This window comes from Zingiber officinale, chromosome 3B, assembly GCF_018446385.1.
Source record: "Zingiber officinale cultivar Zhangliang chromosome 3B, Zo_v1.1, whole genome shotgun sequence".
NCBI lineage: Eukaryota > Viridiplantae > Streptophyta > Magnoliopsida > Zingiberales > Zingiberaceae > Zingiber > Zingiber officinale.
In genome coordinates, this window is record NC_055991.1 from 58434401 (window position 1) to 58506489 (window position 72089).

At 41.5% G+C, this 72089-nt stretch overlaps 1 protein-coding gene across 1 annotated transcript; it reads right to left on the bottom strand.

The window, feature by feature from the left end:
• Positions 1-15116: 15116 nt before the first annotated feature.
• On the bottom strand, positions 15117-44566 carry LOC122054908. Its single transcript, XM_042616325.1, has 4 exons — positions 44255-44566; positions 17593-17718; positions 17300-17475; positions 15117-17063 (listed from the first exon to the last, which is right to left on the bottom strand). The coding sequence occupies exons 1-4, from the start codon at positions 44564-44566 to the stop codon at positions 15269-15271; spliced, it is 2409 nt and encodes an 802-aa protein (XP_042472259.1). The 3' UTR covers positions 15117-15268.
• Between the last annotated feature and the right edge of the window lie 27523 nt (positions 44567-72089).

Consider the following 72089-nt stretch of genomic DNA (forward strand, 5'->3'; position numbering starts at 1 on the left):
ATTACATATCTATTCTACTTCTTCTTCTCCATAATTTTTAACAACTTGTTCTTCATCAGACACAAACTCAATATCATCATTGTAATCCTCCGCTTCTTTTTCGGATGCAAAATCATCCTCGTGAAGTTCTCTCACTCTAAAGCTTCTTCGGGTTGTAGATTTTCATCTGCTCACTTACTTCATCAACTATTTGCCATATGAGTTCGAAATCTAGTTCAACTTCATCATCTTTCCCACCATCCACGATCCAACCTTGTGCATTTGAAGCATCTTTTGCGAGAAGAATATTGACCTTCTTTTCTTTTTTTCTTTTTTATTTTTTGTTTGTTCAATCATCTAGCATTAAATTGGATAAATACTATATTATTCAATATTGACATTCAACCTATTTCATTTCTTTGTATGAATCTTAAAAAAAAAAGAGAAAGTAAATATTATAGTTAGTAACATGAATATAAACTTTAAAAATTAATACTTTACTTTAATTAAAGACTCAAGGTTTAAAGTTTATTTTTTCAAATGCATTCTAATTTCTTTCACACCCAGATGGACTGCCACTCTTAGCAAGTTGGGTGTGTGAGCACTATATGTACTCCACCATGCACATGGATCAAATGTATTATCATTTTTTTTCACATGTTTCTACTACCAATATTTTTCCAAATAACCCAGTCTTGTCTTTGTATTTTACAAATTCCTTGTTAATAATTTTATCCTGTAGATTTAACTCATTGGCATGCAAAATTTTCATGCATTCACAAATCCCCGTCATGACCTCCTCAAAAAGTGCAATAGAATTATCTTTATAGTAAAAATAGGGATTCAATAAAAAGACAGTGGTATGCAATGATGTGTCAAGTCTAGATTCTTCATTTTTTATTCAATAATCAGTATGATAGGTTGATAATTTCATTCTACATTGTTCAAGGCAGCATTAATATTTTCTTTAGCTTGAAGAAACCTCCCATATAGAAATACCATGGATGACTTTCTATCTCCATCTACCAATCGAAGAATTCTTACCAAAGAAGTAAATATTTTCAAACAAAGTGGCACACCATTCCAAAAACTCATGCCTATCACAGTAGAGTAAGATAATTTCCCTTTGTTTATTTTTGACCATTTATATTTCTCTCACATATCACTTGTAAATATGACCCTTAAACTAGAATTTTTTTCATACAATGTGAGGAAATTTGATGCAAACCTGGTAATTCATGACTGGACTATGTTTCTCTTCTTTGTGAAACTTCTCATCAATGACAAAATCTTATGGTAAGCATTAATAAAAATGGTCAAAGACTTGAATTACTCAATAACCTTTTTTATATTATAAAGTTTTCCAATACTTTCAAGTATGAGATTAACTGTGTGAGTTCTACATGAACTCCAAAAGATCCTAGATCATTTTCCTCTCATCAATTTAGTTGTAGCCATATTGTTGGTGGCATTGTCTGTTACAATCTAAATAATATTCTTAGTTCCTACTTGTTCAACACACTTGTCAGCATACTCAAAAATAAATTCAGCTATATGTGCCTCATCTGAAGCCTCCTTAGACTTTAAAAATGTAGTACCCTCCTTGCAATTGACACACAAATTTAAGATGTTTCTTATTTTTCTATCACTCCATGCATCTGTCATGATCGAGTACTCATTTGTTGCCCATTCTTCTTCATGCCCCCTCGGATGGGTGATAACCATGATTTTGCTACATTATTTTGATTCATAATGCATATTTTTAATGGTCTATCATAGCTTAAATTCATGTTTACTCTACATTTCATAATTGCATTTGATTTTGGACTTAATTACAAATTAGCTTATTTTCATGGTATTTGATGCTAATATTTTATTTTTATTTTATAGGCATCAAAAGGGTCATGGACTTGATCAGATCAGACTACACTTTGGCTCAAATCTAGGGATAAATGAAGCGATCAAGCTTGGGAGCGATTTGGATCTTCCATTGAAGATCGGAGAGATCTACACCATCCATTGAAGATCTGGACCATCCGACCTAATGAGGAGCAGATCACATCCATTGATGAAGATCCAAGAATTTTGATTTAGATCCGAGACAATCCAGCCGTTGATCGAGCCCCAGATTGTTCTAAACCGTTGGATCAGATTTGAGGTGGATTTAAAAGCCTCGCGAGAAGCTATAGTGACTTGGGCTCAGCTTTGCATTTCTTCTACAGTGCCTTCTTCTTCTTCGTAGTGACGCCGACGCTCCCATTCCGTTTTCCAGATCTGAGGGCAAGCTTCTTCACCGGCGATGATCTCCAAGCTTCGGCGTTCATCTTCCGAGGGCAGAGAGTGATCGAGGGAGGTTTCCCGATTGCAACTTGGATTCTGTTCCACCACCGCTATCTTAATCGAGGGAGGTTCTCGATCAGTGATCTTCGCATCCACCAGAGCTTGAAGGGAGGTTTCTGAGAGTCTCTAGTCGTTTTCCGATCTCCATTCCACAGCGAGGTTAAGTCGATCTAATCAATTAAATTAGCTTTGCCAATCACAGGATCTTCGCTTTGTTCTTCGGCTGATGAGGTTTCCAGTCGGATGTGAGGTTTGAGGGAGGTTTTCGAGAGCTGTGAGCACCTTCTAGAAATAGTTGTAAGCTTGTACATTACTCATTGGGTGTTTGAGGGGAGGTTTCTGAGAGCACCTCTGTTTTCACAGCAGAGTGGAGAATTTTGATCCAGATTTGGGTTGTGGAATGCTTAGGGTTTAGTTTTCTTTATCTTCATCTCTAATTTTCTTTTGAATCTGCTCAGATCTTCAGATCTGATTCTTTACATTACAATTACACTTTCGTTTGAGTTTCCTTATGTAATTCCATTTCTCATGTTCTAACTTGCAATCCTGAACTTGTGAAAATTTTGCAATCCGAATCTTGATTTACTACTGGATTAATTTGCTAACTAGTTTGTGTTTTGAATTAGATGTTCTGATTAACCTTAGTTTGATTAGTTTAGGTTATTTAGTTAGCTAGTCTTTGTCCTTTACATTGGATCTATTGTGTTGTGATTGAGTTTAATTTGGGAATGCTTAACTGAAGGTTTTTGTTCGTGTTCCTCTATTGAAGGTTACTGTGATTGAGCATTTGAGGTTAATGGTTGAATTAAGTGTAATTGAGAATTGGATGATACTTTGGTTTTCACAAGATGTTTGAGATTTTGAGTTCACTTGTTGCTTGTTACCTTTGTTTTGTGAATTGGATTGTTATGGCTAACATTTTGTTAAGTTGTGAAAGAACAACTTGTGCTTTTCATTGTTTACCTCTATTTCACATCGTTGAATGAAGTTGAGAATGGAAGAGCTTAATAGAACTTATTAATGTAAGAATTTGATTGAAACCAATTCTAGGATTTACACACATTCACTAGTCATCTTTGGAAAAATACGACTTGGGACTCCTTACTACAATACTTGTCTTAATTTTAATGAGTTTCAATCTTTATCAATTTGGGATGCCTTTTGACATGCAAAAAGGTCAACACCAAATTTTAGCGTCGTTGCCGAAGACATAACTAGTAGTATGTGTTTATTTTTGGATTGTACATTGATTGGTTTATTTTGTTAGTATCTTTCTTGATTTGATTGCTTATTCTTTTTGTATTTTCATGTGGGCTTGTTCTTGAATTGTTAAGTGCTTTTAAATGTTCATATTTTCATGTGATTGAAACTCTATTCTCTTGAGTCTTCTAATCTTGATTTTTAGTGTTGAATTGTAAGAACAGGAGATTTCTTTAGCATAGATCCATATTTTCAGAATTTTGGAGGTGGAATGGAGAATTAGTGTTTTAAGCCTGAGTATCAATTTTACCCAAACATGGATCAACAAAATAGGTATGAGTTATTTTCTAATGGTTTTAATGCTAATTTGGTGGATAATTCATGTTTCAGGTATAAAAGTACACAAGGAAAATTTATTGAGTCATATCCATCCTACCAGAATTCGTATGGGTTTAAAGAGGTTTCAACATTTTCTATGCCAAATTCTTTTCAACAGAATGAACTTCAAATGGATGAGTCAACATAGAAACTCAGGGAGATTATGCAACAAATGAGCGAACATCAAGAGCAGCAATTCTCAAGGATACAGACTATACAGAATCAGCTGGATCAAATTGCATCATTCATTCATCAGTTACAAACACAAAGCGCCAGTGAGGAGATGGATTGTGGAGATCTTGTCAGGCCTGATACTGCATCTACTTCTTCACTAGATTCTTTAAGTACTTTTTATTGTTGTGATGATGTAGTTGAATATATTTTTGATTCTACTGATGATGTTGCTCTAGATGTTGAGAATGATGCAGGAATTCATTTTGAAGATGATTTAAGTGTAGGGGATTGCTTACTGGAAGCATTACCTCAAGAATCACCAAGAATTGAAGATGTAAGTATAGGGACTTGTGCTATGGAGCCAAGCACCCAAGAATCACTACATGAGGATGTATATTCACCAAAACCAGAGCTTGAGCCATATCTTGATGAAAAGGAGGTAACAATCACCACTCCATGTACCTTTCAACATGACAAGGTGAGTAATTTTTATGATACATCAGAAAATTTAATTGAGGTACCAATTGTTGATTTTATTATATGTGATTCATTCATTGACAAATTTTCTACCCACACTAATGTCCTCCTATCTTTTTCTTATCTCATACGAGTGTGGGAGATGCCTTGCTTTATTGATGTTGTAGGAGAACATAAGCTTCCGGAGTGGGTACTTAAACTGAACTGCCTTTTACCTCCAGAAAAAGCTTTCAATGGAAAAATGAAGAATAAAAAGGATTTAATTGCAACCAAGGATACTCCACTTCCGGCATGGATTCTTCTTTTAAATCTACTTCAACCGCCCGAAATTGAGGGGAGTTTGTTCCTTGATTTTATTTTTTCTTTATACATTTCTTTAATTTTATACTTTACGTTTGCACTTTATTTTTACATTTTTTATTTTGTTTCCACATTTGCTTCCATACTTTGCATTTTGTTTGGTATACATAGCATGTCATTTGAATAAAAAGTCTCCATGGAAATTTTCTAAGTAATATTTTTAAGATGGTAAAAGCTTCTTAAATTTGATCATCAAGTTTAGGTCATGTGACATGATTGGATGCTTTACTTACATGATAGAGGTTAGTATGTTGGTAGATTCCAATTTGATTAATTGAGTTTGATTGTATGAATTACCTAGTGAGGACCACCTAAAGCCTATACTCTATTATTTTCTTTGTGTGGCATGCACTCATAGCAATTAAACTCTAGAACTTGCTTAGTTTCTTTTCAAAGTCACAATTGCATATGTATGCATGGAAATAAAGGATATTTGTCATTCTTTTTCCATCATAAATTCTAATTTCTTTCCCCATAATTTTCTTTAAACCTCCTCATCTAGCATTTTGACCCTTGATCACTTTGCTTTGTCTTCATTCTATTGGGAGTGTTGGTTGAATTTTTGATGGGTTGGATCGACAAGATGGACAAGGTTTAAAGTGTGGGGGAGGGATGATGAGATGATAGATTTTGGAAATATTAAAGATGTTGCAAGGATTTATGAATATTGGTACAATTGCTTGATTATGGAGTTGCTTAGTGAAATTTTGGAGCGAAATTTGTATGCAAATTGATCATCCTGGTTTTTGTTGAAGCTAAGAAACTATTTGAAGCACTTTGTGATGAATGGATAGTGGAGAAATCTAGAAAAGGGCTGATGATGAAAAAAAATTGATATATGAGTGTGCCATTGTGGGAATTGTTTGTGCCAAGATGTTTATGGAAGCTTTAGACGGTTACTACTCTAGTTTAGATGCAGATTCTGGAAATGGTTCATTGCTTATATGGAATTGATTGGGGTTGAGGTTTGAACTAGAGTGGATAAAGATTACGGGATAGCTGAACTACTCTCATAGTCTTTCCATTCTTATGCAAATTTGGTTTTAATCCTGCATAAGGAGTAGCTAATGCAGAAGAAGCAGTAAGCAAGAATAAAATGCAGTTTGAGTTGTATCAAATGTGTGCCAATATTTTATCAGTAGGCTTCGAATCATAGAGGAACTTAAGTGAAGATCTTGAATTTCAGTTAAGATTTTGATGTGCATTTTGCTCTACAGATGCTAGGTGATGCCCAAATGTGTATTCTGCAAATTCTGTTCTTTACTTCTGTTTCTGTCTTCTGTAAATTCTGTTCTTTAATTCAAGCTTAAAGTTTTCCAGAATTAGGATTCTGTAATCTCATTGAACTGATTCAGTGAAGAAAATCTGTCTATGAATTCTGTTTCTGAAATGGTTTTTTGTATATGAAGTCTGAAAATTAGTATAGTAAGTTCAATTCCATTGAGAAGAGTTAAAAGGTGGATTTCCTAATTGAAGTTGTTGGACAGTGACTAATCCAAGTTAAATGTCCAATTTGCATTTTATTTTTTGTTCATGTTGTATTCGAGTATGCAGAGAAAGAAAGAAAAAGAAAAATCTGCGGAAAGGAAAACTGTGACTAGAAGAATATCAAGCATTTGGATGGCATGAACGTTTGTTCTATTGTTCGAGACGGCCAATGTTTTAAGTGTGGGGGAGGGAACTCTTCTTGGCAAGTTGATGTGAGATTATTTTAGTTTCAAAATGCTGAAATTGAAGTGCAAAAACAGTGAAGAAGAAAGGAAAAACAGTGGCAAAACAAAAGAGTATCAAGTGTGGAGATAGAGTATCAAAATTTTTGGATATCCATCAAATTGAAGGGGAGTTTAGCTTGATCTTTTGTATTGATAATGACAAATGATATTCATCTTTTACACATCAAATTGTCAACTCATCAAGTATATTCCTCCAATTCTCTCATCTCCTCAATTTTTTTCATTGAATTCTTTTATTTTGCTTATTTCACTCACTTTCATTGTTCTTTTTGCTTTCATTTCAATTCTTGATAATTTAATCCTTTTGATTCATGTATGCTATGTTTATAGTGGTAGAGAATTAGAAAATAAGTAAGCTTATGGTAGTGAAATGTTGTGAGTGACATTGGGTGAGCTCCACTAATACATGTTTGAGTGTGAGGGCTAGAATAGGTAAATTCCTTCTGAGATTGCAACTTGCTTAATTTTTCAATTGGATTGAAACTACCATACCTACTGATTATTGTTTGGATTGTATTCATGATTGTTTGTGATCTTTAGATGAACTTAGTTAATTACTTCTTACCATCTTCTAGGTATTGCTAAGGAATTTGTGTGGAAATAATTTTTAGTTTTCTTGACTTGAACGGGACGTCCAAGATTAAGTGTGGGAGATTTGATAACCATGATTTTACTACATTATTTTGATTCATAATGTATGTTTTTAATGGTCTATCATAACTTAAATTCATGTTTACTCTACATTTCATAAATTACATTTGATTTTGGACTTAATTACAAATTAGCTTATTTTCATGGTATTTGATGCTAATATTTTATTTTTATTTTGTAGACATCAAAAGGGTCATGGACCCGATCAGATCAGACCACACTTGGGCTCAAATCTAGGGCTAAACGAAGCGATCAAGCTTGGGAGCGATTTTGATCGTCCATTGAAGATCGGAGAGATCTACACCATCCATTGAAGATCTGGACCATCCGACCTAATGAGGAGCAGATCACATCCATTGATAAAGATCCAGGAATTTTGATTTAGATCTGAGACAATCCAGCCGTTGATCGAGCCCCGGATTGTTCTGAACCATTGGATCATATTTGAGGAGGATTTAAAAGCCTCGCGAGAAGCTACAGTGACTTGGGCTCTGCTTCGCATTTCTTCTACAGTGCCTTCTTCTTCGCAGCGACGCCGACGCTCCCATTTCATTTTCCATATCTGAGGGCAAGCTTCTTCACCGGCGGCGATCTCCAAGCTTCGGCGTTCATCTTCTGAGGGCAGAGAGTGATCGAGGGAGGTTTCCCGATTGCAACTTGGATTCTGTTCCACCACCGCTATCTTGATCGAAGGAGGTTCCCGATCAGTGATCTTCGCATCCACCAGAGATTGAAGGGAGGTTTCTGAGAGTCTTTGGTCGTTTTCCGATCTCCATTCCACAGCGAGATTAAGTCGATCTGATCAATTGAATTAGCTTCGCCAATCACAGGATCTTCGCTTTGTTCTTCGGCTGATGAGGTTTCCAGTCGGATGTGAGGTTTGAGGGAGGTTTCCGAGAGCTGTGAGCACCTTCTAGAAATAGTTATAAGCTTGCACATTGCTCGTTGGGTGTTTGAGGGGAGGTTTCCGAGAGCACCTCTATTTTCATAGCAGAGTGGAGAATTTTGATCCGGATATGGGTTGTGGAATGCTTAGGGTTTAGTTTTCTTTATCTTCGTCTCTAATTTACTTTTGAATCTGCTCAGATCTTCAGATCTGATTCTTTACATTGCAATTACACTTTCGTTTGAGTTTCCCTATGTAATTCCATTTCTCATGTTCCAACTTGCAATCCTGAACTTGTGAAAATTTTGCAATCCGAATCTTGATTTACTACTGGATTAATTTGCTAACCAGTTTGTGTTTTGAATTAGATGTTTTGATTAACCTTAGTTTGATTAGTTTAGGTTATTTAGTTAGCTAGTCTTTGTCCTTTACATTGGATCTATTGTGCTGTGATTGAGTTTAATTTGTGAATGCTTAACTGAAGGTTTTTGTTTGTGTTCCTCTGTTGAAGGTTACTGTGATTGAGCATTTGAGTTTAATGGTTGAATTAAGTGTAATTGAGAATTGGATGATACTTTGGTTTTCACAAGATGTTTGAGATTTTGAGTTCACTTGTTGCTTGTTACCTTTGTTTTGTGAATTGGATTGTTATGACTGACCTTTAGTTAAGTTGTGAAAGAATAACTTGTTGTTGGAACCCCAAGGTGTTTTGATGTGATCAAACAAGCTAAGTTAGGTCCTGCGTTTGTTTAACCCTTGTGTCTAAGTGTGCAGGAGCTTAGGAACACAGGAAGTCGAGCGGAAGACGCGGCTAGCGAGAAGGACGGCACGGGAGAGAGCCGACGGGCTCGGTGCGTCTGAGGGACGAGGTGTCCGCGGAAGAGTACACCGGTGGACGAGAAGAGCGTGCGCGGCGCTCGAGGGACGAGAAACCGGGAAGGAAGGCTGCTCGAGGAGAAGGCCGGAACATGGGTTCGGGTGAGCCCTATTCCGGAAGGCCGAGATCACCCAAGCTAGCGGAGCCGGAGCGAACAGACCCGGACCGAGACTGGGACTTGACGGAGAAGTGATCCCGGACAAAAAGTCAACCGCAGTTGACTTTTTGCTCCGGGGCGCCCGGAATGCTTCTGGGCGCCCGGAGCATGATTTTGACCAGGATCGCGTCAAACACGATCTGATCGTTGGGGATAGAATTTTATCCCCTCCAGGGCGCCCGGAACTCCTTCCAGGCGCCCGGACCAGTACAATAAATATAGTACTGGTCTGCACATTCAGTTTAACTCACTAGTAATCAATTCTTTCTCTGCTTTCAGTTGTATTCTTTTCATTTGTGCTGTCAACATTGTAAAGAGGCTTCTCCGCCTAGAGGAGATCATAGTGCGCTTACTTTCCTTGGATTAGCAATCCTCTGATTGCAAACCAAGTAAATCTCTGGTGTATGATTTCTTTACTTAGTCTCTACTTTTTATTACAAGTGTTTATGTTATATAGTTGAAAATCCGAGAAAGGTTCGAGTTTAATTTTGTAGGGCAATTCACCCCTCCCCTTTTGCCGGCCTCCAAAGGGACCAACAAGTGGTATCAGAGCCGAGTACGCTTCAGGAGGACTAACCGCCGATCGTAGCAACAAGATGGCCGGACCAAGCATCGTCCCACCAAAATTCGAGGGGAACTTCGCAGACTGGAAGCGTCGTATGGAGGTATTCCTAAAAACAGATTTTGAAATTCATTTATTATGAAATATGGTTTTGTAGCTCCAATAGATAAAGATGGAAAAGAAAAAGAAGAGAGCGATTGGACAAAGAAGGAGCAGAATGAGTCGGTAGCAAACAGCCGTGCGGAACATCACCTGCTGAGCGTGTTACTGCCTCAAGAGGTCAACCGCATCGGAAACTATGTATCTGCTAAAGAACTTTGGGAGAAGTTCTTGGAACTCCACGAAGGCACGTCCGAAGCAAAGCTCGCTAGAAGGGACATCCTCCGCAACAAACTGATGAACATTCGTCTGGAGAAAGGTGAGAAAGTAGCTGGTTTACACGCAAAGGTAAAAGAACTAGTTACTGGTCTCGAGAACCTCGGTGAAACGGTAACAAACCGGGACACTATACGATACGCGCTCAACGCGTTTCCAAGAACTCCGGAATGGACATCAATCGTCGACGCCTACTACATCTCAAAAGACCTGGAGGTAAGCACTTTAGAAGAGTTGTTTTCTACTCTTAAATTGCATGAAACCAGGTATGCAGGAATGACAAAGGATACAACCCAGACTATGGCGCTGAACGCAACCCAGAAGGATGAACTCGAGTCAGACTCCGAAGACGATCAAGAAGCATACATGGTAAGAAATTTTAAAAAGTTTTTTAGATCTAATAAATTTAAAATGCAGAATAAAAGGAATCAAAAAGGTGGAAGAAAGGTGCGGTGCTACCAGTGTCAGAAGGAGGGACACCTAAGAGAAGACTGCCCAGAACTCAAAAAGGCCAAAAGGAAGTCTCCCAAGAAACACAACCTAAAAGCAACTTGGGACGACACTTCTTCATCCGAAACAGAAGCTCAAGAATATGCCGGAATAGTACTAATGGCAAGCTACGATAGACAAAGTTTATCAGAACCTAGCATCGATGAAGGGGGAGCGACCTCGGATGAAAGCAGTGAAGTAGGGGGAGATTCAGGCTTCAAGTCCGATATGGTAAGTGAGGTATGCCTCTTACCCCCTGATCAACTTTATTCTGGCATTAAGGCAATGACGAAATCCATGTATAAATTAGAAAATGAAAATATCAAATTAAAAAATGAAATTTTGGAAACAAAAAGAATTTGAGCAAAATCATGTCTTATAGAGGATTTTGATAAATTGAAAATTGAAAATGAAAAACTAAAAGAAGAAATAGAAAGATTGAAAAAATATAAAAGTTCAAATATTTCTACTTTTAGAAATTATAGAGGTTTAAATTGGTATTATAGATTTCATCAAAGTCAAATTAGAAATATATCAAAAATCTATGTACCTAGGAAATACTTGGTTAACCCTGTAGGTAGGAATCTCTACTGGGTTCCAAAAACCTGTTTAATCTAAAATTAGACTTAGCATTTTCAGCAAGGAAATTAAACGACTAATTTCATTATGAGACTTTGTCTAAGGAAGTGGTTGTTGCTCCAATAACCAAGAAGGCCTACTGCCTCGCCATGACCTGGAAGCCAAGTATCGAAATGAAAAGTTTAATTGACTAACTGAAAAAGCATTAATTTAATTTACCTTATGCTTTAAAAGAGTTATTCAATTTGTGTTAGAAAATATTTAAAATTAATTTATAAATAAAAAAAGAGATTTTTTTTGGAAAATAATTTTTTTAATTGACTTAGAAAATTTCTGAAAATTATTGACTTAGATATTTTTTAACTTAGGAATTTTTCTATGAATATTGTATTAGACATTTTTCTTTGAAAATTGCCTTAGAAATCTTTTATGAAAAATAACTTAAAAAATTTTCTGTATATTGACTTAGAATTTTTTTTAAACTAGATATTCTCTTTTGAAACATTGCCTTAGAAATTAATTGTCTGAGAAATTTTTATGAAAATTGACTTAGAAATTTTTTAAGTTTTTTTATATTGCCTTATAATTTTTCTTAAAATTGACTTAGGATTTTTTTTAAAAGTTAACTTAGAATTTTTTTATGATAATTTTGCCTTATCATCTTTTCTTAAAATTGACTTAAATTGTTTAATTAGAAATTTTTTTGGGAATGTTGAGATAAGTTTCAAACTTAAAAAAAAATTTCTATAAACACTTGTGACAGTTTTTATTTGAAAAGTGTTTGAATTTACCTTAGACTTGTTTATCACCCCAATTTTTATGTGATCAAAGGGGGAGAAGTATGTTAAGTCTAGGAGGAGATACTATAATTTTTCAATTGAAAAATATTTGGACTTATTGGAAAATAAAATTGTTTTTATTGCATATGGTTACCCTAACTTAATTTGGGTTGCTCACATCAAAAAGGGGGAGATTGTTGGAACCCCAAGGTGTTTTGATGTGATCAAACAAGCTAAGTTAGGTCCTGCGTTTGTTTAACCCTTGTGTCTAAGTGTGCAGGAGCTTAGGAACACAGGAAGTCGAGCGGAAGACGCGGCTAGCGAGAAGGACGGCACGGGAGAGAGCCGACGGGCTCGGTGCGTCTGAGGGACGAGGTGTCCGCGGAAGAGTACACCGGTGGACGAGAAGAGCGTGCGCGGCGCTCGAGGGACGAGAAACCGGGAAGGAAGGCTGCTCGAGGAGAAGGCTGGAACATGGGTTCGGGTGAGCCCTATTCCGGAAGGCCGAGATCACCCAAGCTAGCGGAGCCGGAGCGAACAGACCCGGACCGAGACTGGGACTTGACGGAGAAGTGATCCCGGACAAAAAGTCAACCGCAGTTGACTTTTTGCTCCGGGGCGCCCGGAACCATTCCGGGCGCCCGGAGCATGATTTTGACCAGGATCGCGTCAAACGCGATCTGATCGTTGGGGATAGAATTTTATCCCCTCCAGGGCGCCCGGAACTCCTTCCAGGCGCCCGGACCAGTACTATAAATATAGTACTGGTCTGCACATTCAGTTTAACTCACTAGTAATCAATTCTTTCTCTGCTTTCAGTTGTATTCTTTTCATTTGTGTTGTCAACGTTGTAAAGAGGCTTCTCCGCCTAGAGGAGATCATAGTGCGCTTACTTTCCTTGGATTAGCAATCCTCTGATTGCAAACCAAGTAAATCTCTGGTGTATGATTTCTTTACTTAGTCTCTACTTTTTATTACAAGTGTTTATGTTATATAGTTGAAAATCCGAGAAAGGTTCGAGTTTAATTTTGTAGGGCAATTCACCCCTCCCCTCTTGCCGGCCTCCAAAGGGACCAACACTTGTGCTTTTCATTGTTTACCTCTATTTCACATCGTTGAATGAAGTTGAGAATGGAAGAGCTTAATAGAACTTATTAATGTAAGAATTTGATTGGAACCAATTCTAGAATTTACATACATTCACTAGTCATCTTTGGAAAAATACGACTTGGGACTCCTTACTACAATACTTGTCTTAATTTTAATGAGTTTCAATCTTTATCAATTTAGGGTGCCTTGTGACATGCAAAAAGGTCAATACCAATGTGTCTAGTGGCTAGCGCATAAGGTGTTGTCATCATGAGGTCTGGGGTTTGAATCTCGGCAAAGCCGAGGTAAATGCCTCCCTTATGTGCTAGTCACTATTTCAAAGACTAGTAGCCGCCTGTGAGTTACCTCCTCTATGTTGACCCTGGGATGGGTTGGCGGGGCCGATGGGGATGAGAGTATGCGCCTTTTGCCATCTTGAAGCGATCATTATCGACAGTATTGAATGAGATTCAATTTTCTAAACACATCTCTCAACATATTGTTGAACTTATTGAGTTCTCTTTAAAAAGAGTTTTATTTATATTTTTCTTTAGCGAAGTACTTTACTCTCACTTGAACTCACATTTTCTAGAGCAATTACCCATGCATATCTATCCATGGGTTAAGTGGAAGAGGTTTTTTAATTCCAACTATCCCTTCAATTTTAGGATCTTCTTCTTCATCTAGAGAAATAATCACCTCTACTCTACAACTTTATTCTTCTATTATTTTATTCTTTTTTCTATTCCTCCCTTCTAAAATATCTTGTTTGCACTTATTTTTATCATCTTGCAATGTTTTTTGACAACTAGATACATTTCTATGTATATTTCCTATGTGCTCCTTGATCCTATATACTCCCGCAATATTATTTTTTCACACAACTTGCATTTAATTTTATCGAGGTTCCTAGGAATAATCAACATCTCAAACTCCCATCCGATGTCATTTGGCTTTCTCTTAAGAATTCTAGATTCGGGTTGAATGACAGATGTCGTTGAAGATGGATTGCTTGCTATTATAATTATCATAACCTGAAAAAATGATTTAAGAATAAATTTAGGAAGTCTAGAATCATTAACAAGTCTAAAAAAAATTATATATAAAATAATTAAGATATAATTATATATATAAAATATTAAGATATAAAATATTTAGATTTTTAGGATCCGAAAATATTACATAACTCCAATTAATATTCTTTCGAGTTGATAAAACTATTAATTTGACATGATTAAAACTTAAAACTACTAAAATTAATAAATAAAAAAAATATAAATCAGTAAAATTATAATTATCAAAAATATGATTTATATGAAATAATAAAATTTATTAGAATCTTTTAATTAAGTGAGGAGTTGTTTGAATTAAATAAATAAGAAATAAATGAAACAAACATCGCGATGTCAACGACATCGCAATGCCTCCCGGTGGCACTATACACATCATAGGAAGCTTCCACCAATACCGGACGCGTCGCCGAAGGCTTTTGGTGGTATCGGAAGGCTTCGACGACGTGTCTAGTGCCGCTGAAGCTTTCCTGTGACGCGTTCGACATTGTCGGGCGCCGAATGCATCCTGTGACGGCCTAATGTCGCACAAGACAGCCTAGGATGGCCGCCCAATACCTTTTTGGTATAGTTGGCGGTTGTCGAGCGCCTACCCTGTGCCTAGGCAGCTGTATAGCCCGAGTTTTAGAACATTGAGTAGAATTAAATTGGTAAAATACAAAGGGTCACTTGAACAAAAACATGAAAACCTTCAATGGATAACTATGAAACGTAGCAAGGTGGGCAATACTAAATTGCATTTGTGAGAAACTGCAGCAATTTGTTCTAGGTTGCAGTACAAAATGAAGGGTAAAATATAGAATGATAATCGGAGCCAATATCAGTCCCTAGTGTATAGTAAATGGCTCGTAAAGATAGAAAAGTATTCAAAAACATTATAATGCCCAGTTAGATCTAAGAGAACCACATCTACGACCGCTAGCCAGCTAGGAATGTTGTTGCGCTGTTGGATTGATTTGAATTGGATCAAATAATACCATGATTATAAAGTTTAAGATTAAGAAAAACATTATACAACAAACTAAAAATAAAATCCATTGGATTTATCTAAGCACACGGCCTAACAAAAAGGCAAAATAAGTAGAACTAGCCTAAACAACAAGTCAAGATGATTTAGTTCAATCTTCTTCTCTTAAATGAGTGTAGTGCACCTCCATCAACATCATATGAACCAGATGTGCTGCTTCTACCTCTCCTCCTATTGCTCGGAGACGATCCCACACTTTGAGGTTCTGCTGGAGCCTCAGACATAACAACATCACCTTGTATCACAGCCATGGTGCTAGAACCAGAGGCCTGATCAGCAGACAATGCTACTTCTGCTAGAGGCCTGCTAGCGAGAGGTTCAGTAGTTGGAGGATCAACTGATGTAGATGCACCATTTCCGGCATTACGAGTTAACCTTCCAACTACTCTCTCAAAATCAGCTGCGATAGAAGCTAAGCGATCAACACCACGATCATGCATAAACTGGTGCCAAAAAGTAACACCGTCTCGAAAAATAGAATCTGTTGTACTTCTATTCGAGCTAGGCACGTTGTTTGCAGGCTGACTAGGATCTCCAGCTACCCGTCCACTTTCAGGATTCATATCCCTTTGCAGTCTTCTTGGCCTGAGCCTAATCAAAGCTCTGCGTTGAACATTTTCATACAATTCTTGGAGATATGGGTTTGCGTATGATTCATATCTACTACCAGTATGGAAATGCTGATCAAAGAGGCGTCTCCATGTTGCCGCAATCCCCTCACCCAGTCTCCTTGAAACAGGCCAAAATTGCTGCCTAAAGCTTTCTAATCTATTTCCACTTGGCCTTGGTGGTATTTTAACAGCAGATTCTGCATCTTCCACAGATTTCTTCTCAACATTTGGTTGTGAATTCCCCCTACCATAAATAGGTGTGACATTTGATTCATTTACCTCTCCCTTGCAGACAGGGCATTCTTTATGTTCTGAATGGACATGCAACCACTGATATAAACACGGCCAGCAAAATAAATGGCCGCATGATGTAACAACAGGTTCCGCAGCCATATCAAAGCAGATGTTGCACTCAAAGTTAGCAGCATTTCTTCCTTTCTCTTCTCCTCCTTCTGAAGCATCTTCTGCTTTGTTTTCAGTCTTTAATTTATGCTTCCCATTGCATTCTGGAGGTCTTTGGGAGCTGACTATATCAGGCACTGACAGTTCAGGATTAGGTATCGATGGGGATCCAAAACTAAATCTCTCATTAACCTGTGGAAGTGTAGACCGAAATCGTCTGCTTGGCCGTTCAACAAACCTCCTGAAACAAGAATCTGAAGGGCGAAGAGGCTCAGGCCTCGAAGGGACTCCACCATTTACAGACAGGAAGTCACTACTTGGAGAAGAAGGTGTTGGATAAAAGCTAAAAGTAGCAGTTTCATGTCCTTGTGAGCTTGTCGAGCCAGTAAAATAAGGCTGCAAGTACGCTACACCATCAGGTGGGAATATCGGCGGTGATGTAGGATCATAAAGAGTTTGGGGGCTGACATCCTGGACTGAACGCGCTTCAGTTTCCTGTGCAGCGGGTGAGGTATGGATGATAGGAGGAGAGTACGAGGCATCAGCTCCTTCAGGTTCAGGGGGTAGTTCAAACTGCCAATATTGCCCAAAGGGAGGTAAGTACGGGGGATCCGGAGTGCCATCTCTATCCTCCGGGAGAGCAACAGGCAGCTCAGGATTGTACTCCTCGTGCGAGGAAGAGTACGAAGCGGGGTGAGACTCCGAAGGTTCCACAGCGCCAGACATAGGAATTGATGAGCCCCTTTCCTCGACGGTGGTAACAGGAGACGACCAGCGCAACGAGTTAAGAGAGAGATCAGACCCTAGATCGCGACTGCGAGGCGGCGGCGAACGAGGTAGACCCAAATAGAGGTTCAGATCCATCCTCCTGCATCCAAAAAAACCTCAAATCAAAATCTTTATCCGATGCACCGCAAACCAAAATCAAATGCTGGCCCTCCGAAACTAATCTAGGGTTAGGGTTCGACATCGTTCGACGATTCTACCATAAAGCCATCTGCATGTATTTCGTCCAAATCAAACGCGAATCAACGAGAAATTCGGAATGGAAAACAAAAAACGATCGAATAACATGGAAGGAAGCTTTGATCAAGGAAGGCTCACCAGGATTTGGGGGCGGAGCGACGAGAAATTGGGACATTTGGGTTTCCCTTTTTTTCCCTTCCGTCCCCCTCGCGGCTGCCAGGGGACGAGCGGAGTATTAAACCTTTTATAGGGAGGAACTCGGCGAGGCAGATGCGCCAGTGGGCTACGCAGCATCGTCCGATCAGAATCCGGATCTAACGGCCAAGATCTAATCTCCATAGACGGAGTGGATTGATTATCGATGAGTAGCAAAGCCAAGAAGAGCGCCTGATTTCTTCGTTTACTTGCCGACAGACCGATACCCGACTTACACGTGCTTGATCATTCAACGCAGGGTAGGTCCACTGGTTTGCCGAATAACAAACAATTAAGGCATGTGAAAGGGCAGATATTCGTGAGTTAACGCAGTGCTTCGCAATCGCGTGGTTACTTGGAATCTAGAGAATGATCTATATGCCCACATTATCCAAATACTCAAATTTAGCCATCAAAATGTTCGGTTGCTAGTATTTTGGTCACAAAATCATTTAGTGATAAAAATAAATTTTTATCATAAAATTAGTTATGTAATTAAATATTCATCGTAAAATTAGTGAAAAAAAAAATATTTTATAGCTAAAATAGCCATGAAAATAAATGTTTCGTTGTTAAATTAACAACATTAAATATCAACGGTCACCACCAGGGATATATTTTTTTATTTTTTTAATGAACGATAATTTATTAAAAAATAAATTAAAAAAAGTAGGTTCACTTTTTTTTAATATTTATATATATTTTTTAAATAAATACTAACAAAACAATCTCTTGAAAAATAAAAAAAAATAAAAAAATCTAAATATAAATTCTAGAACATTATAATTTTTTTTTATAAAAATGTCCGATAAAAAGAAAAATATGCACGAAATAGTCAAACAGACTTTTCCTTCCTCCTTCACCCATCTTTTTCAATTTCTATCTCCCTAAATTTTAAAATTCTTAAACATAAATTTAGTTTATGTGTTTTGTTAACAAAATTATTTTTATAGTATTGATTTTATTATTTTTATATGAATATAAAAGACTTTTTTCTAGCGGACCCTTCAAAATCTAAGGTCAACCCTGAATTATACAATCAACATTCACTATATCAACAAAACAAGCACATATTAATAAATCATCTATCCATTCAATATTTATTATATCAACAAAACATGTACATTGTTCAAAAACCAAATACTTTCATTAAAAAACAAGGTCATAGAGTTCAAATCCAATACATCTTGTCGTAATAAAAAAAACTAGTACATTTATCATATCACATCTCATCAAGAACTACTATATTCATATGCTGTAAAATACCGGAAAACGGTGAGCAACGAGGTTGATCGTCAGCACACGAGCACCGTTCGCTTTTCTCACGTCTTTGCTCGACGGCGTAGTCGAGCGCCAGCCATCAGGTCCGGTACCAGTCGCCTGTGCTATAGCGCCGCCGCCACACGGGACAGCGCCGACCTTCTCCACGCCGAGCCCTAGTTTCCTGAGGCTGATTTCTTCCTCTCTGCCGAGGATTTCGTTGTTACTGTCCACTGCGGACTCACACCCGATCACCGCCGATTCCACACCGCCGCTGATCGCTACCCGTCCCCTTCATTCGGTCCAGCCCTAGTTTTTTTTTTTCATAGGTGCCCTAGATCCGATCTGCCCATCTCCGGCTACTCAGGTCAGTGACTCCACCTGGGTTTTATTTTTAGCAACTTCATGGGTTGTGAGGCTACAAATGAATGTTCGGATGTGGTATTGATGTGGGTTTGATTTGTCTACTCAGTTTCGGTGATACTGTTCGCCATCTATTTGGAGCAACAGTTGTTATCACTGTCTGTACACCATCTCCGATTGTAGGACACTAGTGATCGCCTTGTAGGTTAGTGAGTATTGGCTTAAATTGTGTTGTTAAACAGATATGGAATTGAGGTAAGTGTAGAGATTTGATACGTGTTGTGGATAATGGATTGATTTAGGTATGATTTGATTACATGATTATGTGTAGGTTTGAATTAGAGGTTGTAATTAGTTGTTGAGTGTGAATTATGTTTATATTTATGTGTTGATTAGGGTTTTTGCCCTAATTTAGTGTTAGAGATTTTATTTAGCTACTTATTGGAATTTAGCTAAATAAAATATACACATTGATTGGTACAGGACACTGATTCAAGACGAGTATCTCGACGTTGGATTGGACTTTTCGATTTGGAGACGAGTACTTTGACTTTATGTCAGTTGATATGCATAGTAATGTCTTTAACAAATAGCAACGATTGTGTTTCCTTATCTACTTCGGTTGATCACTACCCGATCTGTTACATGCTTGTTTGTTTATTTGTTATGCACATCATGTTAGTATTTACCTGATTATACATGCTTGATCCTGTCCGAATCGTTGAACCAAAGGACGCTGGGCACGTGGCACGCTCTTAGTCGATGGAGTGAATCTCCGGCTGGTCGAACGAAGCTCCGGCGATCCTGCACAAGAGTCTAGCCGGGAAGGGGTTCCCGGCGACGACCCTCCGACGCTCAAGTCAGGTAAGTGGTGGAAAAAGTGGCTGCCAAGCTTGTATCATACGTACCTTTGGCGAAGCAATAGCCTCTTTATATAAGACGGAGAAGGAACTAATGCACGCCCACCGAGGTGCATACGTGTCAGCAACCCATACCCCGGTATGCACTTGTCAGAGAGCTTACCTGACACCATACTGCTACAGTCCGAGCATGTTCTTCGATGGGACAGCAGGACCCCCCGTTGCCAGACTAGAAGTATGGCATAGCCATATGACTTGATGGCTGTCAGAAGATGTCCCCATCTTTTACCCACCGCCTGACCGGGACGCCCGGCCTGCCGGGCGGGTGAAGAACGTCGTCCGGACGGCCTTAATTCTTTGCGCCGGCCGGGCGGCACATCCTTCCGCTCGGTCATTATGCACTGCTTCATTTGAGCGTCGGAACCCTGGTCCCTACCAGGGTGCCTTTTACTATCAGATTTCCCTTTCTTCCGAGTCCGGTCGGCTCGTCCTTTTCCGGCGAGCCACTAGACCCTTTGACCTCCCCTCAGCGTTGACTCCTTCTTATGGGGTTCCGGATTTTTACCGCCGGATCACTTGCCTTCCTCTCGAGTCTAGTCGAAGGAGGCAAAGTCCGACTGACTGGACTGCCGATCTGCCCGAACAATGATCATTGCATTAGGCCGCTCAGCCAGGCATAAGGATGCTTATCCGTGCGGCGATATCTGTCCGTTCGGCGATACTCTGTCCATGCCTTGTATTTTCTTGGAATCGACGTCCGTTGTTCTCCCACACTACCCGTCACGTGCTCTGCGCACGGTAAGGGGAGCTCATTAAATGTGGCTAGTAACCGGCTGACACGTGGCGATCGTGTATTTGTCAGAGTATGGCGGTTGCGTCACTTCCGATGGGACAGCCGCCATTTGAAACGGACGATCAGATGACAACCTCGATAGCGACGACCTGGATCGGACGGTGGAGATCGCTCCCGGGCGGCGATATAAGGCCCTTGACTCCGTTTCTGCCGCATTTCGTCTTCTTCGTTTCCAGACTCCTGTCGTTCCTCCTTTCGCCGGCGACCCTGTGCTCAGGCTTTCCGACGATCACACGGCTTCTTCCGATCATCTCCCTCGCTTGTAAGACCCTTTTTCTCGCTCCAGACACATTCTTCTTTCTGTTAATCATCCTTTTCAGTCGGGTTTCCTCCATTGCTTGAACCCTCCTCTTCTATCCCGCATTCTGGCCTTTCGATCATGACCAGTACCTCGCAGTCAACCGGCGATACTCCGGGTCTTTGGTACTAGAACATGGAAAGTCGGTTCGACGAGGAAGACGCCTTGCGCCTCACTCGAGCATATGACCTACCGATCGACCACCAAATACTGCTAGCCACACCTTCCGATCGGCCTCACGATCCTCCGCCCGGCACTGTTGTTTTCTTCCGGGACCAATTCCTGGCCGGACTACGCTTTCCACCTCACAAGTTTTTCTTAGAAGTTTGCAACTATTTCCGCATTCCGCTCGGCCAGGTAGTTCCCAACTCTATTAGGTTGCTGAGCGGAGTGGTAGTTTTGTTCAAACTGAACGGCATTCCCTTAACCCCAAAAATCTTCCACTACTTCTACTATCCCAAGCAAGCCGAGTGGGGCACCTTTGTTTTCCAGTCTAGGATAGGCTTCATCCTTTTCGATAATATGCCGAGCTCCAACAAACATTGGAAGGAGCATTTTTTCTACATACGCTTTCCGAGCGACCCACTTTCCACACCAAGTGGCAGACGGCTATGCCCGCGCAACCGGAGCTCGGCAAGTTTAGAGGCGACGCGGACTATCTCCATGCAGCCGAACAGCTAGTCGGTCAGCGCTATCATATTGACAAGATACTCCTCCCGGGAGTAATGCATATATTCGACTTGTCTTCTACTCCAGCCGATCTGCCTTGTAGCATGAGTAAGCTCCCGTATCTTCCCCTTTATTTTGTTCTAACTGATTTATTTTCTGCTTCTGCAACTAAGGTCATGTGGCGTGCCAGAGCTACCGAGAAAGTCAAATTGAAGGCCGCTCGGATTGAGGCGGTGACGAGCAAGGAGGCAGCCGAACGGGGCCTTGCTTCGGCTGATCCGGCCGGCGAAGAAGGTGAGGGGACGCCAACGGTCCCTGAAGCCTCGGACGCCCCTGCTGTTGGTTGCTACTCGGAAAGCCTAGAGGTTCCACTGTACAAAAATTTTGTACAAAGGTCTGAACCTTTTCCTAGCTACCATGTGTTCTTTTAAATTAAATTTTGGATCGCCTGCGGAACTTAACACATTTGATCCAAAACTTAATCTATTTGTTCTTTTAGGTTTTGACTTGGATCTCCTGCGGAACTTAACACGTTCGACCCAAATCACCTTAAGTTATTAATTCCATTAAATATTAATTTCCATAATTGGTTCCCAGTACTGACGTGGCGAGGCACATGGCCTTCTTGGATATGGGAGCAACCACCACCGACTAGACAAAACCTTTTATAGAAATCTAATATTTAATTTCCTAAAATAACTTTAGGTTAACCGAAAAGAACAATCAAATCACAAGGAAAAATAAAACAAAAGAACACAACTTTGAAAAACATATTCGAAATACTAGAATCGTAAACCTCTTGTATTTGGTATTATTTCCATAAATAACTAGCATGATGCGGAAAGAAAAATTACTAGTTATACCTTTTAGAAAGACCTCTTGATCTTCTACCGTATTCCTCTTCTAACCTCGGACGTTGTGTGGGCAACGATCTTCCGAGATGAGAAACCACCAAGCACCTTCTTCTTCTCCTAGCTAGGTTCGGCCAATCACAAAGAAGCTTCACCAAGGACGAAGAACAAAACACCAACCAAACTCCAAGGGATACAAGCTTTCTCTCCTTCTTCTTCTTCTTCTCCAAGTAGTATCCGGCCACCACAAGAACTCCAAGCAAGAGATAAGTTTCGGCCACCACAAAAGAGGAAGAAAAGAAGAGGATGGCCGGCCACAATAATTTTCTTCAAGGATGAAGAATTTCGGCCACCACCAATGCTCCAAGGGATGCTAGAGACTAGACTTGCTTTCTCTCCTTCTTCTCCTTCCTTGATCCGGCCACAAACAAAAGCTCCACCAAGAAGATAGGTTTCGGCCAACAAGAGGAGAAGAGAGAAAGGGAAGGGCCGGCCACCACACCAAGGAAAAGAGGGAGGAAAAATAATAGAGGTTGTTCCCATGAAGGCACCCTCACCTCTTCTTTTATATTCCTTGGCGTAGGCAAATTAGGAAATTTAATTACAAAATTTCCTTAATTCTTTTGCCATGTAAAGAAAAATTATTTTAATTAAAACAATTTTTCTTCTTTTAAACACAATGGCCGGCCACTTTAAAAAACAAAACAAGGAGAGTTTTAATTAATTAAAACTTCCTAATTTGTCTCCAGAAATTTTATAAAAATTTCTCCAATAATTTTTATCCCTTTTATGATTGGTTTATAAAAAGAAATTTCTATAATTTTAATTTTTCAACATGTGAATAATTTATAAAGAAGAGAAATAAAATATCCTTTCTAATCTACAAATAAGGAAAGAGATTTAATCTCTTTCTTTAATCTTTTGTAGAGACTTATAAAAGAGATATTTTAATTTTAATCTCTTCAATAAATTATATCTTTCACATAAGAAAATTTTAAAATTAAAATTCTTTTAAATTAAATAGGGCTGCCACCTAAGCTTGGGTTCAAGCTAGGGCCTACCACCCATGAACCAATGGTTTGGCCGGCCCTAGCTTGATCCTCAAGCTAGCTTGGCCCTCAAGCTAGCTTGGCCGGCCCCTATAACATGGGTATGAAGGTGGGTATAGGTGGGTATAGTACTCTATAAATAAGAGGCTACGATAGGGACCGAGAGGAGGAATTGGTTTTGGTCTCCCGATAAAATTAAGCATCCCGTGTTCGCCCCGAACACACAACTTAATTTTATCAATAATAATTCATTCCACTAGAGAACTATTATTGAACTACCGCACCAATCCCAAATTACATTTTTGGGCTCCTTCTTATTATGAGCGTGTTAGTCTCCCTGTGTTTAAGATATCGAATGTCCACTAATTAAGTGAGTTACTGACAACTCATTTAATTAATATCTAAGTCCAAGAGTAGTACCACTCAACCTTATTATCATGTCGGACTAAGTCCACCTGCAGGGTTTAACATGACAATCTTTATGAGCTCCTCTTGAGGACATTATCAACCTAGTATCTCTAGGACACAGTTTCCTTCTATAATCAACAACACACACTATAAGTGATATCATTTCCCAACTTATCGGGCTTATTGATTTATCGAACTAAATCTCACCCATTGATAAATTAAAGAAATAAATATCAAATATATGTGCTTGTTATTATATTAGGATTAAGAGTACACACTTCCATAATAACCGAGGTCTTTGTTTCTTTATAAAGCCAGTATAAAAGAAACGACCTCAAATGGTCCTACTCAATACACTCTAAGTGTACTAGTGTAATTATATAGTTAAGATAAACTAATACCTAATTACACTACGACCTTCCAATGGTTTGTTCCTTTCCATTATGGTCGTGAGTTACTGTTTATAATTTATAAGGTACTGATAACATGATCCTCTGTGTGTGACACCACACACCATGTTATCTACAATATAAATTAATTGAACAACTACATTTATCATAAATGTAGACATTTGACCAATGTGATTCTTATTTCTAGATAAATGTTTATACCAAAAGCTAGGCTTTTAGTATACACTCTAACAATCTCCCACTTATACTAAAAGACTAAGCTGCCATATCTGCTGCCATACATCTGATTCCCAACCCTTCAACAAGTCCATCAAAAGCTCTCGCCTTAAGGACCTTAGTGAAAAGATCTATAGGTCATCATCTGATGCATTCTAGGCGGCAACAACTTCTCCTCGTTTATACGATTTCTCGTATTGGGTGGTACTTGCGCTCTATTGTGTTTACTTGCCTTTATAGACTTATGATTTCTTCGAGTTTGCTACTGCACCAATATTATTACAATAAATTGTAATAATCTTTGGACAAACCAGAAATCATATCTAAATCTATCTTGAGGTTATTGAATCATTCAGCTTTTATGGCTACCTCAGAGGCTTGCCATATACTAAACTTCTATGGTGAAGTCCAGAAAAACACCTATGATTATCACTCTTCCATAGTTATGACTTTACCTCCTAAAGTAAACACAAAACCCCGAGGTTGACTTATTATTGTCCCTATCCGATTGGAAGTCAAAATCCATGCAACTCACAAGGACCAAATTAACTGGCTTGTAAGCTAGCATATAATCTCTAGTACATCTAAGGTACTTCAATATATGCTTTACTGCAGTCCACTGTCCTTGTCCAGAGTTACTTTGATATCTGCCAACTATGCCCTTGGCAAAACAGATTTCTTATCTCGTGCATAGCATTCATTAGGCTTCCGACAGCCGAAGCATAAAGAACTGCCTTTATTTCCTTTATCTCCTTTAATGTCTACAGAGACATATCTTTAGATAAAGTTACTCCATCCTGAAAAGGTAAGAAACCTTTCTTGGAGTTTTGCATGCTTTAAAACGAGCAAGGATTTTTCCGATGTATGAAGCTTGGGATAAGTAAAATATTCTTTTCTTGCGATCCCTTATTACTTTGATCTCAAGAATATATACATTCTCCCAAGTCCTTTATATCTAATTGTTTGGACAACCATACCCTTACTTCTGACAACATTTTGATATTGTTTCCAACTACCAAAAATGTTATCTACGTATAGTACAAGAAATACCACCACGCTTCCATCACACCTTTTGTATACACAAGACTTATCCGGTTACTAAATAAATCCATAGGTCTGAATTACTTTGATAAACCGGATGTTCCAAGACCTTGAAGCTTTACCTCAGTCCATAGACTGATTGAGCTTTACACAAGATGCTCCTAGCCCTTTGCAATGAACCCTTCTGGTTGCTTTATATGGATGCTTTCTTCAAGACTTCCATTAAGGAATGCTGTCTTGACATCCACTTGCCAAATAGATAAAAGAATCCGGATAGACTTGAGCATGGCTACCAGTGAAAAAAGTTTCCTTTTTCATCAAGCTTTGCTTTGAAGGTTTCAACCTTCCTGTCTATCCCTCTTTTTCTATTATAGACCTTTTACACCCAAAGGCTTTTACACCACTTGGTGGTTCTATAAGCTTCCAGATTTTATTAGAATACATATATTCTAATTCTATTATTCATTACTCTTTGCCAAGATGCTGCATATTTATCTTGGAGTGCTTCGTCATATATCCGGAGATCAGGTTTATGTCCTTCAGGGATCGAGTCCAAAAACTCTCCCAAAACATGAACCTATTTAGGTTGCCTAACAACCCTCCCACTATGACAAGACACTTTATGCAATTGTGTATCATTTGTGATACGTGTTGCAGTTTTCTTGTGGTATCTTATCTTGTACAGTTGGTACTAGGTTAGACATGTCCTTTATTATTTGCTTAAGAACAAATTTACTTATGAGCACGTGGTTCATTATATAGTCCTTTTCTAAAAATCAGTCATTGATGCTAACAATGACCTTCTGATTTTTAAGACTATAAACCTACTTTTGTTTATCTAGGATAACTTACAAACAAGTGAACTCCTATCCAACTTATCATTGTCTCTCTTTAACATATGTGCTGGATTACCCGAATCCGAATATGCTTCAAAATAGGTTTTCACCTATTCAGCAATTCTATATGAGTAGAGAGTTCTAACTTGGAAGGTACTATGTTCACTTTCGTTTTCAGAGTTTATCCTTAAAACAAATTTGGTAATTTTCTGAATAACTCATCATCTATCTAATTATTCCATAAGAGTCCTTTACCTTCTTTCTACTACACCATTCTGTTGGGGTGTACCAGATGCAGTTAGTTGGGATTGAAATCCAACTTTTGATAAGTGACTCCTAAAATCTCTCAAGAGGTACTTGCCACTACGATATTCCATAGTGACTTTTTACTTTAACATTTCTCCGCATCAACCTTGTACTCTTTGAACTAATCAAAGTACTTAGTTTTGCGGTACATTAAGTAAATTTATTTGTATCTTGAATGGTTGTCTATTAAATAGACAAAATATTCAATACTACCTCTTGTCTGGATAGTCATAGGATCACACAAATCAGAATGAACCGTTTTCAACATATCTTTGACTCCATACCCCTTGGACTTAAAAGCTTCTTGGTTATTTTCCTTCCAAGTAAGACTCGTAGGTTGGAAAGATTTCCACTACCAATGAACCCAAAAGTTCATCAGCTACCAATGAATCCTACTCAAGTATAACCTAGCTTTAGATGCCAATGATATAATTGGTTCATTTCCGAAGGTTGCTTTTTCTTAAAATTAGAAGATGTGTTACTAATTTCCATTTGTTGCATCGTGGGAGTTTATTGGATTATAAATTGTCAACCATCATACCAGAATAGATAACTTTCCTATTTTTCTTGATAACAACTTTGTTATCAAAATAGACATAATATCTATAATAGTTTAGAAACTGAAATAAGGTTCTTTCTAAACTTGGTACGTAAAGACAATTACTTAAAATCCATATTTTATTCTTATCAAAGGATAAACATCTCCCACTGCAACAGTTACCACTTTTACAGTAGTGCCCATGTGGACGGTGATTTACCTTTCATTTAGTTGTCGGGTTTCCTGGAACCCTGAATTGCAGACATGATTAATGGCATCTTGTATCTACACTCCAGGTTCTGGTAGATAACACCACTAGATATGTTTCAACTAATGAATTAAATACACCTAAATTATTCTTAGTTCTAAGAAGACAGTCTACCTTAATGTCCAAGTCCTATTTCCAATCATTACAATTGGGACTACTAAGTCTTTTTCTGTAGTATGACTACTAGGGATTGACAAACATCCTAAGAATCACAAAAACATTTGGTCAAGATCAACTCCTTAAAATCTCCATGAATTTTGTGTATACAAAATCGAAGAGGAGATTTTATTCATTAATTTTATTATCTCGTCAACTTTACTTTATGACGAATAAAATTAATAGTTGATCTTTCTTTGATCAAATATTTGGTCAAAACTCTTTGAATTTAAAATAACATTGATTCCTCAAACAATATTATTTAAATTTACCAACACCTCAAACACCGTGAATTTTGCATGCCACGTTAGTGTGGACGTATACAAATTCAACATTTGTAAAGGAGGGTTTTACCCATTAACTATCTTGTCAACGTATCTTTATGACAAATAAAATTATCTCAAACACCGTTAATTTTGTATGCCACGTTAGTGTGGACATATACAAAATCAATCATTTGTAAGAGGGGTTTTAACCCTTTAATTTTATTATCTTGTCAACCTAGTTTTATGACAAATTAATAGTTGGTTTCATTTGGTCACACAAATAATAGCAGTGACTCCGATGGGGAGGATACTATTAGATGTGTCTAAGTGTACACCATTACTTGACACTAAGTCCATTAATAAGATTATGCCCCTTCCGTTGGGGAAGATCACACGCTCTTAATTAACTTCCTATAGTCATCCAAAAATGGAAGTCTATTCTAGTGATCCACAAACAAGCTCATCCGTTATGGAGGAAGGCACTCAGAGCCAACGTGTAAGCTTGACTTACAAACCAGTAATGGAGACCATGGGATTTATTTAAAAATCCCTCTCCCACTTAGTTATTTATAAACGAGGAATTTTAACTATGCTAGCCTACTAGTCATGTATACTAACATGCACACACAGCACAATATAAAAGCAATAAATAGAAAATCTAATTTTCAACTATTATGGCTTTTATCTCTAGTTGTCCTCCGTGTGTTGTCATCTCAAGCTGCTGCCATATTTGGCCACCGCCACCGGGTCTAGCTGTCGCATTCATCTTGCTCCTAGTTCCGTTGCGCCTCTGGTCCTTAGAAGGTTCCACGCTTTGCAAGATTTGATCCGCGACATAAATAGAATTTTACATTTTGATCCTATATTCCATAAAAGGAATGTACATGTATCTAGATCAAAAATAAAATCCTAATAAAACTAAATACAGCTCCTGCTGTATTTTAATACAATCATGCACATACAATAAAATGCCCTTGACATGTCCAAGGGTCCAATCACACACATAATAACTATAAGCCATAATAGTTGGATCCTACATCCACAAAGTTAGCACATCCTACTATTATCCTGCCTAAATTATGTATGACATGTGCATGATTAAACTAATACCAAATACACAGAGGCAAAACCCTAGCTCTGATACCAATTGTTGGTTGCTACTCGGAAAGCCTAGAGGTTCCATTGTACAAAAATTTTGTACAAAGGTCTGAACCTTTTCCTAGCTACCATGTGTTCTTTTAAATTAAATTTTGGATCGCCTGCGGAACTTAACACGTTTGATCCAAAACTTAATCTATTTGTTCTTTTAGGTTTTGACTTGGATCTCCTGCGGAACTTAACACGTTCGACCCAAATCACCTTAAGTTATTAATTCCATTAAATATTAATTTCCATAATTGGTTCCCAGTACTGACGTGGCGAGGCACATGGCCTTCTTGGATATGGGAGCAACCACCACCGACTAGACAAAACCTTTTATAGAAATCTAATATTTAATTTCCTAAAATAACTTTAGGTTAACCGAAAAGAACAATCAAATCACAAGGAAAAATAAAACAAAAGAACACAACTTTGAAAAACATATTCGAAATACTAGAATCGTAAACCTCTTGTATTTGGTATTATTTCCATAAATAACTAGCATGATGCGGAAAGAAAAATTACTAGTTATACCTTTTAGAAAGACCTCTTGATCTTCTACCGTATTCCTCTTCTAACCTCGGACGTTGTGTGGGCAACGATCTTCCGAGATGAGAAACCACCAAGCACCTTCTTCTTCTCCTAGCTAGGTTCGGCCAATCACAAAGAAGCTTCACCAAGGACGAAGAACAAAACACCAACCAAACTCCAAGGGATACAAGCTTTCTCTCCTTCTTCTTCTTCTTCTCCAAGTAGTATCCGGCCACCACAAGAACTCCAAGCAAGAGATAAGTTTCGGCCACCACAAAAGAGGAAGAAAAGAAGAGGATGGCCGGCCACAATAATTTTCTTCAAGGATGAAGAATTTCGGCCACCACCAATGCTCCAAGGGATGCTAGAGACTAGACTTGCTTTCTCTCCTTCTTCTCCTTCCTTGATCCGGCCACAAACAAAAGCTCCACCAAGAAGATAGGTTTCGGCCAACAAGAGGAGAAGAGAGAAAGGGAAGGGCCGGCCACCACACCAAGGAAAAGAAGGAGGAAAAATAATAGAGGTTGTTCCCATGAAGGCACCCTCACCTCTTCTTTTATATTCCTTGGCCTAGGCAAATTAGGAAATTTAATTACAAAATTTCCTTAATTCTTTTGCCATGTAAAGAAAAATTATTTTAATTAAAACAATTTTTCTTCTTTTAAAACAATGGCCGGCCACTTTAAAAAACAAAACAAGGAGAGTTTTAATTAATTAAAACTTCCTAATTTGTCTCCAGAAATTTTATAAAAAATTTCTCCAATAATTTTTATCCCTTTTATGATTGGTTTATAAAAAGAAATTTCTATAATTTTAATTTTTCAACATGTGAATAATTTATAAAGAAGAGAAATAAAATATCCTTTCTAATCTACAAATAAGGAAAGAGATTTAATCTCTTTCTTTAATCTTTTGTAGAGATTTATAAAAGAGATATTTTAATTTTTAATCTCTTCAATAAATTATATCTTTCACATAAGAAAATTTTAAAATTAAAATTCTTTTTAAATTAAATAGGGCCGGCCACCTAAGCTTGGGTTCAAGCTAGGGCCGGCCACCCATGAACCAATGGTTTGGCCGGCCCTAGCTTGATCCTCAAGCTAGCTTGGCCGGCCCCTATAACATGGGTATGAAGGTGGGTATAGGTGGGTATAGTACTCTACAAATAAGAGGCTACGATAGGGACCGAGAGGAGGAATTGGTTTTGGTCTCCCGATAAAATTAAGCATCCCGTGTTCGCCCCGAACACACAACTTAATTTTATCAATAATAATTCATTCCACTAGAGAACTATTATTGAACTACCGCACCAATCCCAAATTATATTTTTGGGCTCCTTATTATTATGAGCGTGTTAGTCTCCCTGTGTTTAAGATATCGAATGTCCACTAATTAAGTGAGTTACTGACAACTCATTTAATTAATATCTAAGTCCAAGAGTAGTACCACTCAACCTTATTATCATGTCGGACTAAGTCCACCTGCAGGGTTTAACATGACAATCTTTATGAGCTCCTCTTGAGGACATTATCAACCTAGTATCTCTAGGACACAGTTTCCTTCTATAATCAACAACACACACTATAAGCGATATCATTTCCCAACTTATCGGGCTTATTGATTTATCGAAATAAATCTCACCCATTGATAAATTAAAGAAATAAATATCAAATATATGTGCTTGTTATTATATTAGGATTAAGAGTACACACTTCCATAATAACCGAGGTCTTTGTTTCTTTATAAAGCCAGTATAAAAGAAACGACCTCAAATGGTCCTACTCAATACACTCTAAGTGTACTAGTGTAATTATATAGTTAAGATAAACTAATACCTAATTACACTACGACCTTCCAATGGTTTGTTCCTTTCCATTATGGTCGTGAGTTACTGTTTATAATTTATAAGGTACTGATAACATGATCCTCTGTGTGTGACACCACACACCATGTTATCTACAATATAAATTAATTGAACAACTACATTTATCATAAATGTAGACATTTGACCAATGTGATTCTTATTTCTAGATAAATGTTTATACCAAAAGCTAGGCTTTTAGTATACACTCTAACACCTGCCCCTCATGATGAGGCCGCGGGCAATATAGAACCTACGACCGAAGCTGAAGTGGAGGGTCGTTCGGCCGATGATGTGCCGCTACGCACTCGGAAACGGAGGCGACCAGAATCCGCACCAGCCTCTACACTTGATGAGCCACAACCTGAGCGGGGTGCAGATGCGCCGGTGCTGTCCAGAACAGTTTCCCTCGAGAGTACCCCGACCCCTCAGGATTCTCCGAGGGCCAGCTTGGAGGTGCCGCCGTCCAGCCCTTCAAGGACTCGACGACGTATCAGGTGTTTAGGCGAGCTACCCTCCTCTTCTGCTGGTGGGCCGTCTCAGAGCGGGCCGAGCGGCCAGAATTTACTTAAAATCGTTTTGCGCCTCCCTTCGGAGGCGTACATGGCTGCTGTTGATCGGCCGGTGTTTCCTGAGCAGATGATCACCCTGACGGGCCCTCTCGCACAAGCTTGGATAGATGCTCGGAGTCGGATAGCCAAGTTGACTCCCGGGCAGCTCGGCGACAGCAACCTTCAATCAGCCACCGGGGTATACCTCCTCCCCCCCCCCCCTCTTCTCTCCCCTATTTGAAGTTTTTTAACCTGTTCACGTATCGCCATTAGCGATCGGTTGGCTGAACTGGAGGAGGAACTGAAGCAACAAAAAGCAGCGGGGGACACCAGGCAGTCAACGGCCGCTTTAGAGAAAGCCAAAAAATCGTTGGAAGCCGAACGGAAACGAGCTAATGATTTGGCGAGCAAGGTCGTTCGGCTTGAAACGATGATTAAACAACGAGACAAGGAGATCAAGATGGCGACCACTCGGAAGCAACAGGCCATCAATGATATGGACCACATGAAGGTGGAGATCTGGGGGCTGGAGCAACGCATCAAGGACCTGGATGCTCTGCTGGCCACCGAGAAGGAGAGCCGCTCGGCTGATCTCCAAAGATTCGATGGAGACTTGAAGGATCTCCAAGCTGCTAGCGACGCTGCCCATGCCACGCTCAAAGAATATCAAGAGGGGGAGTCGGCCCGCTCGGACGAAGTGAGGAAGGCGTTCCTCCGTTCGGAAGACTTCGGAGAGAAGTTTACCGACAAGATATCCCTCACGTTCGAGGAGGCAATCAAGGCGGCGGTGGGCTATCTGAAGACCAAAGGTCACCTGCCTGCCGATCTGTCCATCCCCCTCGAGGATCTAGCGGGTGTGATGGACACCATCCCCGACGCTCTTTTTGATTTTGACGTGTGAGGAGAGCTTTTATAAACTTCTTTGTATTCCCGCCGTTCGGCCCTACTTATCGCTGTAGTGACCTTTTTTGGCTTGCATAATAGATAATTTTCTGTTCCTCTCATCTTTTATGTTGGCCAGGCATTTTTTCCCCCATCGCGACTAAGTGTTCTTTAAAACTCTCCCGCTCGGTACCTTGCTATACTAGGCAAGCAAATTGTCTTCAATGTATTTCATAATGCAACTGAGTAGCCGTTCGGTGCACGGACATCGCTCGTTCAGTTGCTCGCATTTTTAATTCCGATTAACCATCTTTTGCTTCGCGCCTCACCTCAGGGGTTTTTGCTGGATTTTCGCAAGGTCTTCCGCTCAGGCATTTAGAGACGCCGGCTCGTCTCTCGATATTTAACGTCGGAGCTCGACGGCGCGGATATTTATAGTCGGTCGGCGCGGCTCTCGATCTTTAACGACGGGGCTCGTCGATTCGTCCGCTCGGATTATTTATAGACGCCGGCTCGTCTCTCGATATTTAACGTCGGAGCTCGACGGCGCGGATATTTATAGCCGGTCGGCGCGGCTCTCGATCTTTAACGACGGGGCTCGTCGATCGTCCGCTCGGATTTTATAGGCGTCGGCTCGTCTCTCGATATTTAACGTCGGAGCTCGGCGGCGCGGATATTTATAGTCGGTCGGTGCGCTCTCGATCTTTAACGACGGGGCTCGTCGATTCGTGCTCGGATTATTTATAGACGCCGGCTCGTCTCGATATTTAACGTCGGAGCTCGACGGCGCGGATATTTATCGGTCGGCGCGGCTCTCGATCTTTAACGACGGGGCTCGTCGATCGTCCGCTCGGATTTTATAGACGCCGGCTCGTCTCGATATTTAACGTCGGAGTTCGACGACGCGGATTTATAGCGGGTCGGCGCGGCTCTCGATCTTTAACGATGGGGCTCGTCGATTCGTCCGCTCGGATTTTATAGACGCCGGCTCGTCTCTCGATATTTAACGTCGGGCTCGCGGCGCGGATATTTATAGCGGTCGGCGCGGCTCTCGATCTTTAACGATGGGGCTCGTCGATTCGTCCGCTCGGATTATTTATAGACGCCGACTCGTCTCGATATTTAACGTCGGAGCTCGGCGCGGATATTTATAGCGGTCGGGCGGCTCTCGATCTTTAACGGACGGGCTCGTCGATTCGTCCGCTTCGGATTATTTATAGGCGCGGCTCGTCTCGATATTTAACGTCGGGCTCGTGGCGCGGATATTATAGCGGTCGGGCTCTCGATCTTTACGACGGGCTCGTCGATTCGTCCGCTCGGATTATTTATAGGCGTCGGCTCGTCTCTCGATATTTAACGTCGGGCTCTCGACGGCGCGGATATTATAGCCGGTCGGCGCGGCTCTCGATCTTTAACGACGGGGCTCGTCGATTCGTCCGCTCGGATTATTTATAGACGTCGGCTCGTCTCTCGATATTTAACGCGTCAACTCGGCGGGCGGATATTATAGTCGGTCGGCTCGATCTTTAACGACGGGGCGCGTCGATTCATCCGCTCGGATTATTTATATTCGCCGGCTCGTCTCTCGATATTTAACGTCGGAGCTCGACGGCGCGGATATTTATAGCAGGTCGGCGCGGCTCTCGATCTTTAACGACGGGGCTCGTCGATTCGTCCGCTCGGATTATTTATAGACGCCGGCTCGTCTCTCGATATTTAATGTCGGAGCTCGACGGCGCGTATATTTATAGCCGGTCGGTGCGGCTCTACGGTTTAACGTCTGGGCTAGTCGGGCTTCCAGGCTAACTCCTTACCAGGTCGAGCGACCTTGTCCTTCACAACTTATCTCGTGCTTGAACAGGTTTTATGCCCGGCTGAACGGCACGGGTCATTTTGCTCGCGCATCTAAATGCATGCCCCTCCTGGCCGATCGGTTCAAGGGGCCTTCGCTATTCGGGCGCATGGCTCGGATAATCCATATGCCCCTTTCACCCAGCGTGGAGAACGTACTCCTGGCCGAACGGCTCAGGGTCTGCTTCGTTGAGCATTTTGGCTCGGATAATTTACCTCCGTCCGAACGGGACGGGGCCTTCGATTCTTGTTGACAATGCTTTATATCTGTTCTCTTGATTCTTCATTTCCGCATTTCCAGTATTCAGTCGAAAAAAAAAAAAGTACACTGGGTGATTTACAGTGATACACCTTTCACCCCGCTCGATAAGGCTGGAGATGGTTCGCGCTCCACGGTCTATCTAGCTGCCGACCGTCCTCGTCTTCCAAATAATACGCGCCCGAGCGGAGCTTTTCGATGATTTTGAAGGACACCCGGCTTCAAGCTTGCCGACGTCGGCCGGCGACTTTCTTCGACAAGGTCGCCGACACGAATGATCACGGGAATGACGCGGTTGTAGTTTTGCTTCATCCACGACGGTATGCCGAACGGACGCCTTTGCCCTCTCCTCTTCTACCAAATCCAGCTCCATGTTCCTCCTTTCGGCGTTGTCATCATCGTAGCTCTAGATCCGGGCGGACTCGACGCCGACTTCAACCGGAATGACAGCCTCACCTCCGTATACCAAATGGAACGGTGTGACTCCTGTCCCTTCTTTTGGCGTCGTTCGGATGGCCCACAAGACGCTCGGCACTTCATCCGGCCAACTCCCTCCCAAATGGTCGAGCCGAGCGCGCAGAATACGAAGAATTTCCCGGTTGGCGACTTCAGCTTGACCGTTGCTCTGAGGATAGGCCACGGACGTGAAATGTTGCTCAATGCCGTAGCTTTTGCACCAATCCTCTAACATCTTCCCTGTGAACTGCCGCCCGTTGTCGGACACTAGTCGGCGAGGGATGCCGAACCGATAAATGATGTGTTGCCAGATGAATTTTTTAACCATTTGTTCAGTGATCTTTGCCAGCGGCTCGGCCTCCACCCACTTGGAGAAATAGTCTACCGCCACTAGTAAGAATTTCCTCTGCCCGGCCGCCATCGGAAATGGACCCACAATATCCATTCCCCATTGATCGAACGGACATGAGACGATTGATGCCTTCATCTCCTCTGCCGGTCGATGGGAGAAGTTGTGATACTTCTGGCACGAAAGGCAGGTAGCTACTGTCCGAGCGGCATCTGTTTGTAAAGTTGGCCAAAAGTATCCGGCCAAGAGGATCTTCTTGGCCAACGAGCGCCCGCCCGGATGACCCCCGCATGATCCTTGATGTACTTCCTGGAGGATGTAAGCTGAGTCCTCCGAGTTTACACATTTCAGCAAAGGGCGCGAGAAAGCTTTCTTGTAAAGATCTCCTTCTGAGGAGCCGGGCTGCATATTCATCGGATGGTGTGGTGCCCGAACGGAGGAATTCTATAATAGGCGTCCTCCAGTCACTTGGAAACGTGAGGCCTTGCATCCGGTCGACATGCGCCACCAGCAGTATTTTTTCAATTGGTTGCTGAATGGCGACCGGCGTTATTGAGCTTGCGAGTTTGGCTAACTCATCGGCCGCCTGGTTCTCCGTTCGGGGAATCTTCTGAATAAGCACCTCTCGGAAAGTAGCTTTGAGTTTTTCAAAGGCCTCAGCGTAGAGTTTAAGCCGAACGCAGTTGATTTCAAAGGTGCCGGAAAGTTGCTGAGCGGCCAACTGTGAATCCGAATAAAGTGTCACCCGACCGGCTCCCACATGCCGTGCTGCCTGCAATCCGGCTATAAGGGCCTCATACTCTGCTTCATTGTTAGTAGCTTTGTAATCTAGCCGGACGGATAGGTGCATCTTTTCTTCCTGAGGTGAGAGTAGTAATATTCCGATCCCACTTCCGAGCCGAGTGGAGGATCCATCCACATATATTCTCTACATAGCTTCCGGCTCTGGCCTTTGCACTTCGGTCACAAAATCAGCCAAGGATTGGGCTTTGATCGCCGAGCGGGGCTGATATTGGATGTCAAATTCACTTAATTCTGTCGTCCACTTGATAAGCCGTCCGGACGCTTCTGGATTCAACAGTACTCTTCCGAGTGGACTGTTCGTCCGGACAATGATGGTGTGAGCCAAGAAATACGGTCGAAGGCGCCGAGCGGCTAGAACCAAAGCAAAGGCCAACTTCTCGAGCCCGGTGTAACGAGATTCAGCATCTTTTAAAATGTGGCTTAGAAAATACACCGGCTGCTCTTCACCGCTTGCCCTCACAAGTGCTGAGCCTACAGCATGCTCAGTTGACGACAAATAAATATAAAGTGACTCACCCCCGATCGGCTTGGCTAGCACTGGCAGAGAATTAAGATCTTCGAACGCTCGGTCACATTCTTCATCCCACTGGAACTTAGTAGCCTTGCGCAGGATCTTGAAGAATGGAAGGCTCCGGTCGGCGGTTTTGGAGATGAATCTGGACAAAGCAGTTATCCGACCGGTCAACCTCTGCACTTCTCTTGTATTTCTTGGGGGCGGCATGTCTTGCAGAGCTTTCACCTTGCTAGGATTTGCTTCGATTCCCCGCTCGGTCACTATGTACCCCAAGAAACGCCCTCCTTTTGCTCCGAACAGGCACTTCTGGGGATTTAGCTTGACTCCATATTTGCGCAGTGTTCGGAAGGTTTCTTCCATATCCTTGAAAAGATCAGCCGCTCGTACGGATTTGATAAGAATGTCGTCCACATAGACTTCCAGATTACGCCCAATCTGCTCCTTGAACACTTTGTTCATCAAGCGTTGATAGGTGGCCCCGGCATTCTTCAATCCGAACGGCATCACATTATAGCAATATGTGTCGTCGGCCGTTACGAAGCTTACTTTTTCTTGATCTTCCCGGGCGAGCGGCACTTGATGATATCCTTGATAGGTGTCAAGCATGCAAATTAATTCGCAGCCGGCCGTAGAGTCCACCAGCTGATCTATCCGGGGGATAAAAATCTTTGGGTATGCTTTGTTTAGTCCCGGAAGTCGATGCAGACTCTCCACTTGCCGCCCGGCTTGGAGACTAATACTACGTTAGCCAGCCAGCTCGGGAACTGCACTTCGCGTATGTGGCCGGCCTCCGAAGTTTTTCTACCCGGATGATGGCGTTCTGCTCGGCACTGAAATCCCTTTTCCTCTGCTTCACTGGTCGAGCGTCCGGTCGGACATGCAATTCATGCTGCGCCAGGCTCGACGAAATTCCGGGCAACTCATGTGTCGACCAGACGAAGACATCATGATTTCGTTGGAGGCATTGGATCAGTTCCTCCTTCTGCTCCTCCTCCAGATCAGAGGCGATAAAAGTCGTGGCCTCCGATCGGGTCGGGTGGATCTGAACCTCCTCCTTTTCATCATAAATTAAAGCAGGAGGTTTCTCGGTGATGGCATTTACCTCGATTCGAGGTGCCTTCCGAGCAGAGTTAGATTCTGCTCGGACCATCTCGATATAGCATCGTCGAGCTGCTAATTGATCTCCCCGTACTTCTCCCACTTTGTCTTCGACGGGGAACTTCATCTTCTGGTGGAAGGTTGAGACGACTGCTCGGAATTCGCTAAGCGCCGGTCGTCCCAAAATGACGTTGTAGGACGAAGGAGAGTCGACCACCACGAAGTTTATTGTCCTGGTCCTCCTGAGCGGCTCTTCTCCCAGTGAGGTAGCCAGCCGAATTTGTCCGACCGGCTGAACTTCGTTGCCAGTAAACCCGTAGAGCGGGGTCGTCATGGGCAGCAGCTCGGCTCGATCAATTTGCAGCTGATCGAATGCCTTCTTGAATATGATGTTGACCGAGCTCCCTGTGTCAACAAATATGCGGTGAATAGTGTAATTTGCTATTACCGCTTTAATGAGCAGAGCGTCGTCGTGGGGCACTTCAACTCCCTCTAAGTCTCCGGGCCCGAAAGTGATTTCCGGTCCACTTGCCCGTTCTTGGCTACAGCCGACTGCGTGGATCTGCAGCTGCCGGACGCCCGCCTTTCTGGCTCGGTTGGAGTCTCCTCCGGTCGGCCCACCAGCAATAACGTTGATCTCGCCTCGGGAAGTATTGCTTCTATTTTCCTCTTCCCGCGCGGACGGCCGGGACCGCTCTCTGGACGCTCGGCGATTCTCCTGTCTTGGAGATCGGTGCCGATCGGGCGTCTGGTGATGTTGCCTCTCGGTGCGGGTCCGGTCAGCTTCATGGGTCCTTTGTCTCCTGTCGATGGGAGGAGATCGTCGTTCGACTTTCCTGGGAACGGGATTTGCCACGAAGGGAAGACTTCGACAATCCCTCGTGTTGTGCGTATCCGTCTGGTGGAAGGAGCAGAACATAGGGGTCCACCTCTTCTTTGGTTTGGGTCGAGCGGCAGCCACTTCTTGTACGTGCGATCTGGCGTGGAGGGATCGAATTGCTTCGGCCCTCGATCCTTTGGGCGGCTGCTGAGCGACGTGCTGTTTCCGCTCGGCATGAATAAGTGCCCACTCGGTAGGAGTTTCCTTTTTCTGGGCGGCTTGCGCTTCTTCCACGTTTATGTATTCGTTGGCCCGATGTAACATATGATCATAATCTCGGGGCGGCTTTCGGATCAGCGACCGGAAGAAGTCCCCATCCACCAGGCCCTGAGTGAAGGCATTCATCATCGTCTCTGATGTGGCCGTTGGGATATCCATCGCCACTTGGTTGAATCGCTGGATGTAAGCTCGAAGCGATTCTCTCGACTCTTGCTTGATGGCAAATAAGCTGACACTTGTCTTCTGATAACGCCGACTGCTAGCGAAGTGGTGGAGGAAGGCCGTTCGGAAGTCCTTAAAGCTAGCGATGGATCCATCCGGCAGCCTCAGAAACCACCGTTGAGCCGATCCCGAGAGAGTTGTAAGGAAGACGCGGCACTTTACTCCATCTGTATATTGATGGAGCGTAGCTGTGTTATCAAACTTACCCAGATGATCATCCGGGTCCGTTGTTCCGTTGTACTCGTCGATCGTCGGAGGCACGTAGTGCTTGGGTAGAGGGTCTCGTAGAATAGCCTCCGAGAATTGGCGATTGATCCGCTCGGGAGATGAGTCCGCCCGGGGAGCTTTCCCTTTTCTGTCATCCCGCCTTGGCATTTCGTCTGAAGAAGAGCCTCTATCTCTCCGAGCTGGTGCGGCTTCAGGGGTGCGAAATAAGGCCCGGTGGAATGCGACGGTGGCTGGAGGTGCTTCCGCTCGGCCGCCCGACGCAGATGTTGCTTGTTGCTCCGGCCGTTCGGCCGCTGCTTTCTGTTTTAGTTCCACAAGTTTGGCGGCCCTTATCTCGACTAGAGCTTCGAGTTCTTCCGTCAAAAGCGCCACCGTGTGTTGTCGTCCAGCCTCGTCCATCGTTCTTGTTCGGATGCAGGTGCGTTCCCACAGACGGCGCCAATTTGATCATGTCCGAATCGTTGAACCAAAGGACGCTGGGCACGTGGCACGCTCCTAGTCGATGGAGTGAATCTCCGGCTGGTCGAACGAAGCTCCGGCGATCCTGCACAAGAGTCTAGGCAGGAAGGGGTTCCCGGCGACGACCCTCCGACGCTCAAGTCAGGTAAGTGGTGGAAAAAGTGGCTGCCAAGCTTGTATCATACGTACCTTTGGCGAAGCAATAGCCTCTTTATATAAGACGGAGAAGGAACTAATGCACGCCCACCGAGGTGCATACGTGTCAGCAACCCATACCCCGGTATGCACTTGTCAGAGAGCTTACCTGACACCATACTGCTACAGTCCGAGCATGTTCTTCGATGGGACAGCAGGACCCCCCGTTGCCAGACTAGAAGTATGGCATAGCCATACGACTTGACGGCTGTCAGAAGATGTCCCCGTCTTTTACCCACCGCCTGATCGGGACGCCCGGCATGCCGGGCGGGCGAAGAACGTCGTCCGGACGACCTTAATTCTTTGCGTCGGCCGGGCGGCACATCCTTCCGCTCGGTCATTATGCACTGCTTCATTTGAACGTCGGAACCCTGGTCCCTACCAGGGTGCCTTTTACTATCAGATTTCCCTTTCTTCCGAGTCCGGTCGGCTCGTCCTTTTCCGGCGAGCCACTGGACCCTTTGACCTCCCCTCAGCGTTGACTCCTTCTTATGGGGTTCCGGATTTTTACCGACGGATCAATACTTATAGAGGTAGTGACACAACCATGTTATTTATTATGTTCAGGACCTAGGGTTTTTGATACCTTATCTGATTTTGTGTACCTTTGATTTGGTTCATTGTCCTATGGTACACATTGTATATATATATGGATATTACTATGTTGTTCAGGATTTTTGCCATGCTCAGTGTCATGCACCATTCGCATGATTGCATGCTGCGCGATAGTCTGCTCCATTATTGTTGAGCACATCGTCAGTTTCATCTCTGTCGGTGCTCCGTTGGTCCGCTCATGGGTAGCGTGACTCAGCGTGGTAGCACGTTAGTTTGCTTGGTGGTGCTCCGTTGGGACGCTCATGGGTAGTGTACTGCAGTGTGGTAGCACGCCAGGATCCCTCCCCGTCATCATGTACTGGGAGATGAGAGCATTAAGCTCCCCCATTTATGATTTGGGGTAGGAGGATAGGTGTACTCCGACAGCATCCCGTCCACTCGGTCACTCATCATGAGCAGTGATGGCAGAGTGCACGGTTGTCACAACCCTACCCACTCGGTCTCACCATTGTGTGTGGATGGCTGACTGACGTCAGGGGTGACCATGACATTGACATCATGTGCATGATGCATTTATTGCTTGTGTTTGCTGCATTTACTTGCTGCATTTATATGGATGCATATGATTGACATGCATACAGGATTTATGACACTCTCGGTCTGACGACCCTGTTGTACTTTACCCTGGTCCTGATTAGTACAGTTTTCTCTTGCTTGTTTCAGTTGCATTTATCCTTTTTGTATTAGGAGACTGTACGCATGATTAGTGCTGGTTGTTATTTTCTTTATTATGCATATCAGTTGATACCCGCTGAGTGTTGGACTCACCCCCTCCTCCGTTGTTATTTTCAGGTTGATGTTGTCCGGAGAGTTCCAGTCGCTAGTCCCCTGCAATCTACGAGGACGTGTGTTGATCTTTTAGTTTTTCTTGTTTAGACTATGTTTAGACTTGTTCTGTTTTGATAATTTGGACTTGTATTAGTTTACCTTATAGATATTGTCAATGAGTTTTATTTGGATTTGTTTTACTACATGCCTGCCTAGACGGTAGAAGAGGTGAGTTGATTTTATCGTCGGATTTGAGCTTTATGGGTGTAGTGGAGTAGGACATCAGTTTTGTGCTTTATGGGTGTAGTTGAGTAGGGTTATTTTTGAGTCCTCTTATCACTATTCTAGTTTGTTAATTATTAACTGCGTGGTGATTGTATTATATTATTGTTATTGTTCCCGTCGTGTTGGTCGATGTATATGTGGCCCTGAGGGCATTGTAGAAGTTTCAGATTGTCACCCGTACAGGGGAGGTGCTGCCAAAATTTCTTCGAACAGGGGCTCCCCCGGGGCGTGACAATTTATTTGGTATCAGAGCCGAGTTGGCGATACTTGTTTGATTTTCGTGTTACGGCTTTTCGAGATTTATCTGATACCAATTTATTGGTATCAGAACAGGTTATGATACCTGCTTATGGCGTTCTGGATCTTTGGGTTAGCCCAAGTTTGCTAGTAAACTTGGGTAGTTATTTTTCGGATTTGTATGGATTTCCGTTGGTTTTCTTGTACGGAATTCCGAGGTAAAAAGGTAAAAAGGGGATTGTACAGCGACGGAACATCTCCAGACAGCAAATAGGTATGATGCTTATTTTATAATTGTTATGCTTGTAGTAATATCTGTTGTATAACTTAACAGATATGATGAGATCTACACGAATAGCTGCGAGGCGTGGTGTTGGACGGCCATGTACGAGGACCTTGGGATCTCTGGACTTGCCAGAGATGCCTACTAGGGTTGAGCATGTCAGTCAGAGACAGACTCAGGATAATGCGGGCACATCAGGCTCTCAGATCCAGATGGCTCCTTTAGAGGTACCTACCTCGGCTGTACCGACTGTACCCACTCCTACCGTATTTACGGTACCACCAGGGGTACTACCGGCATACCCCGCACCTGCTCCGACCCAGCCTACGACGTACCCGGCACCACCACCACCTGGACCTACCGTGTACCCGACACCAGTGGCACCTGTGCCACAAGTACCTACAGTATACCCAGCAGCACCTGCACCAGCGATACCGGTTGCTCCACATCTGGTACCACTACCTACCGTACATCCAGCCGCGACCACCTATGATGACCCTGCAGTGCCACCGACGGCATATGTTTCAGTTTATACAGCAGCACCGGGAGTACCTCCTCCGGTCTATTCAGCGGTACCACCTGTAGCACCAGCTCTAGTGTTTCCGTCAGTTCATGCAGCCGCCCCTACCCACCTCACTGACATTGTCGTGGCACAAGCTCGGATTCCAGCGTTGGCAGAGTCGATGAAGAGTCGATTTACACTCATCCAAGGAGACCTTGATCCGAGTGTGGCCCTGTCTTGGATTGAGATGATGGAGCGGACCTTCTTCTACATGGCTTGCTCCGAGTGGGAGAAAACAGAGCTGGCTGCTTTTCACTTATGGGACGAGGCCGACACTTGGTGGGTTACTCAGCGTTCCATCATCGGTGAGCAGAACATTACTTGGGTCAGGTTCAGAGAGATTTTTGAGAGCCGCTTCTTCCCATGAGCTTATCAGATGGCTCACCGACAGGATTTCCTGAGTCTACGATAGAACAACCGGTTGGTGACAGAGTACAATGCAGAGTTTGACATATTGGCCAGATTTTGTCTAGAGCTAGTTGCTGAGGGCAGTTCACGTATGCAGCAGTTTATTCAAGGGCTGGATGGACATTTACAAGTAAGGCTTGTCGGTTTTGGGAACACATCTTACCTGGAGACTTTGGACAGAGCCCTCATGATTGAGTCAGCTTAGCAGAGAGCGTTTCCGGACAGAAAAAGGAAACAACGGGGTCAGATATCTGGACAGATTCAGCAGCCACAGGCTACACAGCAGCATAGCGGGCGCAGTCGGCCAGATCAGGGTACTTCTGGGGTATTTCGTAGGCCTCAGAAGTCAGGGCAGTCTTCCTCAAGACGTTTCTGGTCTCCACACCAGAACCGGAAACAACCCACCAGCGACATTCACTGTTTCAGATGTGGGACCAGAGATCACATCACCCCAACCTACTCTTTGGGACAGCCAGTTTGCTTTTATTGCAAACTTCCTGGGCACCAGAGTCGAGATTGCCCGCTGAAGGCTCAGCATACTGCTTCCGGAGTTACTGCTCAGGGAGGACAGCACAGTCAGTCAGGGGCTCGACGAGGAGGGCGGAGATTTCCACCCTCACACCACCAGCAGGGAACAGCTTCCCCTTCAGCAGCTGCATTTGGCATGCTCGGACAGGAGCACCCCAGTACTCCCATAGTACCCCAGAGCTCCATTCCGGGACCTCATTATCTGACTCAGGGGAAGTATCAGCTACAACCCCAGCCACAGGCTCAGTATCAAACGCAGTCCCAGCCATCGGTGCAGTATCAGTCGCCGCCCTCTCAGACTTCTCTGGCACAATATCCAACACCGCCTCAGTGGCAGGCTCCTGCCCAGACGCAGCAGTCGCAGGCTGCGTTACCATCTCTACTTTCGTCAAAGACTAGGCATATTCATGCGGTCACCAGAGAGGATGCGCAACGAGCCGACGGATCCATTTTCCACAATACGATTTCTATTTATGCCTTATCTGTAGATATACTGATAGATACTGGTAGCTCGCATTCTTTTATATCCCGTACTTTTATGCGGGAGATTGGTAGACTACCCACTTTCAGACTGCAGCGATTGACCGTCTCCCTACCGTCCGGTGATTCATTGGACATCACTCAGGAGGTCAGAGGTTGCCCGTTAGATTTTGACAACCTGATACTTACGGTAGATCTTTTAGTATTGGAAATGATCGATTTTGATATTATACTTGGCATGGACTGTTTGTCAGTATATCATGCCACTGTTGATTGCTAGACGAGGGTGGTCACATTCTGACCTCCGAACCAACCCTCGTGGGATTTCACTAACATCAGAGATGACGACATATCGATCATTTCGACGATTCAAGCTCAGAAGCTGCTGTCGCATGGTTGTCAAGGTTTTCTGCTATCTTTGATTAGTACTGACGACAACAGTAGTTTGCAACTCTCCGATGTGCCAGTAGTCCGAGAGTACCCAGATATATTTCCAGAGGAGCTACCAGGTTTGCCTCCCAGAAGGCAAGTAGAGTTCGCTATTGAGCTAATTCCGGGGACCGCGCCGGCATCGAAAGCTCCTTATCGTATAACACCAAAAGAGTTGAACGAGCTGAAGGTTCAACTCCAGGAGCTTTTAACAGAGGATTTATTCACCCTAGTGTTTCTCCATGGGGTTCTCCAGTGTTATTTGTCAAGAAGAAGGATGGTACACTGAGATTATACATTGACTATAGACAGCTGAATGCACTGACCGTCAGAAATAAGTACCCCTTACCACGGATCGAGGATTTATTTGATCAACTCAGAGGTACATCAGTATATTCTAAGATTGATCTGCGATCCGGGTATCATCAGCTAAGAGTCAAAGAATCTGATATTTAGAAGACAATTTTCCGTACCAGGTACGGTCATTATGAGTTTTTGGTAATGCCATTTGGGCTTACCAATGCACCAGCGGTGTTTATAGACTTGATGAACCCCATCTTTCTGGAGTATCTAGATTAGTTCGTTGTTGTTTTCATCGATAACATATTGATCTACTCCCGTTTCGAGGAGGAACATGCACAGCATTTTCGCACAGTCTTGGAGACTCTTCGACGACATCAACTATACGCGAAGTTCAGTAAGTGTACATTCTGGCTATCTTCAGTCGGTTTTCTGGGACATGTGGTCTCGAGCAGAGGTATTTCAGTAGACCCTCAGAAGATCGAGGCTGTCACCAACTGGGAGTAGCCGAAATCAGTACAGGAGATCCATAGTTTTCTGGGGTTAGCAGGATATTACAGACGGTTTGTCGAGGGTTTCTCACGAATTTCTATGCCACTGACACGCCTTACCAGGAAAGGCGTGAAGTTCACGTGGTCCGAGGATTACGACACCAGCTTTTAGGAGCTGAAGCGGAGATTAGTGTCGGCTCCGGTTTTGGTTTTACCTTCTGGAGAGGACGGATTTGTGCTCTACACCGACATGTCTCTTCAGGGTTTGGGCGCTGTTCTGATGTAGCACGGCAGGGTAGTCTCTTATGCTTCTCGACAGTTGAAGGAGCATGAGAAGAACTACCCAGTTCATGATCTGGAGTTAGCTGCCATCATCTTTGCTCTGAAGCTTTGGCGGCATCATTTATACGGCATTACATTTGAGATTCTCACTGATCATAAGAGTGTCAAATATATTTTCACCCAGAAGGAACTTAATCTCCGACAGAGGAGATGGATGGAGTTCCTAAAGGATTATGATTGTACCATTAGCTATCACCTGGGGAAAGCTAATGTGGTTGTCGATGCACTCAGCAGGAAGTTCAGAGGGACTTTGGCTTGCCACCGAGTTTTAGTTACAGACTTGGTTCAGGATTTCTCCGAGTTAGACCTTGAGGAGCAGGGACTTACAGAGCAGGGTATTCTTGTTACCATGGTTGCTCAATCGTCGATCAGGACGAGGATCCGAGAGGCTCAGGCTGGTGATCAGCATTTGCAGTTCATTGGCAGCCAGATAGCTTCCGGGCAGCAGACCGAGTTCACACGAGACGAGGAGGGTATTATATATTTCTAAGGTAGATTATGCGTACCTCAATCTCATCCGATCTTACAGGAGCTACTTCAGGAGGCTCATCACTCTCGATTTGTGATTCACCGAGGCGGGACCCGCATGTATCGAGATTTGAGGCGTTCCTATTGGTGGAACGATATGAAGAAAGACATCGCAGAATTTGTAGCTAGATGTCTTGTCTGTCAGCAGGTGAAGGCTGAGCACCAGAGACCTGCCGGTTTACTTCAGCGGATTCCTATTCCCGAGTGGAAATGGGAGCATATTACCATGGACTTTGTGGTAGGTTTGCCGAGGACACGACGAGGCCATGACACAATTTGGGTAATCGTTGATCGATTAACCAAATCCGCGCACTTCTTAGTGATCCGGAGAACTGATCCCCTGGATCGTTTGGTAGATTTGTATTGCCGAGAGATCATCAGATTACATGGTGCCCCTTTGACTATTATTTCGGATAGAGACCCCCGGTTCACGTCTCGATTCTGGCAGAGTCTGCAGCAGGCCTTGGGCACGCAGCTCCGTTTCAGTACAGCTTTCCATCCGCGGACAGATGGACAGTCAGAGCGGACCATACAGACTCTAGAGGACTTGCTGAGGTCATGTGTATTGGATTTCGGAGGCAGTTGGGAGGATCATTTACCATTGGTAGAGTTCACCTACAACAACAGCTTTCATTCGGCTATCCAGATGGCACCGTTTGAAGCGTTGTATGGTAGGCCTTGTCGGACACCCACCCTCTGGGATGAGGTTGGGGAGGCCCAGTTGTTGGGACCTCATAGAGCTTAACAGGAGGCAGAGTTGGTCCGTACTATCAGACGGAGGATGTCGAGGCGCAGGACTGCCAGAAGAGTTATGCTGATCGGAGACGCAGACCTTTGGAGTTCTCTATTGGTTATCATGTTTTTCTGCGAGTTTCACCCACGAAAGGGGTGAAGAGATTTGCCCTCAGAGGTAAGCTAGCTCCACGATACATTGACCCTTTTCAGATCCTGAAGAGGATTGGAGCAGTAGCTTACCGGCTGGCACTACCACCGTCCCTGGCAGGCATGCACGATGTATTCCACGTATCTATGCTGAGGAGATACATACCCGACCCGACACATGTGCTGACAGATATCTCAGTTTCTGTACAGCCTGACGTCACTTATGAGGAGGTTCCGGTATGGATTCTGGACCAGAAAGAGCATCAGTTGCGAAACAAGACTGGATGGCTGGTTAAAGTCGGATGGCAGCATCATATGGACGAGGAGGCTACCTGAGAACTCGAGGTTACTATCCGAGCTCGATACCCTCATCTTTTCACTTGAGGTATGTGATTTAATTTACCGTTCAACATTTATACTCTTTACCTGTTGTTAGTATTTGCTGATGGTAGATAACGAAATTTGAGGACCAAATTTTTATTAGTAGGGGAGAATGTAAAATACTGAAAAATGACAAATAATCATAAGGGGATTTTCCGAGATTTTTAGAAATTTTTCGGGAATATTTCGGAGCTCGTATGGACAAGTTTACGGGGATAAAAATGAGGCCCAGGAAATCCTATTTAGGCTACCCAGTTTAACGAGGAAATATTTAATTATTTATATTTATATTTCCTCTTCTTTTTCTTTATTTCTTTTCCCTGTGTTTCTTTCCCCGCGTGCTGAGCCGCCCGCGCCTTCTCCTCGTGTGCCCTAACCGGCGCCGCTCGGCGGTTTCTTCTCCCCTCTTTCCTTCTTCTTCCAGCACTCGACCCCTTTTTCCCTCCCTCGTGCCCTAATCTCTGCTCTACTGCCGCACACCTACCTTTCCTCTTCCACTCCGCTGAGCAACGGCGCTGATCGCCGACACACGAGCACCGTTCTCTTTTCTCTCATCTTTGCCCTACGACGTAGCCGAGTGCCGGCCATCAGGTCTGGTACCAGTCGCCTGTGCCCTAGCGCAGCCGCCACACGGGACAGCGCCGGCCTTCTCCACACCGAGCCCTAGTTTCCCAAGGCCGATTTCTTCCTCTCTGCCGAGGATTTCGTCGCTGCTGTCCACTGCGGACTCACACCCGATCACCGCCGATTCCACACCGCCGCTGATCGCTACCCATCCCCTTCATTCGGTCCAGCCCTAGTTTTTTTTTTCATAGGTGCCCTAGATCCGATCTGCCCATCTCCGGTTACTCAGGTCAGTGACTCCACCTGGTTTTATTTTTAGCAAATTCATGGGTTGTGAGGCTACAAATGAATGTTCGGATGTGGTATTGATGTGGGTTTGATTTGTCTACTCAGTTTCGGTGATACTGTTCGCCATCTATTCAGAGCATCAGTTGTTAGCACCGGCTGTACACCATCTCCGATTGTAGGACACTAGCGATCGCCTTGAAGGTTAGTGAGTATTGGCTTAAATTGTGTTGTTAAATAGATATGGAATTGAGGTAAGTGTAGGGATTTGATACGTGTTGTGGATAATGGATTGATTTAGGTATGATTTGATTACATGATTATGTGTAGGTTTGAATTAGAGGTTGTAATTAGTTGTTGAGTGTGAATTATGTTTATATTTGTGTTTTGATTAGGGTTTTTGCCCAAATTTAGTGTTAGAGATTTTATTTAGCTACTTATTACAATTTAGCTAAATAAAATATACACATTGATTGGTACAGGACTCTGATTCAAGACGAGTATCTCGACGTTGGATTGGACTTTTCGATTTGGAGGCGGGTACTTTGACTTTATGTCATTTGATATGTATAGTTATGTCTTTAACAAATAGCAACGATTGTGTTTTCTTATCTACTTCGGTTGATCACTACCCGATCTGTTACATGCTTGTTTGTTTATTTGTTATGCACATCATGTTAGTATTTACCTGATTATACATACTTATAGAGGTAGTAACACAACCATGTTATTTATTATGTTCAGGACCTAGGGTTTTTTGATACCTTATCTGATTTTGTGTACCTTTGATTTGGTTCATTGTCCTATGGTACACATGGTATATATATATGGATATTGCTATGCTGTTCAGGAGTTTTGTCATGCTTAGTGTCATGCACCATTCGCATGATTGCATGCTGCACGATAGTCTACTCCATTATTGTTGAGCACATCGCCAGTTTCATCTCTGTCGGTGCTCCGTTGGTCCGCTCATGGGTAGCGTGACTCAGCATGGTAACACGTCAGTTTGCTCGGTAGTGCTCCGTTGGGACGCTCATGGGTAGTGTACTGCAGCATGGTAGCACGCCAGGATCCCTCCCCGTCATCGTGTACCGGGAGATGAGAGCATTGAGCTCCCCCATTTATGATTTGGGGTAGGAGGATAGGTGTACTCCGACAGCATCCCGTCCACTCGGTCACTCATCAGGAGCAGTGATGGCAGAGTGTACGGTTGTCACATCCCTACCCACTCGGTCTCACCATTGTATGTGAAATGGTTGACTGGCGTCAGGGGTGACCATGACATTGACATCATGTGCATGATGCATTTATTGCTTGTGTTTGCTGCATTTACTTGCTGCATTTATATGGATGCATATGATTGACATGCATACAAGATTTATGACACTCTCGGTCTGACGACCCTGTTGTACTTATACCCTGGTCCTGGTTAGTACAGTTTTCTCCTGCTTGTTTCAGTTGCATTTATCCTTTTTGTATCAGGAGACTGTACGCATGATTAGTGCTGGTTGTTATTTTCTTTATTATGCATATCAGTTGATACCCGCTGAGTGTTGGACTCACCCCCTCCTCCGTTGTTATTTTCATGTTGATGTTGTCCGGAGAGTTCCAGTCGCTAGTCCCCTGCAGTCCACGAGGACGTGTGTTGATCTTTTAGTTTTCTTGTTTAGACTATGTTTAGACTTGTTCTGTTTTGATAATTTGGACTTGTATTAGTTTACCTTATGGATATTGTCGATGAGTTTTATTTGGATTTGTTTTACTACATGCTTGCCTAGACGGCAGAAGAGGTGAGTTGATTTTATCGTCGGATTTGAGCTTTATGGGTGTAGTGGAGTAAGACATCAGTTTTGTGCTTTATGGGTGTAGTTGAGTAGGGTTGTTTTTGAGTTCTCTTATCACTATTCAAGTTTGTTAATTATTAACTGCGTGGTGATTGTATTATATTATTGTTATTGTTCCGGCCGTGTTGGCCAATGTATATGTGGCCCTGAGGGCATTGTAGAAGTTTCAGATTGTCACCCGTACAGGGGAGGTGCTGTCAAAATTTCTTCGGACAGGGACTCCCCCGGGGCGTGACATATGCGCTTAAATTTATATTGTATAAGAAAAATATCTATTTCTAGTCAAAGCATATCAACCGTTATAATAACTTTCGATGTCAAATCTCTGAAAAACACACTCAATTGTGTAAGTGCTTGTCAAATATTGTTAAGAAGTAGGTAATAGAAAGCTATTGGAATAAGTCTTGCATGAACATATGACAGTTATGATTTTTCATTTCAAATATTTTGAATTTGTTAATATTCATATATTGAGTCATATTCAATGCATATCCATCATTTATTTATTATTTCATTCTGATGTAACTCAGGTCTACTAACTAATTCTTTTAATTTCTCACGTGATTTTTCTATATCTCTAATTTTTCCAAGAACATTCATCACAGTATTGAAAATATTATCGAATTTTTTTATTAACATGGATCACATCTAAATTATGTCAAATGAGTAGATACTTCCAATATGACAGCTCCCAAAATATGCTTATTTTCTTCTAACCACACTTGCACACCCAAACAATGCATTTATTTAAATCATCAGAAATCATTTGAGTTACTTGGTACCAATTCATAGTTGTTTATTTCCTCAAGTATTTCCTCTCTTAACTTGATTATAGATGGAAGTTTTTAAACCACTTCATTCTTTATGAACTCTATCTTATTTCTCCTAAAGGGGTGCTCTTGTGGTAAAAATTTAGGATGATTATCAAACCAAAATATTTTTTCACTGTAAGGTAATAAAAATACATCAGATTTTATCATACAATGTGGGCATAGTTGAAGGATCAAAAAGCGCACTAGAGGGGGAGGGGTGAATAACTCTCGTGACTTTTTCACATTTTTCATAAAACTCAGAATTAAAGCGACAGAATTAAAAATAAAGCTAACAAAAGTTTCTTTTACTTAGTTCAGAGCATGTGATGACTCATACTACAATGCCTATACTCGTTGAATGCTTTTGATGGAAAATCCACTAATAACTCGAATATTATAAGAAAACATAGAATTTAAAGTGCAAGTAATAAAAACAAGTTATACTGACAACTTTAGAGTAGAAGATTGAGCGTCATCATCGGAGCTACATTTATGTGTTGTGAAGAGCTTTTCGGAGTAGCACAAAAGCGTAGAGAATTTATTTTTCAACATGCTTGTCGAGCCTCTTTATAATGGGCATTCCAGATGCCTCTATTCCTTTGAGGCGCCTAGACAAGAGCTTATCTGATCCGATCTCATCGCAGCTTATCCACTTCTAAACGCCTCTATCCCTTTGAGGTGCCTCAGTTGCTGATGTGGCAAGCGCTGAGTGGAGCTCCTTATGGTCGACTCTATCTCATCCCAAGCGCCTCAATCCCTTTGAGGTGCTTAGATCTACGTGTGCTAACCAACTGAAAGACTCCACCTCACCTTCCTCTATCACATGCTGAGGTGATAGAGGCGCCTGTATTGACTTGAGGTGCCTGGATCCTTCCAAGCACCTAGATCAGCACTTCCAGGCTTTATGTTTTCTGCATTACAAGGTTAGCATAGAAAAGATAGAATAATATTAAATAACATTATTTGATAGTCTCGGACTGTCTGGGCCTGACTTTTAAAATTCTCGTGAAATCCTAAGTTGGATCGATGCCTAGTATTCTCTCAACCAGGAATGCGTCCTCACTTACTGCACTAAGAAGAGATTACCTTTTGCTAAATATCTATTTGGACTTTTGCTCAGCATCTGATCTTGACCTCCGGGACTTCTGCTAGACGTCTGATCCTTGATCCACCTAAACTTCCACCTAGTGTCTACAACCCCTAGGACTTCCATCTGATGTCCTCAATCTATTAAGTTTTCTGCCATTACACTCGACCAGGACTTCGTGCCCAATTCCTTGATCAGGACTTCATGCTAAATTCCTTGATCATAACTTTGTCTAGCCTCAACTAGGACTTGCCTACACACTTAGGTAAGCTCATTAGAAAACAACACAGCTTTACTTTGAACCCTTTGCTATTAACAAAATTAGCTTCGATTAGATGGTACTTCTAGCACCAACAATCTCCCCCTTCTTGATCTTTGACAACCTGGTTGAAAGTTAAGTAAGCCATAGCACTATAAAATTTAACACAAAAAGAAAACTCTTAAAAAATGAGATTTGAGCCTTTCAAGAGTTAAAAACTTTTAAAGTTTCAAAGGATTTTTCAACTTAGCTCCCCCTTAATTTAACACTCTCCCCTTGCAATTATGAAAGATTGCATATTTTAAAAATCCATTTTATTTGAAATTTATATACTTTGAAAAATATTAACTTTTAATCATTCTCTCTCCCTTTGATATATATCAAGAAATTTTTAGGAAGAAAGAATGTGTTTTGTCAAAAAAATTTGAATGTAGAACATAGTGAAATGTGCTAAGTTTTCAAAACATCTAATATACGTAAAATTTAAGATACTTATATTTGAAAAGCTAGTAAATGTTTTTTAGGTTTTTTTTTTTAAATATTTTTTTAAAAAATTTTCTCACTGTTCTAAAACATTATTACAAATTTTCAATAAAGTGAAAAAAAACTTGCATAAGGAAGGTTTGCAATTTATTAAGGTAGTTTGGGAAATAAAGATATTGAATGATTCCATTATATTTGCTTAGAAAACTTACATATTTAATAAATAAGTTTTCTAATCAAATATAGAATGATTCCATTATAGTCCAAGCGTGCAAAGTAAAAGTAATTTTTCTTAGAAAAAATATTTAAAATAATCATCTATTTTCCTTAAAATAAATGTCTAACCTTTAACTACTAGCTAACAACTAGAAGATAGTAGTGTTGGTGCAATATTCCCTAGGTCAAGGTTGACCTAGTTGACTGAGCTTGAATTGGGTCAAGCTCGAGTCTTGATGTTTGAGTTTCAATGTTTGACAAGACATGGAGATTGCAGGTGCAATTGTTCATGTGGTGAGATTGTGAAGGAGAGTCAAGTAGATCAAGGTTGACTGGATAATTGACTGGAAAATCCTGGTGAGTGAAGCCAGGTGAAAGTCCTAACTGGGAGGTTAGGCAGAAGGAAAGACCTAGTGAGTGAAGCTAGGCAGAAGGAAAATCCTAGTGAGTGAAGTTAGGTGAAAGTCCCGGTGAGTGAAGCCAGGAAGAAGGAAAGATCTAGTGAGTGAAGCTAGGCAGAAGGAAAATCCTGGTGAGTGAAGCCAGGTGAAAGACCTAGTGAGTGAAGCTAGGCAGTATGGAAAGTCCTGGTGAGTGAAGCCAGGCAAATGAGAAGTTCTGGTGAGTGAAGCCAGACAAATGAGAAGTCCTAGTGAGTGAAGCTAGGCAGAAGAAAAATCCTAGTGAGTGAAGCTAGGTGAAAGTCCTAGTGAGTGAAGCCAGGCAAACAATAAGTCCTAGTGAGTGAAGCTAGGCAGAAGGAAGGTCCTAGTGAGTGAAGCTAGGCAGAAGGAAAATCCTAGTGAGTGAAGCTAGGTGAAAGTCCTGGTGAGTGAAGCCAGTCACAGGAAATCCAGATGGATCAAGTTTGATCAGACATCTGGTGTTGGGAAGTCCAAGTAGGTCAAAGGGATTAACCGGATACTTGCCACGGGAAATCCAGGTAGATCAAGGTTGATCGGACACCTGGTGGAGAAAAGTCCAAGTGGGTCAAAGGGATTGACCGGACACTTGGTAAGGGAGTCTTAGCAGGTCAAGGGTGACCGGATGCTAGGCATGATGGACCAACAAGTCATGGATGACCGAATGTTGGTCTAGGCGGCTTTGGACTTGATTTTAAGCGAAATCATGAGCTGGATCGATCAGCCGATCGATTGGCTCATGCCCAATCGATCAGCCGATCGATTGGGCAAGTCCCCGCGACAAGCCTCCTCCCAATCGATCAGTGGATCGATTGGGGAGAAGTGTCGCGCGAACAGAAAGTCTCCCAATCGATCGATTGGGAGCCTCCAATCGATCGGGCGATCGATTGGGAGGTGCGATTTCGTACGATAAGCCCTGGATCGATCGGCTGATTGATCCAGGCAATTCCCGAGAGCACAGAGGCGCTCTGGATCGATCGACCAATCGATCCAAAGCCTCCCCGATCGATTGGGAGCAATCTAATCGATCGGGATCCAACCGTTGGCGCTGGATAAAGCCGTGGGCGTGCGATTCCTTCGCCATTGCTCGTACTGTTCACTCCCGATCTACACAGCTATCTTCGAGGGTTCTTCTCCAAAGCTCACCACCAGTTCTTGAAGCTTCTTGGAGCAGCGTTTCCAAGGTCAAGAGGCATCCCAAGCAAGAGGAAGAAGCTAGCTAAGGAGCTAGGGTTTATTGTACACAATCTTGTAAGATTCACTTGTATTTGCTTCTTCTTCTCTTCTTGTTTGTTGTGTGACTTTGTAAAGGCTTCTCCGCCTTCGATAGTAACTGTAAAGGAGTGTTTTCATAGTGGAGAGTGCTCATGTGTATGAATCCTTTGATTAGTCACCTCATCTTGAGGTGGATACCAAGTAAATCCTTTGTGTTAGCGTTGTATGTTTTGTTTCTTGTATTTCCGCTGCATATCATTGAAGAAACAAGCAACGAAGAGCACGAGGAGCACGACGAGCTATTCACCCCCCCCCCCTCTAGCTACATTTCGGTCCCAACAAGTGGTATCAGAGCAGGTTACTCTTCACCGGAATCATCGCCGGAAAGGGAAAAGAGCTAGAGGGTGAAGAAGTTGGAGAAAAATTCTTCAAGTCAAAGATTTTATCAAGCTCAACTTCAATGGAATTCCAAGACGGACTTGGATTCGATACAAGGGTGCCTCCATCATTTATTTCAACAAGCTTCGATCTTTGGAAATCAAGGATCGAGAATTTCTTGATGATGGATATAGAGCAATGGTTTGCTTTAATGGAAGGATTTGAAGCTCCAACAAATTCCAAGGGCAAAGTACTCAAGAGGAGCAAGTGGAGCCAAGAACAAATCAAAAGATGTGAGGCCAATGACAAAGTGACCAAGCTTTTGGTCAATTTATTGCCAAGCAACATCTTGGAGCAAATTGGAGATTTTGAATATGCCAAAGAGCTATGGAGCAAATTGGCAAAGATTCATGAGATCCCCTCCATTGTACCAAATTAAGATAAATCCAAAGAAGGCGACTCATTGGAGCAAGACCAAGAGAAGGAGGACTCTGAAGTTGAGAGATGCTCAACTTCCGAAGAAGAAGAAGTCCAAGAAGCCTCATCTTCAAAGGAATGCAACGAAAAGGGCAAAGAGGGTGCATACTCTTTGTTTCTTGTAGAAGATGAAGATGAAGAAGCCTCCACCTCTAGGATTGAGGGGGTGCAATTTTCGACGACACTGGATCAAGAAGAAGGAGAAGTCTCCACATCCGGGTCAAGAGAAGAAGAGGATGAAGAAGCTTCCACCTCCACAAGTCAAGCAAAATCAAATGGAGGATCAAGTGCCATCCCTACACATGGAGGTAAAAATGTTTCAATTAAAGATAAAAATCATATTATATGTTTTGAGTGTAGGGAACATGGGCACTACAAGAGCAAGTGCCCTAAATTGGCCAAGAAGAAGGGTCAAGTGGCACTAAAGGGCAAGGAGAAGCCCAAAGAGATCGCTCCCGGAACAAAGAAGAGCAAGGAGCACATTGTGTGCTTCTCTTGCAATCACAAGGGACATTATCGGAGTCAATGTCCCAAGGGGAAGAAAGCGGTCAAGGCTCATGGAGGAAGCACAACTCAAGGGGGAGCCTCCAAGGTAAAAAGAAAGGTATCATTTATTGAGCCTACTCCCTTGAATAATGGTAAAAAACATGCTAGTTCTAATTTTTATCATTTTAATGCTATTTACCATAGAAATAGGAAGCATGATAGCATTAAGGAGAAACATGTAGCTTTTTATGCTAAAACTACCACACCTATGGTTAGGAAGATAGATGAAAATCTAGGCAAGAAAACAAAGAATTTTAGGTATGTGTCTAGAAACAAAAATGCTCATGGATTTAATGAAAAACCAAAAACTAAGGACTTAATGGTGGAAAATCAAGTCTTGAGGTCAAGACTTGATAAATTAGAAAAGACCCTAAAAAGGATGGAAAATATCCTTTAAGGGCAAAATGAGCATAGCCTAGGTCTAGGAGTACAAAAGTCATCCAATGCCCATAGAGGTTTGGGATACAAACCTAAGGCTAAGAAAGATGTAATTTCTTACCATAGAATTTCATATAGCTATGGAACCGAGTCTAGGTCTAAGGGTCAAGTCAAAAGTACAAGGGAAGTCATCCCTAAGAGTATTTTTACAACAAATGTGACTAAGACTTCTAAGAAGTCCAAGAAAGTCACAAAGAAGGTCACAAGGGAAGAAATCCCTAGAGTTGATCTAGAAAATGTGAACAAGGCTTCTAAGAAGCCTAACAAGGTCACTAGGAAGGTATTTAGGGAGGTTATCCCTAACGAGTACCTAGAAAATCCAAGGAGCACCAATAGGTTTTGGGTTCCTAGGAGTATTTTCTCTACCCTATAGATGGGTTAGAGAGTGTCAACTCAAATTGAAAGGGTAGTTAACCTAATCATGATGAAGTTGACACTCAAGGAGCATTTTCAAGGTTATTATTAACCTTTCAAAAAGAAAAGGATTATCATTTACTCTTAATTGGAGTAATATATGCTATGAGTTGAGAAGTTTTGATGTATTTTCAATGGCACAACAAATTAAGAGTAAAAGAAATGTCAAGTTGGGAGTTTGGCATTTTATTAGGGACTTAAGGGCAATCTAGGATTTAGCTAAGGTTTTAGAATACTTAGATAGGTAATCTAGGTATATTTCATTAATGCTAAAACTTGCCATTCTTTGTTTGCTCATCATATGTCATGACATCATATTTATTTGCTTTGGCATTCATACCTTATTATGAAAAATACAAAAATATCATGTCATATCATACATACATCATATAGTCATAGGAAATTTTCTTTTAAAAATTATTTTTCTTTGATGTATGCCATAACATTATCATGCATTAGTTTATTCCTTGCAATTAAGAACTAATGGCATTTATTAACAAGTAACATCCTTGGTGGATGTTCATAACCTCAAAATGCCTAGGTAGATATGCATGATCCCTAGATTAGGGCAAAACCAAGACTTACATCTCACAAAGAACTATAAGGTGGCTTGTATGTGTTTGTGTACACATTAGATGCAAGTGAGATGTTAGGATGATGAACAAAACTCAAGATGTGATTTAGTGCATTCTTGTGAGTTTTAAGTTCATCAAAACACATAGTTATGTGTTTTCCAATCATTGGGAAAGCTAATGTACAAGTCATGTGCATTAAGCCCAAAGAACATGGTTGGATATTGGTTTTGAAAATCATTTTAAAATGCTTTTGGAAAACCTTAGTGAAGGCTATCTTTTGATAGTAATCATCATTGAATAGTTGAGCACAAACTTGAAGAAAACACTAAAGTGTTTACAAGTTTTCAAGTTTGTGTCAATCTTTGAAAATATGAAGTATTTTCTTAGAAAACTATCTTTCCATGATACTATATGCCCTAAATAATGTCTACAATGATTTTTATGATTTTTGAAATTTTGTCGATTTTTCTAGGGGTTTCTGAAATTGACTGAAATGGAATTTCAACTTTTTCAGAGCTTCAATCGATCACCCGATCGATTGAAGGGTCTCAATCGATCGGGCGATCGATTGAGAGCAAGCTTCTCGAGAACAGAAGCTTCCTGGATCGATTCACCGATTGATCCAACCCTCCTGAATTGATCAGTGGATCGATTCAAGCAGGTTCAATCGATTGGAACCTAACTCCAATCGATTGGGAATGCTGATTTTGGCAGGTAAAGTCTGATTTCAACATTTTAGACTATCTTTAGTCTAGGTAACCATTCCTAACCCCTCAAAACATATTTATACACATTTAAGGGGAGTTTTCATGATGAAAACAAGGAAGGATTGGTTAAGGAAGACTAAGTCAAAGTTTAGGTTGAGGTTTGGTTTCATTATTGAATTTATGAACCTCAAAACTTCTAAATTTGGATTTCCTAAAGGTTTAGAGATTCCAAGTCATTGTTGGTGCAATGACAGAAGTTACGTGCATGTTTTTAGGGGGAGTTACTCTTTAAGGACATGAAAATTTATTTTTCATACACCTTGGAAGGTGGTTAACCTTCTTTAGCGAAAATGCTCAAGGTTGGGCGTTTGAATGTAATGAAGAGTGGATATCTTCATTATTGATGTGGTGTTTGCTCACGGATGAGCATTTGATGACAATGAAGGGTATGAAACCTTCATTTGAATCGTGTGTGAATATACCAAGTGGTATATGCTCAAGGATGAGCGTTTAGAATAATGAAGGGTATGGGACCTTCGTTATTGTGTTGTGAACAACGAGTGAAGTTGTCAACAACGTTGGGTAACTCTTCAGGGGGAGAGTTTTTGATGTATGACAATAGGGGGAGAATGTGTGATCAAGTTAGGCCTTCATTACCTAAAGAGGGAGTTTGCCCTCTAGGAAAGGAAAAGAACGAAGGAAACCATCATTCTCATATTGGCATGAAGGAAGTTGAGGTTATGGGATTAGCCTAACTTACAAGTGGTATTGTCAAACATCAAAATGAGGGAGATTGTTGGTGCAATAATCCCTAGGTCAAGGTTGACCTGGTTGATTGAGCTTGAATTGGGTTAAGCTCGAGTCTTGATGTTTGGGTTTCAATGTTTGATAATACATGAAGACAAGACATGGAGATTACAGGTACAATTGTTCATGTGGTGAGATTGTGAAGGAGAGTCAAGTAGATCAAGGTTGACTGGATACTTGACTGGAAAATCCTGGTGAGTGAAGTCAAGTGAAAGTCCTAACTGGGAGGTTAGGCAGAAGGAAAGACCTAGTGAGTGAAGCTAAGCAGAAGGAAAATCCTAGTGAGTGAAGCTAGGTGAAAGTCCCGGTGAGTGAAGCCAGGCAGAAGGAAAGACCTAGTGAGTGAAGCTAGGCAGAAGGAAAATCCTGGTGAGTGAAGCCAGGTGAAAGACCTAGTGAGTGAAGTTAGGCAGTATAGAAAGTCCTGGTGAGTGAAGCCAGGCAAATGAGAAGTCCTGGTGAGTGAAGCCAGGCAGAAAGAAGTCCTAGTGAGTGAAGCTAGGCAGAAGGAAAATTCTAGTGAGTGAAGCTAGGTGAAAGTCCTGGTGAGTGAAGCCAGGCAAATAAGAAGTCCTAGTGAGTGAAGCTAGGCTGAAGGAAAGTCCTAGTGAGTAAAGCTAGGCAGAAGGAAAATCCTAGTGAGTGAAGCTAGGTGAAAGTCCTGGTGAGTGAAGCCAGGCACAGGAAATCCAGATGGATCAAGTTTGATCAGACATCTGGTGTTGGGAAGTCCAAGTAGGTCAAAGGGATTGACTGGATACTTGGCACGGGAAATCCAGGTGGATCAAGGTTGATCGGACACCTGGTGGAGAAAAGTCCAAGTGGGTCAAAGGGATTGACCGGACACTTGGTAAGGGAGTCTTAGCAGGTCAAGGGTGACCGGATGATAGGCATGATGAACCAACAAGTCATGGATGACCGAATGTTGGTCTAGGGGGCTTTGGACTTGATTTTAGACGAAATCATTAGCTAGATCGATCAGTCGATCGATTGGCTCATGTCCAATCGATTAGCCGATCGATTGGGCGAGTCCACGCGACAAGCCTCCTCTCAATTAATCAGTGGATCGATTGGGGAGAAGTGTCGCGCGAACAAAAAATCTCCCAATCGACCGGCCGGTCAATTGGGAGCCTCCAATCGATCGGGCGATCGATTGGGAGGTGTGATTTCGCACGATAAGCCCTGGATCGATCGGCGGATTGATCCAGGCAATTCCCGATAGCACAGAGGTGCTCTGGATCGATCGGCCAATCGATCCAAAGCCTCCCCGATCGATTGGGAGCAATCCGATCGATTGAGAGCAATCCATTTGATCGAGATCCGACCGTTGAAGCTGGATAAAGTCGTGGGCGTGCGATTCCTTCACCGTTGCTCGCACTGTTCACTCCCGATCTACACAGCGATCTTCAAGGGTTCTTCTCCAGAGCTCACCGCCAGTTCTTGAAGCTTCTTGGAGCAGCGTTTCCAAGGTCATGAGGCATCCCAAGCAAGAGGAAGAAGCTAGCTAGGGTTTAATATGTTGGTTGCTACTCGGAAAACCTAATGGTTCCATTGTACAAAAATTTTGTACAAAGGTCTGAACATTTTCCTAGCTACCATGTGTTCTTTTAAATTAAACTTGGATCGCCTGCGGAACTTAACACGTTTGATCCAAAGTTTAATCTATTTGTTCTTTTAGGTTTAGACTCGGATCTCCTGCGGAACTTAACACGTTCGATCCAAATCACCTAAGTTATTAATTTCATTAAATATTAGTTTCCAAAATTGGCTTCCAGGACTGCATGGCGAGGCACATGGCCTTCATGGATATGGGAACAACCACCACCGCCTAGACAAAGCCTTTTAAGGAAAGTTAATATTTAATTTCCTTAAATAACTTTAGGTCAACCGAAAAGAACAATCAAATCACAAGGAAAATAAAAAACAAAAGAACACAACATCGAAAAACAAATTCGAAATACTAGAATCGCATGCCTCTTGTATTTGGTATTATTTCCAAAAATAACTAGTATGATGCGGAAAGGAAAAATACTAGTTATACCTTTTAGAAAGACCTCTTGATCTTCTACCGTATTCCTCTTCTAACCTCGGACGTTGTGTGGGCAACGATCTTCCAAGATGAGGACCACCTAGCACCTTCTTCTTCTTCCTTCAAGTTTTGGCCAAGCACCAAAATCCAAGGATGAAGAACTTTTTCCACCAACTAAGCTCCAAGGGATGCAAGCTTTCTCTCCTTCTTCTTCTTCTTCTCCAAGTAGTATCCGGCCACCACAAAAGCTCCAAGCAAGGAAGAGTTTCGGCCACCACAAAGAGGAAGAGAGGGAGAGAGGATGGCCGGCCACAACACCAAGGAAAAGAGGGAGAGAATAATAGAGGTTGTGTCTCATGAAGGCACCTCAACCCTCTCTTTTATATTCCTTAGCTTTGGTAAATAAGGAAATTTAATTACAATAAAATTTCCTTAACTTTATTTGACATGAAATAATTAATAAAAATTAAACAAAATTTCTTAAAACTCCATGTCTTGGCCGGCCACATCAACAAGAGCAAACAAAGCAATTTTAATCAACAATTAAAATTCCTTATTTGTCTTCGGAAATTTAAAAAAAATAAAATTTCCCTTTAAAATCCCTTCATGGTTGATAATAAGAAATTTCTATAATTTTAATTTTTCAACATGTGAATAATTCACAAAGAGAAAAAATAAAATATCTTTCCTATTAAGGAAAGAGATCTAATCTCTTTTCTTAATCTTTTGTAGAAGAGATATTTTAATTTTAATTCTTTCCAATAAATTATATCTTCCACATAAGAAAATTTTAAAATTAAAATTCTTTTAAATTTAATGGGGGTCGGCCACCTAAGCTTGGGTTCAAGCTAGGGCCGGCCACCCATGAATCAAGGCTTGGTCGGCCCTAGCTTAATCCACAAGCTAGCTTGGCCGGCCCCTACATCATGGGTATGAAGGTGGGTATAGTACTCTATAAATAAGAGACTACGATAGGGACCGAGAGAAGGAATTGGTTTTGGTCTCCTGATAAAATTAAGTATCCTGTGTTCGCCCCGAACACACAACATAATTTTATCAATAATAATTCATTCCACTAGAGAACTATTATTGAACTACCGCACCAATCCCAAATTACATTTTTGGGCTCCTTTTTATTATGAGTGTTAGTCTCCCTGTGTTTAAGATGTCGAATGTCCACTAATTAAGTGAGTTACTGACAACTCATTTAATTAATATCTTAATCCAAGAATAGTACCACTCAACCTTATCGTCATGTCGGACTAAATCCACCTGCAGGGTTTAACATGACAATCCTTATGAGCTCATCTTGGGGACATTATCAACCTAGATTAGTAGGACGCAGTTTCCTTCTATAATCAACAACACACACTATAAGTGATATCATTTCCCAACTTATCGAGCTTATTGATTTATCAAACTAAATCTCACCCATTGATAAATTAAAGAAATAAATATCAAATATATGTTCTTGTTATTATATTAGGATTAAGAGCACACACTTCCATAATAACGGAGGTCTTTGTTCCTTTATAAAGTCAGTATAAAAGAAACGACATCAAATGGCCTACTCAATACACTCTAAGTGTACTAGTGTAATTATATAGTTAAGATAAACTAATTCCTAATTACACTACGACCTTCCAATGGTTTGTTCCTTTCCATTTTGGTCGTGAGCTACTGTTTATAATTTATAAGGTACTGATAATATCATCTTCTGTATGTGGCACCACATACTATGTTATCTACAATATAAATTAATTGAACAACTACAACTAAATGTAGACAATTTGACCAAATGTGATTCTTTATTCAAAATAAATGTTTATAAAAGCTTAGGCTTTCAGTATACACTCTAACAATCTCCCACTTATACTAATGACTAAGTTGTCATCTCTTCTGCCATACATCTGATTCTCATTCCCTCCACATGCCGATCGAAAGCTTTTGCCGGAAGGGCCTTAGTGAAAGGATCTGCCAGGTTATCTGCTGATGCAATCTTGGCGATGACAACTTCTCCTCGCTTCACGATATCTCGTATCAGGTGGTACTTGCGCTCTATATGTTTACTTGCCTTATGGGCTCGTGGTTCCTTCGAGTTTGCAACTGCACCGCTATTATCACAATAAATTGTGATGATTTTGGGCAAACCAGGAATCACATCTAAGTCCATTAGAAAGTTCCTGAGTCATACTGCTTCTTTAGCCGCCTCAGAGGCTGCTACATACTCTGCTTCCATGGTTGAGTCCGAAACGCATTTCTGCTTAACACTCCTCCATGCAATGGCTCCACCTCCTAAAGTAAACACATAGCCTGATGTAGACTTACTGTTGTCCCTATCTGATTGGAAATCTGAATCCGTGTAACCCATAGGGAGCAAATCGTCTGCTTGGTAAACTAGCATATAATCTCTAGTCCTTCTCAGGTACTTTAATATATGCTTTACCGCAGTCCAATGTCCTTGTCCAGGGTTACTCTGATATATGCTAACCATGCCCACGGTAAAACAGATATCAGGTCTCGTACATAACATTGCATACATTAGGCTTCCTACAGCCGAAGCATAAGGAATTGCTTTCATGTCCTCTATCTCCTTTGATGTCTTCGGAGACATCTCTTTAGATAGAGCTACTCCATGCCTAAAAGGTAAGAAACCTTTCTTGGAATCCTGAATGTAAAACGAGCAAGGATTGTATCTATATATGAAGCTTGGGACAGACACAACATTCTTTTCTTGCGATCCCTTATAACTTTGATCCCAAGAATGTGTGCACAATCTCCTAAGTCCTTCACATCAAATTGTTTGAACAACCATACCCTTACGTCCGATAATACCTTGACATTGTTGTCAATTAACAAAATATCATCTACGTATAGTACAAGAAATACCACCACATTTCCGTTACACTTCTTGTATACACAAGACTCATTCGGACACTGAATAAATCCATATGACTAGATTACTTCATTAAACCGGATGTTCCAAGACCTTGAAGCTTGTTTCAGTCCATAAATGGACCGATTGAGCTTGCACACTAGATGTTCTTTGCCTTTTTCAATAAACCCTTCTGGTTGCTTCATATGGATGTTCTTTTCAAGACTTCCATTAAGGAAAGCTATCTTGACATCCATTTGCCAAATCTCATAATCCATATGAGCAGCAATGGATAAGAGTATCCGGATAGACTTAAGCATGGCTACCGGTGAAAAGGTATCCTCATAATCGATTCCCTCTTTCTGAGTGTACCCTTTCGCAACAAGCCTAGCTTTGAAGGTTTCTACCTTCCCGTCTGTCCCTCTTTTCCTTTTATAGATCCACTTGCATCCAACGGCTTTTACACCATCAGGTGGTTCTACGAGCTCCCAGACCTTATTAGAGTACATAGACTCTATTTCAGAATTCATTGCCTTTTGCCAAGATACTGCATCTATATCTTGGAGTGCTTCGTCATATGTTCGGGGATCAGGTTCATGTTTACCTGGGATCAAGTCCGAAGACTCTCCCAAAAACATGAATCTATCAGGCTGCTTAACAACCCTCCCACTACGACGAGGCACAGTCTGTGGTTATGTATCATGTGTGACACGTGTTGTAGTCTCTTGAGGTACTTCATCTTGTACTATTGGTACTAAGGTAGACGTGTCCTCTCTAAGTTCTTCTAAAACAACTTTGCTACTGGGCTTGTGATCCATTATATAGTCTTCTTCTAAAAACTGGGCATTGGTACTAACAATGACCTTATGATCTTTAGGACTATAAAATAAACCACCTTTCGTTCCTCTGGGATACCCCACAAACACGCAAACTTCGGTACGAGATTCTAACTTATCAGCATTTGATTTCAGCACATGTGCTGGACTACCCCAAATCCAAATATGTCTTAGACTGGGCTTTTGCCCATTCCATAATTCTGTGGGAGTAGAAGAAACTGATTTAGAAAGTACTAAGTTCAGAATGTACACTGCTGTTTCCAGAGCGTATCCCCAAAATGAATTTGGTAATTCTGAATAACTCATCATCGATCTAACCATCTCCATAAGAGTCCTATTCATTCGTTCTGCCACACCATTCTGTTGGGGTGTACCAGGTGCGGACAGTTGGGATTGAATCACGGCCTCTGATAAGTAATTTCTAAACTCTCCTAAGAGGTATTCGCCACCACGATCAGACCGTAGTGTCTTGATACTTTTACCTAGTCGTTTCTCCACATCAGCCTTATACTCTTTGAACTTATCAAAGCACTTGGACTTGCGGCGCATTAGGTAAATGTATCCGTATCTTGAATAATCGTCTATAAAAGAGACAAAATATTCAAAACCTCCTCTTGCCTGGACAGACATAGGACCACACAAATCAGAATGAATCAATTCTAATACTTTGTTGGCTCTATACCCCTTGGCCTTAAAAGGCCTCTTGGTCATTTTACCTTCCAAGCAAGATTCACAAGTTGAAAAATTTTCCAACTCTAATGAACCCAAAAGTCCATCGGCCATAAGACTTTGAATCCTACTTAAGTTAATATGACCAAGCCTTAGATGCCAAAGATATGCTTGGTTCATTTCCGAAGGTTCTTTTCTTTTTTTTGAGTTAGAAGATGAGTTATAAATTTCCATGTTTTACTTTGTGGGAGAAATTGGATTTAAAGTATACAAATTACCAACTAATACACCAGAACAGATAATCACTTTATTTCTCTTAATAATTACATCATTACTAAAAGAAACTGAATATCCATCCAAAAATAGTTTAGAAACTGAAATTAAATTCTTTCTGAAACTAGGTACATAAAGACAATTTCTTAAAACCAAATTTCTATTTCTATTAAAAGATAAGTAGACGTCTCCCACTGCAACAGCCGCCACCTTAGTAGCATTGCTCATGTAGACGGTAATCTCTCCTTCAGTTAGTCATCAGGTTTCCTGGAACCCCTGCAAGGAATTGCAGACATGATCAGTGGCTCCCGTATCTACACACCAAGTACTGGTAGATAACACTGCTAAATATGTTTCAACAACTAGAGCATGAGATATACCTTTGTTGTTCTGATTCCTAGGAGGACAGTCCGCCTTCCAATGCCCTGACTGCTTGCAGATGAAGCACTTGCCCTTCGGCTTCTTCATTCCAGCTTTAGGTCCTGTACTCAGAGATTTATTCACTTTCTTTGCTGAACCAACTTGTTTCTTCTTCTTCTTTCCTTTCGGTTTAGAAGTAGAACCATTTTCAGCATAGTGAATCTGAGAATTGTGACGAAACAAACCTTCTGCTGCCTGAAGTTCTGTCAGTAGTTCCGCCAATGAATATACCCTTTTGTTCATATTGTAATTCAGGCGGAATTGCTCAAAACTTCTAGGTAGTGTTTGGAGGATCATATCGATCTGGGTTTCCCCATCAATTTCTCCTCCAAGGATCTGTATTTCGTTCAGATAAGCCATAATCTTTAGGATATGATCCCTTACAGGAGTACCCTCTTGCATGGTGACTGTCATTATCTTTCTCATGGCTTCTTGTCTAGAAGCCCGATCCTGATCACCAAAGAGTTCCTTGAGATTGTTCATAATATCATAAGCTGTTGGTAAATCTTGATGCTGATGTTGCAATACATTTGACATTGAAGCCAAAATGTAACACCGCGCCATCTCATCCGCCTTTATCCATTTCTTATGATATTCAATCTCCTCTTGGGTAGATTCACCAGTGGGTGCATCAGGGCAAGGTTCAGTCAGTACAAACTTATAGCTTTCAGCAGTAAGAACAATGTCCAGGTTCCTTTTCCAATCTATGTAGTTAGGACCAGTAAGTCTATTCTGTTCTAGTATGATGGACAGTGGGTTGAAAGTCATCCTAAGAATCACAAATAACTTTTGGTCAGAACTCTAAATTTAGAATAATATTGATTCCTCAAACAATACTATTTTAAATTAACCAACACCTCAAAACACCGCGAATATTGTATGCCACGATAGTGTGGACGTATACAAATTCAGCATTCGTAAAAGGAGGGTTTAACCCATTAACTTTATTATCTTGTCAACCTAACTTTTTGACAAATAAAATTAATAGTTGGTATCCTTTAGTCACACGAATAATAGCAGTGACTCCGATGGGGAGGATACTATTAAACGTGCCTAAGTGTATACCACTACTTGACACAAAGTCCATTAATAAGATTGTGCCCCTTCCGATGGGGAAGATCACACGCTCTTAATTAACTTCCTATAGTCATCCAAAATGGAAGTTTGTTCTAGTGATCCACAAACAAGCTCATCCGATATGGAGGAAGGCACTCAGAGCCAACGCGCAAGCTTGTTTGCATCACTTACAAACCAGTAATGGAGACCGTGGAATTTATTTAAAATCCCTCTCCCACTTAGTTATTTATAAATGAGGAATTTTAACTATGCTTAGCCTACTAAACATGTATACTAACATGCACACACAGCACAATATAAAAGTAATAAATAGAAAATCTAATTTTCAACTATTATGGCTTTTATCTATGGTTGTCCTCCGTGTGTTGTCATCCCAAGCTGCTGCCATATTTGGCCACTGCCACCGGGTCTAGCTGTCACATCCATCTTGCTCCTTGTTCCGCTGCGCCTCTGGTCCTCAAAAGGTTCCACGCCTTGCAAGATTTGATCCGCGACACAAATAGAATTTTACATTTTTCGATCCTATATTCCTCGAAGGAATGTACATGTAAATTAGATCGAACATAAAATAAAAATTTACATCCATCGATCCTATATTCCATAAAAGGAATGTACATGTAACTAGATCAAAAATAAAATCCTAATAAAAACTAAATACAGCTCCTATTGTATTTTATAATACAATCATGCACACACATATAAATGCCCTTGACATATCCAAGGGTCCAATCACACACATAAAAAACTATAAGCCATAATAGTTGGATCCTGCATCCACAAAGTTAGCACATCCTACTATTAACCTGCCTAAATTATGTATGACATGTGCACAATTAAACTAATACCAAATACACAGAGGCAAAACCCTAGCTCTGATACCAATTGTTGGTTGCTACTCGGAAAACCTAATGGTTCCATTGTACAAAAATTTTGTACAAAGGTCTGAACATTTTCCTAGCTACCATGTGTTCTTTTAAATTAAACTTGGATCGCCTGCGGAACTTAACATGTTTGATCCAAAGTTTAATCTATTTGTTCTTTTAGGTTTAGACTCGGATCTCCTGCGGAACTTAACACGTTCGATCCAAATCACCTAAGTTATTAATTTCATTAAATATTAGTTTCCAAAATTGGCTTCCAGGACTGCATGGCGAGGCACATGGCCTTCTTGGATATGGGAACAACCACCACCGCCTAGACAAAGCCTTTTAAGGAAAGTTAATATTTAATTTCCTTAAATAACTTTAGGTCAACCGAAAAGAACAATCAAATCACAAGGAAAATAAAAAATAAAAGAACACAACATCGAAAAACAAATTCGAAATACTAGAATCACATGCCTCTTGTATTTGGTATTATTTCCAAAAATAACTAGTATGATGCGGAAAGGAAAAATACTAGTTATACCTTTTAGAAAGACCTCTTGATCTTCTACCGTATTCCTCTTCTAACCTCGGACGTTGTGTGGGCAACGATCTTCCAAGATGAGGACCACCTAGCACCTTCTTCTTCTTCCTTCAAGTTTTGGCCAAGCACCAAAATCCAAGGATGAAGAACTTTTTCCACCAACTAAGCTCCAAGGGATGCAAGCTTTCTCTCCTTCTTCTTCTTCTTCTCCAAGTAGTATCCGGCCACCACAAAAGCTCCAAGCAAGGAAGAGTTTCGGCCACCACAAAGAGGAAGAGAGGGAGAGAGGATGGTCGGCCACAACACCAAGGAAAAGAGGGAGAGAATAATAGAGGTTGTGTCTCATGAAGGCACCTCAACCCTCTCTTTTATATTTCTTAGCTTTGGTAAATAAGGAAATTTAATTACAATAAAATTTCCTTAACTTTCTTTGACATGAAATAATTAAGAAAAATTAAACAAAATTTCTTAAAACTCCATGTCTTGGCCGGCCACATCAACAAGAGCAAACAAAGTAATTTCAATCAACAATTAAAATTTCTTATTTGTCTTCGGAAATAAAAAAATAAATAAAATTTCCCTTTAAAATCCCTTCATGGTTGATAATAAGAAATTTCTATAATTTTAATTTTTCAACATGTGAATAATTTACAAAGAGAAAAAATAAAATATCTTTCCTATTAAGGAAAGAGATCTAATCTCTTTTCTTAATCTTTTGTAGAAGAGATATTTTAATTTTAATTCTTTCCAATAAATTATATCTTCCACATAAGAAAATTTTAAAATTAAAATTCTTTTAAATTTAATGGGGGTCGGCCACCTAAGCTTGGGTTCAAGCTAGGGCCGGCCACCCATGAATCAAGGCTTGGTCGGCCCTAGCTTGATCCACAAGCTAGCTTGGCCGGCCCCTACATCATGGGTATGAAGGTGGGTATAGTACTCTATAAATAAGAGGCTACGATAGGGACCGAGAGGAAGAAATGGTTTTGGTCTCCCGATAAAATTAAGTATCCTGTGTTCGCCCCGAACACACAACATAATTTTATCAATAATAATTCATTCCACTAGAGAACTATTATTGAACTACCGCACCGATCCCAAATTACATTTTTGGGCTCCTTTTTATTATGAGTGTGTTAATCTCCCTGTGTTTAAGATGTCGAATGTCCACTAATTAAGTGAGTTACTGACAACTCATTTAATTAATATCTTAATCCAAGAATAGTACCACTCAACCTTATCGTCATGTCGGACTAAGTCCACCTGCAGGGTTTAACATGACAATCCTTATGAGCTCATCTTGGGGACATTATCAACCTAGATTACTAGGACGCAGTTTCCTTCTATAATCAATAACACACACTATAAGTGATATCATTTCCCAACTTATCAGGCTTATTGATTTATCAAACTAAATCTCACCCATTGATAAATTAAAGAAATAAATATCAAATATATGTGCTTGTTATTATATTAGGATTAAGAGCACATACTTCCATAATAACTGAGGTATTTGTTCCTTTATAAAGTCAGTATAAAAGAAACGACCTCAAATGGTCCTACTCAATACACTCTAAGTGTACTAGTGTAATTATATAGTTAAGATAAACTAATTCCTAATTACACTACGACCTTCCAATGGTTTGTTCCTTTCCATTTTGGTCGTGAGCTACTGATTATAATTTATAAGGTACTGATAACATCATCTTCTGTATGTGGCACCACATACTATGTTATCTACAATATAAATTAATTGAACAACTACAACTAAATGTAGACAATTTGACCAAATGTGATTCTTTATTCAAAATAAATGTTTACAAAAGCTTAGGCTTTCAGTATACACTCTAACATATTATACACAATCTTGTAAGATTCACTTGTATTTGCTTCTTCTTCTCTTCTTGTTTGTTGTGTGAGTTTGTAAAGGCTTCTCCGCCTTTGGTAGTTACCGTAAAGGCGTGTTTTCATAGTGGAGAGTGCTCGTGTGTGTGGATCCTTGGATTAGTCACCTCATCTTGAGGTGGATACCAAGTAAATCCTTTGTGTTAGCGTTGTATGTTTTGTCACGCCCCGGAGGAGTCCCTGTCCGAAGAAATTTCGGCAGCATCTCCCCTGTACGGCGGACAATCTGAAACTTTTCTACATCCTCATATACCTCAGCCACATGCGGCTGGAATAAAAACAATAATAAAATACAACCACACAAACATCCACGCAGTTTATATAAATTTCAGCCTCTGGCTGACACAACCACGCAGTTTAATAATAAGTAAACAAAACAGTAATACCATGACTCGAAAACAACCCTACTCCACTACACCCATAAAACACAAATCCGACAAACTCACCTCTTCTGCCGTCCAGGCAGGCATGTAGTAGAACAAATCCAAACCATACGAAAATTCATCAATCAAAAGAATCCATACAATATCCAAGTATCAAACAAACCAAGTCTAAACATAGTCAAATAAGAAGAAAAACTAAAAACAAAAAGTCAACAAGTCCTCGTGGTCTGCAGGGGACCAGCAACTTGAACTCTCTCCTGACAGCATCAACCTGAAAAATAACAACAATGGAGGCGGGGTGAGTCCAACACTCAGCAGGTACAACTGATATGCAAAGTAAGGAAATAATATCTAGCACTAATCATGTGTATAGTCTCCTGATATAAAAGGATGAAATACAATTGAAGTAAACAGGAGAAAAACTGTACTAACCAGGACCTGGGTATAAGGACAAACAGTCCGAGTGGCATAGAAATCCTGTATGCATGTCAAACATAGGCGTCCAAACAATATACAGCATATAAATGCAGCAAGCACAAACACAAGCAATAAATGCATCATGCATATGATGCCAATGATGCGTCCTGGTCACCCCTGACACCAATCAACCCATCTCACACTCAATAGTGAGACAGAGTGGGTAGGGCTGTGACAACCGTGCACT

Bases quoted from the DNA above. Each gene is read 5' to 3' on its own strand.
- LOC122054908 (XM_042616325.1), bottom strand. From the start codon at position 44,566: ATGGTAACGCAGCCTGCGACTGCTGCGTCTGGGCAGGAGCCTGCCACT. The intron at 17,476-17,592 runs GTAAGTCGGGTA...CTTGGCCGTTAG, and splicing joins CGTTGAATGATCAAGCACGT to ATCCGGATTCTGATCGGACG. The intron at 17,064-17,299 runs GTGAGCCTTCCT...TTTTGGATGCAG, and splicing joins CGCTCCGCCCCCAAATCCTG to GAGGATGGATCTGAACCTCT.